The 70,767-nt window shown below is 47.3% G+C and overlaps 4 protein-coding genes across 5 annotated transcripts; 2 read left to right on the forward strand and 2 right to left on the reverse strand.

Moving 5' to 3' along the window:
• Positions 1-17,033: 17,033 nt before the first annotated feature.
• Positions 17,034-22,003, forward strand: LOC100280382 (uncharacterized). The gene is made up of 4 exons (NM_001361067.1): positions 17,034-17,262; positions 19,211-19,746; positions 20,172-21,080; positions 21,440-22,003. Exons 1-4 carry the CDS (start codon positions 17,083-17,085, stop codon positions 21,699-21,701), a joined length of 1,887 nt encoding a protein of 628 aa, NP_001347996.1. The 5' UTR covers positions 17,034-17,082; the 3' UTR covers positions 21,702-22,003.
• A 3,330-nt stretch (positions 22,004-25,333) lies between these two features.
• LOC100192865 (proteasome subunit beta type) lies at positions 25,334-28,063 on the reverse strand. 2 transcript variants are annotated; one of them, XM_008668888.3, is made up of 6 exons: positions 27,841-28,063; positions 26,595-26,671; positions 26,394-26,523; positions 26,105-26,276; positions 25,834-26,019; positions 25,334-25,729 (listed from the first exon to the last, which is right to left on the reverse strand). In XM_008668888.3, the coding sequence occupies exons 1-6, from the start codon at positions 27,972-27,974 to the stop codon at positions 25,616-25,618; spliced, it is 813 nt and encodes a 270-aa protein (XP_008667110.1). In that variant the 5' UTR covers positions 27,975-28,063; the 3' UTR covers positions 25,334-25,615. The 2 variants fall into 2 exon arrangements, with proteins under 2 accessions (XP_008667110.1, NP_001131526.1); NM_001138054.1 differs by having other exon boundaries at positions 25,450-25,729; positions 27,572-27,904.
• LOC100275521 (uncharacterized) lies at positions 27,987-30,754 on the forward strand. The gene is made up of 8 exons (NM_001149580.2): positions 27,987-28,156; positions 28,728-28,834; positions 29,046-29,083; positions 29,175-29,257; positions 29,370-29,478; positions 29,771-29,784; positions 29,899-30,000; positions 30,373-30,754. The coding sequence occupies exons 1-8, from the start codon at positions 28,082-28,084 to the stop codon at positions 30,484-30,486; spliced, it is 642 nt and encodes a 213-aa protein (NP_001143052.2). The 5' UTR covers positions 27,987-28,081; the 3' UTR covers positions 30,487-30,754.
• An 87-nt stretch (positions 30,755-30,841) lies between these two features.
• Positions 30,842-36,113, reverse strand: LOC100282182 (uncharacterized). The gene is made up of 4 exons (NM_001155094.2): positions 35,345-36,113; positions 33,618-33,750; positions 31,693-31,777; positions 30,842-31,538 (listed from the first exon to the last, which is right to left on the reverse strand). The coding sequence occupies exons 1-4, from the start codon at positions 35,902-35,904 to the stop codon at positions 31,201-31,203; spliced, it is 1,116 nt and encodes a 371-aa protein (NP_001148566.2). The 5' UTR covers positions 35,905-36,113; the 3' UTR covers positions 30,842-31,200.
• Positions 36,114-70,767: the final 34,654 nt, after the last annotated feature.

Below are 70,767 nucleotides of genomic sequence, written 5' to 3' on the forward strand. Positions count from 1 at the left end.
ACTTTGTTATACTCCTCTCTACTTAAAGAGGCGAGGAGTATTGTTGTTGCTTGAGAGTTGAAGTGCTCGATTTGGGCCACCTCATCCTCATCATAGTCTTTATCCCCTACGGATGGTACCTGTGCACCAAACTCAACAACATCCCATATACTTTTGTGGAGTGAGGTTAGATGAAATCGCATTAAATCACTCCACCTAGCATAATCTTCACCATCAAAAGTTGGTGGTTTGCCTAATGGGACGAAAAGTAGAGGTGCATGTTTAGAAATGCGAGGATAGTGTAGGGGGATCTTACTAAACTTCTTACGCTCTTGGCGTTTAGAAGTTACGGAGGGCGCATCGGAGCCGGAGGTCGATGTTGATGAAGTGTCGGTCTCATAGTAGACCACCTTCCTCATCCTCTTTTGCTTGTCCCCACTCCGATGCGGTTTGTGGGAAGAAGATTTTTCCTTCTTCTCTTTGTGGTGAGAAGAAGATTTCTTCTCCTTCCCTTTGTTGGAGGAGCTCTTCTTCTTCTCCCTCCTCTTGGTGCGGGACTCTTCCGATGAAGTGCTCCCGTGGCTTGTAGTGGGCTTTTCGCCGGTCTCCATCTCCTTCTTGGCGTGATCTCCCGACATCACTTCGAGCGGTTAGGCTCTAATGAAGCACCTGCTCTGATACCAATTGATAGTCGCCTAGAGGGGGGGTGAATAGGGCGAAACTGAAATTTACAAATATAAACACAAGCAAATCACTCTCTCTAGTCACTATGTCGTTGTGTGGAATTTGGAGAGGATTTGATCTCTTTGGTGTGTCTAGAATTGAATGCTAGAGCTCTTGTAGTAGTTGGGAAGTGGAAAACTTGGATGCAATGAATGGTGGGGTGGGTGGGGTATTTATAGCCCCAACCACCAAATGTGGCCGTTGGGAGGCTGTCTGTTCGATGGCGCACCGGACAGTCCGGTGCACACCGGACATGTCCGGTGCCCCCGCCACGTCATCACTGCCGTTGGATTCTGACCGTTGGAGCTTCTGACTTGTGGGCCCGCCAGGGTGTCCGGTGCACACCGGACACCTACTGTTCCTTGTCCGGTGTGCCAGTATGGGCGCGCCTGACTTCTGCGCGCGCGCAGCGCGCAATAAATGCGCCGCAGGTAGCCGTTGGCGCCGAATAGCCGTTGCTCCGGAGTTGCACCGGACAGTCCGGTGCACACCGGACATGTCCGGTGAATTATAGCGGACTAGCCGTTGGAGTTTCCCGAAGCTGGCGAGTTCCTGAGGCCGCTCTTCCTTGGCGCACCGGACACTGTCCGGTGTACACCGGACAGTCCGGTGAATTATAGCGTGAGTGCCTCTGGAAATTCCCGAAGGTGGCGAGTTTGCGTTGGAGTCCTCTGGTGCACCGGACATGTCCGGTGCGCCAGACCAGAGGTGCCTTCGGTTGGCCCTTTGCTCCTTGGTTGAATCCAAAACTTGATCTTTTTATTGGCTGAGAGTGAACCTTTAGCACCTGTATAACTTATGCACTAGAGCAAACTAGTTAGTCCAATTGTTTGTGTTGGGCAATTCAACCACCAAAATTATTTAGGAACTAGGTGTAAGCCTAATTCCCTTTCAGCATTCCCACTGCATCTCTATAAATTGCCTTGGTCACCCGAACCCCAGGGTCAGACCTTCTATGCCACCTCAAATGCTCCCAAGTCAGGATTCTTTTAAGTGGGGTAGTGTTCGTGGCAGACTTGGCCGTCTTGCCATCCCACGGAATTGATGTGATCTTAGGGATGGATTGGTTAACCAAGCATAATGGCATCATAAGTTGCACAGATAAGACCATTCTTCTCACTGACCACCAAGGAAAGTCAGTTTCATGTAAGGCTCAGCCACCCGCCCAAGATCCAATGGTGTTTAATCTAGCAGCAGAAAGCATATCTGTAGTAGAATAATTCATGGATGTATTCCTAGAAGAATTGCCAGGAATGCTGCTAGAAAGAGAAGTGGAGTTCTATATTGATCTAATTCCCGGCACCGCACCAATCACGAAAAGACCATACCGCATGGCTCCCACTGAATTGGCAGAGCTAAAACTCCAGATCGCAGAACTTCAACAGAAAGGGTACATTCGTCCCAGTTCATCTCCTTGGGGAGCACCAGTCCTATTCGTCACCAAGAAGGATGGAAGTATGAGGATGTGCATTGACTATCGATCCCTAAATGAAGTTACAATCAAAAACAAGTACCCACTACCTCGGATCGATGACCTATTCGACCAGCTTCAAGGGGCCAAGTATTTCTCCAAGATTGACCTAAGGTCAGGATATCACCAGCTGAGAATCAAGGAAGCAGACGTTCAGAAGACGACATTTGTCACCCGGTACGGACAATATGAGTTCACAGTAATGCCATTTGGACTAACCAACGCACCAGTCTTTTTCATGAATCTTATGAATAAGGTATTCATGGAAGAGTTGGATAAGTTTGTCGTAGTCTTCGTTGGCGACATCCTTATCTACTCCAAAAGTCGCAAGGATCATGAGCATCACCTCTGGATTGTCCTCGGAAGACTCAGATCACATTAACTCTATGCTAAGCTCCGCAAATGCGAATTCTGGTTAGAGAAAATAGCCTTCCTGAAAGGGAAATGTGTCCTTGGGCAATTTCTATTATGTTTTGGTGATTAAGTGCTCAACACATTTAAATAAGTTCTCATGTGCTAAATGAAGAAGAGAAGTGCAAATCAAATAGAAGGTATGTTTCTAGACTTAGTACATAGTTTTTAAGTACTAATATATTTTTGTCTAAGTGCTAGAAATAGAGAAAAGAGAAGGAGAAAAGGACTTGGCTCTGAGCAGCCAATACTCAGCTCAGTCTGGCACACCGGACAGTGTCCGGTGCGCCAGGCTGGCTTCCGGCGAACTGGCCGCTCTCGGGAGAATTTGGCGGCGTATGGCTATAATTCACCGGACTGTCCGGTGGTGCACCAGTCCGTCTGGTGAGCCAACGGCCGCCAGCGCAACGGTCGGTCGCGCAATCCGCGGGCGACGCGTGCCCCGCGCCAACGGTCGGTAGGGGGCACCGGACAGTGTCCTGTGCGCCAACTGGCACGAATCTACAACGATTGGCTGCACCAAATTAGGAAGGAGATCCGCACCGGACATGCTACAGTGACTGTCCGGTGGTGCACCGGACTGTCCGGTGCACCACCCGACAGAAGGCAACTTTGGCCTTCCTTGTTGGCCTCTAACGGCTCCTAACTGCCTTGGGGCTATAAAAGGGACCCCTAGACGCATGGAGGAGTCATCTAAGCATACTCTAAGCATTCCAAGACTTCTAGTCCTCACTTTCACGCAATCGTTCATCGTTCTTGAGATTGGAGCACTTTTCGAGTTGTAAACTCCCCGCGTGTTTTGTGTGCTCATTTTCTCACTTGTGTGCATGTTTGTGGTGTGGATTTAATTCTAGTGTGCGTTGCTCTTCCCAACCTTACTCTGTGCTTTCATTGTGATCTTTGTTGTAAGGGCGAGAAACTCCAACTTGTGGAGATTCCTCGCAGACGGGAAAAAGAGATAAGCAAAGAAAAGTCGTGGTATTCAAGTTGATCATTGGATCACTTGAAAGGGGTTGAGTGCAACCCTCGTCCATTGGGACACCACAACATGGAAGTAGGCAAGTGTTACTTGGCCGAACCACAGGATAAAATCGCGTGTCTCTTGTGTTGATCTATTTGTGATTGTTTTGGCCACAAGAACTTGCTTCGCAACTACTTAGTCGCGCTAACATTTGTATAACTAAGATTTGTGGCTATTAGTTGTTGAATTTTATAGGATCACCTATTCACCCCCCTCTAGGTGCTCTCAATTGGTATCAGAGCCGTTCTCTTCACTTAAGGGACTAATCGCCCGAAGAGATGGATCCTAAGGGAAAGGGGATGGCGGTCAACGATAAGGAGGAGTCCATCTTCAACGAGCCAAGGGATGACAAGCCCACTGACTCTGGCTCAAGTCACAAGAAGAAGGACGGGAAGAAGAAGAGGCGCATCAAGAAGATCGTCTACTACGACAACGACAAATCTTCTTCTTCACCAAGAGACGACGACGACGAGAAAAAGAAACCGGTTAATTCAAAATTTTCATTTGATTATTCTCGTATTCCTTTCAATTCGAATGCTCACTTGCTTTCAATTCCTCTTGGTAAACCTCCACACTTTGATGGAGAGGACTACTCTTTTTGGAGTCACAAAATGCGTAGTCATCTATTCTCTCTCCATCCTAGTATTTGGGAGATAGTCTAAAATGGAATGCAATTTGATAGTACTGATAACCCTGTGTTTATTAACGAGCAAATTCATAAGAATGCCCAAGCTACTACTGTCTTGTTAGCTTCGCTTTGCAGGGATGAATACAATAAAGTTAGCGGCTTGGACAACGCCAAGCAAATCTGGGATACCCTCAAGATCTCACATGACATAAACGACGCCACCATGATCACCAAAATAGAGTTGGTGGAAGGCGAGCAGGGAAGGTTCGCTATGATCAGGGGAGAGGAGCCAACACAGACGTACAACAGGCTCAAGACCCTGGTCAACAAGATTAGGAGCTATGGGAGCACGAGATGGACGGACCACGACGTCGTCCGACTTATGCTCAGGTCCTTTACTGTTATTGACCCTCATCTTGTGAACCTCATCCGTGAAAATCCTGGGTACACAAAGATGACGCCCGAGGAGATACTCGGAAAAATTGTGAGCGAGCGCATGATGGTCAAGGAGGCAAGGTATGTTGATGATGCATTAAACGGCCCCATGCCCATCTACAAGCCGCAACCTGTTGCGCTCAAGGCAACAAGCAGCAGGGAGGCGCTACCAAGCAAGGTGGCACAAGTTGAGGCTGCCGGGCTAAATGAAGATGAGATGGCTCTAATCATCAAGCGTTTCAAGACCGCACTAAAAGGAAACAAGGAGTATCCCAACAAGAGCAAAGCAAAGGGAAAGCGCTCCTGCTTCAAATATGGTAAGACTGGTCACTTTATTGCAAACTGTCCCAATAATGATAGTGACCAGGGACAAGAAAAGAGTGGGAAGAGGGAGAAGAAGAAGGCCTACAAAAAGGCGAAGGGCGAGGCGCATCTTGTCAAAGAATGGGATTCAGACTGCTCTTCCTCCGACCTTGACAACGAAGGACTTGCTGCCTCAGCCCTCAACAAGTCCTCTCTCTTTCCCAACGAACACCATACTTGCCTCATGGCAAAGGAGAAAAAGGTAAGCGTTCGAGAAACCCCTAAGTATACTACTTCAAGCGATGATGATTCTAGTGATGATGAAGTAGATTATACCGATTTATTTAAGGGTTTAGATAGAGAAAAAGTAGATAAAATTAATGAGTTAATTGATGCTCTAAATGAAAAGGATAGAATTTTAGAAAAGCAAGAGGATATTTTGTATGAAGAGCATGATAAGTTTGTTAGTGTGCAAAAATCTCTTGCTTTAGAGGTTAAAATGAATGAAATGTTATCCTCTGAGTTGTCTATGTGCCATGAATCAATATCTAGTTTAAAGATTTTAAATGATGATTTAAATACTAAACTAGAGAAAGCTAATACTACTAAATCTTGTGTAGAACATGTAGTCATTTGCAATAGATGCAAGGATTTTGATATTAATGCTTGTGATGAACATCTTGCGTCTATTACCAAATTAAATGATGATGTGGCAAGTCTTAATGGTCAACTTAAGACTTGCAAGGCTGATTTTGATAAGTTAAAATTTGCTAGGGATGCCTACACCGTTGGTAGAAATCCCTCAATTAAGGATGGACTTGGCTTTCGAAAGGAAGCCAAGAACTTAACAAGCCAAAGAGATCCCATTCCCAACAAGGAGAAAGGGAAGGCCCCTATGGCTAATAGGGCTCAAAAGAATCATGCTTTCATTTATAGTGATAGTAAATTTTCTAGAAATGCTCGTAGGAGTTATGATCATGATGTCCTTAATTCACATGCTATGCTTGCTTCTAGCTCTACTTTTGTGCATGGTAGAAGTAAACCTAGGAGAAATCATGTTGTGCATCATGTGCTTAGGAAAGTATGTAATGAACCTTCTACAATTTATCATGCTTGCAATACTTCTTTTGCAATTTGTTGTAAGAATGAAAAGGTAGTTGCTAGGAAATTGGGATCCAAATGCAAGGGAGATAAGACTTGCATTTGGGTTCCAAAGGCAATTGTAACTAACCTTGTAGGACCCAACAAGAGTTGGGTACCTAAAACCCAAGCCTAATTTGTCTTGCAGGTTTATGCATCCGGGGGCTCAAGCTGGATTATCGACAGTGAATGCACAAACCACATGACGGGGGAGAAGAAGATGTTCACCTCCTACGTCAAGAACAAGGATTCCCATGATACGATTATTTTTGGAGATGGGAATCAAGGCAAGGTCAAAGGTTTGGGAAAATAGCCATCACAAGCGAGCACTCTATTTCCAATGTATTTTTAGTAGAGTCGCTAGGCTATAATCTCATGTCTGTAAGTCAATTGCGCCACATGGGCTACAATTGTTTGTTTAGAAATGTTGATGTATCTGTCTTTAGAAGGAGTGATGGTTCATTAGCGTTTAAGGGTGTACTAGATGACAAACTCTACTTAGTTGATTTTTCGAATGAGGAGGCCGATCTAGATGCATGCTTAATAGCTAAGACTAGCATGGGCTAGCTGTGGCATCGCCGTCTAGCACATGTTGGGATGAATAACTTTCATAAACTTCTAAAGGGAGAACATGTGTTAGGACTAACCAATGTCTGCTTCAAAAAAGATAGACCTTGTGTAGCTTGTCAGGCAGGAAAACAGGTGGGAAGCACTCATCACAACAAGAATGTGATGACAACATCAAGACCACTGGAGCTACTACATATGGACCTCTTCGGACCCGTTGCCTACCTTAGCATCGGGGGAAGTAAGTATGGTCTTGTTATTGTTGATGATTTTTCCCGCTTCACTTGGGTGTTCTTTTTACAAGATAAATCAGAAACCCAAGGGACCCTTAAGCGCTTTCTAAGGCGGGCTCAAAACAAATTTGAGCTCAAGGTGAAAAAGATAAGAAGCGACAACGGGTCCAAGTTCAAGAATCTGCAAGTGGAGGAGTACCTTAAGGAGGAAGGCATCAAGCACGAGTTCTCCGCTCCCTACACACCACAGCAAAAATGTGTGGTAGAGAGGAAGAATAGGACACTTATCGACATGGCGAGGACGATGCTTGGAGAGTTCAAGACGCCTGAGCGGTTTTGGTCAGAAGCTGTGAACACAGCTTGCCACGCCATAAACCGGCTCTGCCTTCATCGCCTCCTCAAAAAGACCTCGTATGAACTTCTTACCGGTAACAAGCCCAATGTATCTTACTTTCGTGTATTTGGGAGCAAATGCTACATTCTGGTGAAGAAAGGTAGACATTCCAAATTTGCTCCCAAAGCTGTAGAAGGGTTTTTACTAGGGTATAACTCAAATACAAAGGCGTATAGAGTCTTCAACAAATCATCGGGTTTGGTTGAAGTCTCTAGCAACGTTGTATTTGATGAGACTAATGGATCTCCAAGAGAGCAAGTTGATCTTGATGATATAGATGAAGATGATGTTCCGACGGCCGCAATACGCACCATGGCGATTGGAGATGTGCGACCACAGGAACAACAAGAGCAAGATCAACCTTCTTCCTCAACGATGGTGCATCCCCCAACTCAAGATGATGAACAGGTCCCTCAAGAAGAGGAGTGTGATCAAGGGGGAGCACAAGAAGAACAAGCAATGAAGAAGCACCACCGACCCCTCCAACTCAAGTCCGAGCGACGATCCAAAGGAATCACCCCGTCGATCAGATTCTAGGTGACATAAGCAAGGGAGTAACTACTCGCTCAAGATTAGCTAATTTTTGTGAGCATTACTCATTTGTCTCTTCTATTGAGCCTTTCAGGGTAGAAGAGGCCTTGCAAGATCCGGACTGGGTGTTGGCCATGCAGGAAGAGCTCAACAACTTCAAGAGAAATGAAGTTTGGGGCCTGGTGCCGCGTCCTAAGCAAAACGTTGTGGGAACCAAGTGGGTGTTCCGCAACAAGCAAGACAAGCACAGGGTGGTGACAAGAAACAAGGCTCGACTTGTGGCAAAAGGTTATGCCCAAGTCGCAGGTTTGGATTTCGAGGAGACTTTTGCTCCTGTGGCTAGGCTAGAGTCTATTCGCATTCTGTTAGCCTATGCCGCTCATCATTCTTTCAGGTTGTTTCAAATGGATGTGAAGAGCGCTTTCCTCAATGGGCCAATCAAGGAGGAGGTGTACGTGGAACAACCCCCTGGCTTTGAGGATGACAGGTATCCCGACCACGTTTTTAAGCTCTCTAAGGCGCTCTATGGACTTAAGCAAGCCCCAAGAGCATGGTATGAATGCCTTAGAAATTTCTTAATTGCTAATGCTTTCAAGGTTGGGAAAGCCGATCCTACTCTCTTTACTAAGACTTGTGACGGTGACCTCTTTGTGTGCCAAATTTATGTCGATGACATAATATTTGGTTCTACTAATCAAAAGTCTTGTGAGGAGTTTAGCAGGGTGATGACACAGAAATTTGAGATGTCGATGATGGGCGAGTTGACGTACTTCCTTGGGTTCCAAGTGAAGCAACTCAAGGATGGCACTTTCCTCTCCCAAACGAAGTACACTCAATATCTTCTCAAGAGGTTTGGGATGAAGGACGCCAAGCCCGCGAAGACGCCAATGGGAACCGACGGACATGTCGACCTCAACAAAGGAGGTAAGTCCGTTGATCAAAAGGCATACCGGTCTATGATAGGGTCATTGCTTTATTTATGTGCTAGTAGACCGGATATTATGTTGAGCGTATGCATGTGTGCTAGATTTCAATCCGATCCAAGGGAATGTCACCTTGTGGCCGTTAAGCGAATTCTTAGATATTTAGTTGCTACGCATTGCTTCGGGATCTGGTATCCAAAGGGGTCTACCTTTGACTTGATTGGATACTCAGACTCCGATTATTCTGGATGCAAGGTTGATAGGAAGAGTACATCAGGGACGTGCCAATTCCTAGGAAGGTCCCTGGTGTCTTGGAGTTCTAAGAAACAAACCTCTGTTGCCCTATCCACCGCTGAGGCCGAGTATGTTGCCGCAGGACAGTGTTGCGCGCAACTACTTTGGATGAGGCAAACCCTCTGGGACTTTGGCTACAATCTGAGCAAAGTCCCACTCCTATGTGACAATGAGAGTGCAATCCGCATGGCGAATAATCCTGTTGAACACAGCCGCACTAAGCACATAGACATCCGGCATCACTTTTTGAGAGACCACCAGCAAAAGGGAGATATCAAAGTATATCATGTTAGCACCGAGAACCAGCTAGCCGATATCTTTACAAAGCCTTTAGATGAGAAAACCTTTTGCAGGCTGCGTAGTGAGCTCAATGTCTTAGATTCGCGTAACTTGGATTGATTTATAGCATACATGTGTTTTATGCCTTTGATCAAGTTACTTTATGCATTTATAAAATTTGTTGCTTATTTATGGTGGTCAAGTTGTGCAAGGGATCCCCGGACCTCACAAGTCCATGTGTGAATGATGCACATATTTAGGGGGAGAAGTGCTACAACTTGACCCTTTGAGACTAATCCTTGTGTTTGAGTTACTTGATGTAGTCTCAAAGGCGCATTGAAAGGGAAAGGTGAACTTGGACCATGCAAAGACTTCCACTGCACTCCGGTATTGTTATACTTAATTCCAAGTTCATACGTATGCTCTTATTGCCTTTTTGCTCTTGATTGACATTTTTGGTGAGGCAATGGGGTTAAAGGGCCAAGAATAATCCTGTTTTGGTGCTTAATGCCAAAGGGGGAGAAATTAAGGCCAAAGCAAATGGATTAGCTACCACTTGAGAATTTTTGAAAACAATAGAGTTAGAACTTTTGATTTGTCAAAATACTCTTATTGCAAAATTTGGTCTCTTGTGGGGAGATTTTATGATTATGGGAAAATGAGAGAGTTTTTGGATCTTGATCAATTTCACTTTTGGAATATCTCTCTTTACGCCCAAACAAGTGAGGTTGACTTAGAGATAGGAAATGAATTTGATTTGCAAAAACAAACCAAGTGGTGGCAAAGAATGATCCAAATATACCAAATTAGAGTCAAAAACAATTTGGTCCTTATTTGCATCAATGTTGCACTTCTTTTAGTTGCTTTTGATGTGTTGGCATAAATCACCAAAAATGGGGAGATTGAAAGGGAAATGTGCCCTTCGGCAATTTCTATTATGTTTTGGTGATTAAGTGCTCAACACATTTAAATAAGTTCTTATGTGCTAAATGAAGAAGAAAAGTGCAAATCAAAGAGAAGGTATGTTTCTAGACTTAGTACATAGTTTTTAAGTACTAATATATTTTGTCTAAGTGCTAGAAATAGAGAAAAGATAAGGAGAAAAGGACTTGGCTCTGAGCAGCCAATACTCAGCTTAGTCTGGCACACCGGACTGTCCGGTGGTGCACCATACAGTGTCCGGTGCACCAGGCTCGCTTCCGGTGAACTGTCCGCTCTTGGGAGAATTTGGCGGCATACGACTATAATTCACCGGACTGTCCTGTGAGCCAACGGCCGCCAGCGCAACGGTCGGCCGCGTAATCCGCGGGCGACGCGTGGCCCGCGCCAACGGTCGGCAAGGGGCACCGGACTGTCCGGTGCGCCAACTGCCACAAATCTACAACGGTCGGCTGCGCCAAATTAGGAAGGAGATCCGCACCGGACATGCTACAATGACTGTCCGGTGGTGCACCGGACTGTCCGGTGCACCACCCGACATAAGGCAACTTTGGCCTTCCTTGTTGGCCTCCAACGGCTCCTAGCTGCCTTGGGGCTATAAAAGGGACCTCTAGGCGCATGGAGGAGTCATCTAAGCACACTCTAAGCATTCTAAGACTTCTAGTCCTCACTTTCACGCAATCGTTCATCGTTCTTGAGATTGGAGCACTTTTCGAGTTGTAAACTCCCCACATGTTTTGTGTGCTCATTTTCTCACTTGTGTGCGTGTTTGCGGTGTGGATTTAATTCTAGTGTGCGTTGCTCTTCCCAACCTTACTCCGTGCTTTCATTGTGATCTTTGTTGTAAGGGCGAGAGACTCCAACTTGTGGAGATTCCTCGCAAACGGGAAAAAGAGATAAGCAAAGAAAAACCGTGGTATTCAAGTTGATCATTGGATCACTTGAAAGGGGTTGAGTGCAACCCTCGTCCATTGGGACGCCACAACATGGAAGTAGGCAAGTGTTACTTGGCCGAACCACGAGATAAAATCGTGTGTCTCTTATGTTGATCTATTTGTGGTTGTCTTAGGGGAAGAAAGCAACTACCTTTTTAGAAGACTGGAAGAGAGAATCAGCCCAGCTGAATGCTTGCTTAGGGGACAGTGGCAGCCTAGAAGTTAAGTCGATGCTAGAAGATCTCATACGCAAGGCTCAGCGCCTGGACACCGAGACGACAAGTCTTGCAGGGAGAGCTCGTAAAGAACAACTCCCGGACCTCAAGACAGATGAAGAAGGAACCCTCTGGTTCAAGGACTGTTTGTGTGTGCCGAAAGGAGATGCACGAGGTATCCTTCTCGACGAAGCCCACAACTCAGCCTACTATGTCCACCCAGGGACCACCAAGATGTACCTAGACCTCAAGACCAGATACTGGTGGAGAGGGATGAAAAAGGAGATAACTCAGTATGTGGCCTGGTGTGACACTTGCCAGCAAACTAAAGCAGAACATCAGAAGCCTGCAGGTCTACTACAACCTCTCCTAGTGCCCAAATGGAAGTGGGAAGAAATAGGCATGGATTTCGTAATCGGACTGCCTCGGACCCAAAAAGAGAATGATTCTATGATCGTCTTACCAAGGTAGCTCACTTCATTCCAGTAAAAACTACCTTCAAAGGAGCCACCCTTGCCCGAATATATCTTAAAGAAATCGTCAGACTCCATGGTATTCCACGGAAGATAGTGTCAGACAGGGGAACACAGTTCACCTCAAAATTCTAGATGAGTCTTCAGCAAGCTATGGGCACCAAGCTAGACTTCAGCATCGCCTATCACCCCTAGTCAGATGGTCAGACAGAAAGAGTCAACAAAGTCCTCGAGGATTTATTGAGAGCTTGTGTGTTGACCTTTGACAAGAGTTGGGAGTCCAGTTTGCCGTATGCAGAGTTTTCTTATAACAACAGCTACCAGGCCAGTATCAAGATGTCACCGTTTGAAGCCTTGTATGGGCGGAAGTGCCAGACCCCTCTGATGTGGTCCAACGTAGGGGAAAAGACACTAGAAGGGCCTACCTTCATTGACGAGGCAGAAGAGAAAGTTGCCCTAATCCGCAAAAGATTACTCGAAGCTCAGAGTCGGCAGAAGAGTTACACAGACAACAGAAGGAGAGAACTCAGTTTCGAGGAAGGAGACTTCGTCTACCTCAAGGTCTCCCTAATGCGCGGGGTCAAAAGGTTTCAAGTGAAAGGGAAGCTAGCTCCGCGATTCATTGGCCCCTATCCTATCATCGGCAGAATAGGGCCCGCAGCCTACCGCCTTCAATTACCAGAATCCATGTCAAATATCCACAATGTGTTTCATGTATCTCAGCTCCGCAAATGCCTGAAAGTACTAGAGAGTCACATCGAAGAATAGACAATTCAAATTCAGAAGAAGAGACAATTCAGATTCAAATATCCACAATGTGTTTCACGATCGCCCTCTCTCTAGCGGACGGGCCTCGCCTGTCAGCTCTCTCTCTCGCCCGTGATCGGCTATCGATGCGATCACCGCCGGCCACCGCTCCGCCACATCCCCTCGCCATTGCTCGCCCACCAGCCGAATTGGCACCTTGCGCCTGCCCCGAGCCATCCCGTCACCCCGTCTGCCCAAGCCATCCCGTCGCCACCACTATGCACCATCATCGCCGCCACGACAAGCATCACCAGTGCTTGCCACCTCTCCTCTCCCCCTCCCCCTCCCCGGTCGCCTATAAAAGGGACCGCCCGAGCTCCAGCTTCCTTCACACCAGCTTCGGCCACCTCTCTTCCCTTCCCCGAGCTCAATCCAGCCAGCGCGCCGCCCTCTTCCTCCGCTCCGGTGAGCCCTCCCTCCCTTCTCTAGTAGCCTAGAGTTCAATTGGTTTGGCTCGCAAGGTTCACCGCTCCATCACAAACACGGCGCACCCTTTCCCTTCACCTATTACACTCGTGGGCATCACCGGCGACCTCACCGCCGCGGGCGCCCGCCACCTCACCACGGACCGACCGTTCTAAGCCCCCACCGACCAAATTGACCCCTCCACCATGACCCCCTATCCCCACCCGTGCTTCGCCACCTCCTCGACCGCCACGAACCGGGTCACCGGCGAAGAACCACCGTCGAAATCCGGCGGCCAGTTTTCCTCTCGGCTGACCCCTCCGTCACCCCCTAACGCCATTCTTCTCCCCCTTGCTGGCACGTGGGCCCACGCCCACGGCACCATCCCCGCCGCGCCACTCCCGCTGGCGGGCTGAGCTGGGCCGCCTGCCCGCGTGGCCGTGCGCGCGCGCCCCAGGCTGGGCCAAAATCCCCCTGGGCCCAGTTAGCAAGGAAATCCTTTTCCTTTTCTTTTTCCCATTTCTTTTTCCCATTTTCCCATAAATGTTTTTATGTTGATATTTTATGCACCAAAAATAGTCCAAATAATTTTATATGGCATAAAATAAAAATGTTTAAAATTTGGCACACATCACTAAGCCACCATGGTTGATGTATTTTTCATTGCCTACTTTTGCTAAGAGGAGAGGGACCCGATCCTCCGAAAATTGTAACCCCGGAAGAAGGGCAGGAACCCGGCCTCTCCGAAATAGACCTTTCGTGCCAGGAGAGCTTCGACGAAGGCAAGTCCATTCTTCCCTTGATGCATAAATTACCTACTCTTTCTACCACTACCTAAGCCGAGAATAAGGGATTGGGTCCTTTGCATGGTGAGAAGAGAGATAGCCCGCATTAAAGAATATCTTTTGAGTACAAAACGTGGGATGAAAAAAGGGTGGTGTTTTTAATGAATAATGTTTTCAAAAAAAAGTGTGAATATCTTTTGAGTACAAAATGAGGGCCTCAGGTGTTGGCTCAGCCGGGTTAGGTGTGAGCAGAAGGATTGTCCCCTCATATAAGGACCGGTTTGTCATCCTTCACTACCTGTACTCATGACATGTACAACCACTCGAGACTGGATGGGCAGTCACTCAATCTGAACTCGTACGGTCCAAACCCCAGGGTTATGTTGGATGGGGAGCACCGAGAGGATAATGTGGGGAATGTTTTGTCCGGTTTGGACATGGCGGTGGCCTGACTCCTTCCGGTATAACCATTAAGGTAAGGACGTGCAGAGAAGGAAAGAGATTCGGATTCGGGTCTCATTGGCCATGAGACCGCATAGCCGGACTAGTGGGTAAAGTGTATCCCTGTGCGCAGAGTTCAAACCTATTAAATGAGTCGTGGGACTAGTAATTGTTTCACATTTGAGTCCCAAAGGATTGTGACGCTTCATGTGCTAACCTTATCGCGTCCGCCATCCTCGCTCGTCTGTGTTCCCAACCTCCGTCCTGCCAGCCTTATGCACCTCGTCCCATGATAGCCACGAGCTGGAGCAACATCACTTCCAACATCTTGTTCTTGAGACCATGCGGCTCACCACATACCATTTTGAGCCCCTCCGCCTCACATCATATCATCTGGTGAGTCTCCATCTAACCTAAACGTGATTGTGGCACCTTCTATTTTGACATGAAATTGGTTCTAGCACCTTGCTAACTGTGGCTATACATCTATCTGGTGGTGAAGCTATATGTGCATAGATATTTTCTATTTATTGCTATCCAGATATTTTTGTTTTTCCCTATGTTTTTTCTTGCTTTATTTTTTTGAAGGAGCATCATTTTTTTACTACAATTTTCTATGGCTTGATGCTAGTCTCAATTATTTCTTCGACAAAAAAGTTATAGTAAGTGGTGAATTTAACACATGATGCTATTTGTTACATAGACTTAGTGATACTCCTTATCATTTTGATAGAAATTCATTTATGCAATATTTTGTTTGTGATGTATAAAGCTCCTGCTGGTTAGAAAATAGAAACACATGACATTTTGGTTGAGGTTATCTCCTGCTCCTATGTGAACCACAAAATATTTCATGTTGCTAACATGTATTTGCTACGAATGTATTCATCATTTTATATTACTAAAATATTCAGATAAATAAAAGCATTAATTTGGATAGTTGTTGATATAACCAAAGCTGCCAATAATATGGGTTACTTTTACAAATACCCCTGAAATTTTACGAATCAACCCACTGTCCTACGTACTTCTCTGTCCCGCCTCCCTTCGGACCCACACCATCTTCGTCCCCAACCTCCCTCTCCACGCCGCCTCCCCGAGACCTCCCCTGGAAGTTTATATTGCTTGTCGCCGGATAATTTATAAGATTGAGATCGATAATATGTGATATCTTTTATGTAATCATTGTGCACTAATATTTTGTCGAATATTTTGCCGTCGCAACACACAGACACTTGACTAGTGATACTTAAATATCACTTTGTGATTAGTGTATATGCTTTACAAAGTGCTTAGGCTAGGTACACCAACATTAAAAGCTCTTGTACTAGGTTAGGCCTAGTGTCAATGATGTTATGTATACCTCTTGCTCACTTGGTGCTTTATGCATATCGTTGTTATACACCAGAGAGACATGTAGTTTTGTAAAATTACACCAACCATTTTGTGTGTGCCCTACACAGTGTACTGAAGCGAATAAGGCCCATAAAGCTCGATAACGAATACGATGGAGAGTGGTCCGAAAAAGGCTATCTTGAGGACCCATTTGCATATGGAAAGACTCCGGAATATCCACAAAATTACTTCACTAGAAGTTTGACTCTTATGAGGTGTCCTAACGAGCACAAGGGAAAACGATCATATTCTCAATACCTCTATAAAAAAAATACTAAAGTTGTCAATATAAGTTTGTATCTCTAGCACCTTTAGCTTCCACATTTATATTATATTATGTACTTAGGTTTTATGTTTTATATTGCTAACTCAGTTTGATAGGCTAGTGATAATATTGGAACTTAAGTTCTATAACTCATTTATGCTAAAAGATATCAACATGCCTAGTAAAACCTTAGTTGCATATCTAAATAATTTATTTATCACATATGTTCTAATCATATGGAAATTAGAGACAATAGTTTTAAAAATACATTTTGAGGTTTCTAATTTATCCCTCATAAATATCATAGTTCTTCATAACTATAAAAATCGTATTTCAAATCTTTGCTATTCGTGTCTCATATATAACTCACCCTCGTGGCTTATTCTTATTCTCGTTGTTAATTTAAATGATTTAAAGTATACTCTAGAGTTTTTCTTAAAAACTTATAGTCCAAATTATGAGAACATACATTGTGCACATGAACATTTGGTGCACATGAACTAACAAAGGGTATAAAAAAATAAAAAAATTCATATATATTCTTTCCGCCCTACTCCAATCATATACAAATTTCAAATTAAAACTCGAAATACATAAAGAGTAATATTTTTTTGACAAGTTCAAATTAGAAAATTGTCTAAAATTTTCTATTTTTTTGTTACAACTAAAGCATAACAAATTTGAATTTGAAATTTTGTATATAATAAGTGTAGGGTGGAAAGAATATGTATGATGTTTTATCAATTTTTTGTGAACTTTGTTAGTTTACGTGCAACACATGTACACCAAATGTTCATGTGTATATGATATGTCCTCCGAATTATTACTTGGAGGATATTTAAATAAAAATTGGTCACTATGTTATTGTATCATTCAATATTTTTTTATATGTCGTGAGTCAGTAGTTTTAGAAAAATTGGCATTGACAAGCTCTCTTCGTTTGGGCCATCAATACATTTCTGAAGTCGTCCTGGCTCCCTTGGGTCGGAAAAGGCCAAAAACTCATCGGCAACCTCCATCTGAAAATTCTCTCGCCTGAACGTCCAAGCACAATCCCGAACCCTAACCAGCGCCCCAGCTCGCCGTCGGCATGTCCGCCAGGTTGCTCCGGCGAGTCCTCCAGGAGCGTGAGGCCACCCCGCAGGACACCGACGTCGCCGACGACGACCAGTCGGTGGAGGAGGAGGCTTCTCCTCCGCGGTCCTCCGCGCGGAACCTCTTCGATCTCCTCGACGACGGAAACGGCGACGGCGGCGAAGAAGATGAAAAGGTGCGTACCTCCCGGTATTATGATCATCTCGTTAGGGTTCATAGTTGTTAGGTTGTAGCAGGAGCACAGTAATTTGCCCCCAGTGTGCTGATCTCGTAGTGTCCGAGAGTTATTGTATGGCAATGGTAAAATTGTTAGGTGTAGACAGAGAAGGTCATCCAATGGGAACTTTACGATTTTGATTTCAGTGTTGGGGAATGAGGAAAGGGAAAATGTGTATATAGTTGATTGGGGGATGTATATGTTAGATGCTCACCGGAGAGACGTCCCTCACAGACTCTTGAGAGCAGCACCTCAGTTCACAGAATACATATAACTCACTGGTGAACACACCCACACACGCGAGAATGGACCAGTGTTATTAAAACTACGTTTAAACGTCAAAACTCTAATTAGAGGTTGAAACCACGTTTCAGCGTTTTGGCGTTCTAAACTGTAAAACACAGTGTTTTATGCATTTTAGACCATTAGCTACTTTTGGGCCCAGTCTATTAGTTACTTTTGGGGTTCAATCCAGCTCATGGGTGAAGTTTTGGTAAGCCACTAACCTCTCTGTTTTGGTACTTAACTTCATATTATTGTATGAAATTATGATGTATTGGTATTTTCCCTATGTTGTTTAAAACTACGTTTAAACAAAGTTTAAACGTTTAAAAGTCAAAATTTCACTCATGAGCGTTCCAACGTTTTATCGTTTTAATAACCTTGTAATGGACACACTTGGTTGTTTTTTGTGCTATCCAAGCAGATTTTTTTTGGACTCTTCATCATTCATGTATATGTGAAGTGATTACAAGATCCTACAAACTTGCCATGGCGCTCCTTGATGCATGCCATCACAAGCATCTTGGGCACGACAGGTGACGCCCTCCAGACTGCACAAAACATCACACTTGGGCTCTACTCATGTACAGCCAACAGCTGCAGCTATACACACGCATACAGTCTAAAACAAATGACAGAAAAATCAAAGGGCTAACTAACTATCATGCACAAGGATTATTCAACAGTATATACTATATACTAATATAACTCCAGAAAAGAATCTGGAAAGCCTCAATATTGTACTGTGGTAATATTTAGAACCATTAGCAGTCTATTGTTTTTGCACTGTGGCGATGACTTTCTCAGCCTCATTGGAGCTGCTTCTTGTCTACCTTTTAGCATCGAGCAGGTTGCTGGATGGAATCTGAGGTTTGTTTTGTTTCTTAAGAGTTGGATTAAGTGTCATGTTCTTCTGCAAATTAGGAAATGAATAAGTATGCATAAAAAGTAGATGTCTGGTTAAGCTGGTATCTCCGGCTCTTCCTGTGAACTGTCAATGCTTTCTATAGAAGCAGAAGGTAAACATGTCTATGGAAAAGTTACACGTAGAAAGAAGTTTCCTGCTAAAGTATGGATTTATGTATTGCAGGTTATGGCGTGTATTTTCTTGTCATTGTGATCTTAAAAGTGTAAGAAACAAAAATAACAATGGTTTTGAAATCTTGGACCCAGTTTTCATGATGTGACATTGCCTCATTGCTTTATATCGTAGCTTAGCTTTCATGGTACTGTGCTCACCAGGGTTAAATAGATCCTTGTGTCAATCAAAAAAAAAACTCGACCTGCAAGGGGTAAGACAGCCCTCGGGTATTATATTAAGAAGTCCTCACGCAGGTTAAGAAAACCCCTGAACCCCTGCCCCACTCATACACAGCGACACCGTAGCCCATGTGTGAAACAACCGCGACCTGGACCTGGCCTTAGACTTGTGTTTTGGCGTGGGACAAACGAGGTGATTTTTTAAACCACAGCCTGAAAATTCGCTCTCATGGGGAGTCGAAACTCATGATCTGTGGAGTGCTACTCGGACCACCTAACTAACTCAGCTAGAGGAGTAGAGGACCTTTCGCTCCTTGTGTCAATCAGACTTTGATGTCAATGTTCTGTTTTTGTTTTGCTACAGGAAGATGAAACAGAAATAATTCAAGCTGTGAGCTATACAGAACAGAGACATTCTGTGCAAAAGAAAGCGAACGCTGTTCCCGAAACAAACAAAAAATCCAAGAAAAAGAAAAAAAAGAGCAAGGCGGAGCCGTCATCAACAAAGGCAAAGGATGCACAGTCGTTGGAGTCAATTCTGGAAGACTTATGTATTGAAAAGAATCCAATACAACAAAGAGCTCATCAGAGTGACAGGGCAGCTGGAAAGGAATTTGAGACAAATGAAGCTACTCATGTGGCATCCTCTGTTCTTGCAATAGACCCAAAACATCTAAAGGGTGAAAATGAGATGAGGCGCATTTTTGGATCAAAGGTAGTGGATTCATTTGAAAATCAACGGAGTATGCCAAGCAGTTCAAGGCAAGTACGTGGTGCTAGGCGTGTTGCCCATAATCCAAGAAAAACTCTTCTTGTGTCTCCACCTAGCTACTGGCCACCATGGGATAAGTCAATAACAATGGATCTTCTTGAGATGAAGAATGGTTTGAATTACTTCAGGTGAGGTCATTCTTATCTGTTCTGGTGTCTAATATTTGTTTGACACCGGCATATCATTGTACTCCCTCCGTTCTTAAATATACGACACTGTTGATTTTTTTGAAAACTTTGACCACTCGTCTTATTCAAAATATTTATTCAAAAATATAAAATTTCAAGTCATGCTCAAACAATCTTAAGTGATAAAACAAATCATAACAAAATAAATTATAATTCATGCTTTTTTTTGAATAAGATGAGTGGTCAAAGTTTTTTTTAAAAGTCAACGGTGTCATATATTTAAGAACAGAGGTAGTAGTATTTGTAGAACATCTTAAGGCATAGCAGAATGCAATTCCGAAGGTCTGTGTGAATCTGGAAGAAGTCTTAGCTTATTAGTTCCATATGATTTTACCTTCTTAATAACAGCTCTTAATTGTTTGCAGGTACACATATGACCCTTCAGTCAGCCATGTGCAGGAATTATTTGAAGCCGCCAAAGCAGCAAATGATCTCAATGCTATTGCAGCTATATTAGGGAAATATCCATATCATCCAGAATCACTGTTGACATTTGCTGAGCTTTTCAAATATTCTGGAGAGCATCAATCATCAGCAGATGCAGTGGAGAAATGCCTATTTGCATTGGAGTGTGCTTGGCATCCTTTATTTAGCCCACTTCAGGGCAACTATCAGTTGAAATTCAACCATGACACAAATAAGCCACTGTTTACAGCACTCTTTAGTCACATGAAAAATCTGGATAGGCGTGGCTGCCATCGGTCTGCTTTAGAGGTCTGCAAGTTTCTGTTGTCACTGGACTTCGATGATCCAAAGGGTTCTCTATTTTGCATTGATTACTTTGCTCTAAGATCACAACAGTACAAATGGCTGGAGCAATTTGCAGAAGAGTACCAGTGTGATAACTCCTTGTGGTTATTTCCGAATTTCTCATTTTCTCTTGCTACTGCACGGTTTTACCTTGAGTGTGATGCAGCGTCAGAGGGTTCTGATGATGCTGACAAATCAACATCTCTTGATCTCATGAAGCAAGCTCTGATGCTTCATCCTATGGTGCTTCGCAAGATAGTTGACAAGGCTCCTCTGAAAGACTCATCATGGACCCAAATACTCAGAAATGTATTCTTTGGATCAGCAAAACCGGGAAGCCCTTCACTTGAGCATATGATCAATATATATGTGGAACGCCATTATATCATGTGGAGATTCCCAGAACTGCAGAACTTGCTGAAAGAGGCTGCTCTTTTGGTGATTGAATCACTAAAGCAGGATAACAGAGAAGCCCTGGACTGGGCTTGTGTTAGAAAAGAAGCATTCTCGTCAGACAAGAATGAGTAAGTTCCTCTGAACTCTGTGCAAAGTCAGAGTTAACTGTTCTTATCGATTATGCCCTTTGTTTGCATAGCTTTGCATTGCTTATGATTCTTTGGTAGCGACATGAGTTGTTGGTTTTGCCTACAGTTTGAAAGGTTAAATGGAAAATACAGGGTTGATCTAACATAGCTATGCTATCGCAACTTAGCAGTAGCTTTGCATCTGCGGAGTTTAGCAAATTGTGGTACCTATAACCTTTCTAGTTTCAGTGATGCTCCCTTGACTGTGTATTATGGTATACTATAATGTTTTTAGAAATCATCCCAGACTACATTCTGAGTAGAGGTATGAGTTCCTGAGTTTGCCCCCTACCTTGCAGGTACTCTCATCTGCTTGTTTCAGACTTCACTGACACAACGCCGTCGCTCCCACCAGAAGAACTGCGACCATTTATGGTCGGTCCAGGAATGTTGCATGAGATGCCACCTGTTGAACAAGAAGCTGGACCCGAGAGACTCCGTGCTCCTCGTGAAGTCGCTGGGCGTAATCCTGCAGTAGTCTTCCTTGAATCACTGCTCCCATGGGTCGACTATGGTGACAATCATCAAGGTGCAAATGACGACGACAACGACGACGAATGATCAGTTGGATGTATAAAGTGGCAAGGACTCACAATTGCGCCTGAATTATTGAATGTGACACATGATTAAGAAAAGTTGTTGTTGCTCATAGGGTCACCTCGGTACTATCAATAACCACCACAAGTCTGCAAGCCAAGTGGTCTTGTGTTTTTCATGATGGGACAGAGGCCTGAGGTTAAGTATGTATGGGGATCGACCACTAAGTTGCCAAAACATGTATACCAAATTTTAGGGATCGAGTACCATCCTTGTCTGAGACTTGACTCTATGCTAATTCTGCAAACATAGTGAAAGGGTTTAATACTTTACGGTGCTGTTAGAAAATTTACCCCAGGCTAGGAAAGGCTTTCACAAAGAATTAAATGTCTTATTTAAATAATATCCTCGTGGATTGTTCACCCTGAAAAAAATTAGGGGTCTCAAGAGGATTTGATTTGAGTTTTCAAACTAATCTCAAATGTTGCGATTCTGTTCCTCCTAGCGGTCCTCGGGGAGAAGGGGATTAAAGGGGCTAAAATATTTTGCAATTTAGTAATAGCAAAAAGATTTTAGCCACTTTAATCCATTCTAATCCTCTTACTTTCAGACAGCCCTAACGCACTGGTTGACCTAGAGCCGCTGCTTGGGCTCCGACGTCCGCACATGCTAGAGTTTCCATGGCAGTACACTCATCAGCAAGCTTTAGGGCATGTTTGGATGTGTGTATAAGGCTATCTCTAGCACATTACTGATCCTTATATCTATATTCAAACTTCACTCTGTGAACAGTACAATCTATAATGCAAAACATTGTTTTGGATAAACTGTTGCAGACGGCCTAAGGTGCTAAAAACTGCTATATATTTTATGCCACAATTGCTTAAGGTTATACACTTAAATTTTTCGCTACATCTTAGCAGGTCTAAGAAAACTTTGTCTCACTTTTACTAATGATTGACGAGTCATATACTGTAGGAGAAAAAAGCTTGCCATAATTGTTGCTACAAACCAAATATATACCTAAGCCGATTAAACATGTCTGGTGGCAAATAAAGCAGCAAACCAAACAACTCCTTAATAAGACGCATTATTTGGTTGATGTTTTGTGATTTGGCCAGATTCCGCTGGGTCAGCCACTACCTCAATGCTCCTGCACCTTCGTTGGAGGCACGCTGTAGAAGACGATGGGTACCTGAAACCCGAATACCTAATGGGTTTTACCCGATATGAAGGCGGGTACTGTATGATTTCTCTACCTGCGGGTATGTTAATGGGTAAAAACCTCTACCCGTCGGATAGACGTATACGGGTTGGTACTACTCATACCCGTCTACCCATAGGTAAATATACCCGTATCAATACCACTATAACCATATAATAGAGCCCATCTTAGCTAAAATAAAACCCTTCTCTAGCTATCATTTGTGTAGATACCAAGTTATGTAATCATATGATTTGTTATATGTGAAGTTGAAGTTGTTTTTGTATGTTTATTTAATATTTTGAGTGATTGGTATATTAGAATTTAATACTTTTTTAGCGGGTACGGGTTACCCGTCGGATAAAAATACCCGTATGGGTACGGGTATGAGTAAGATTTTATACTCGCGAACATATATGGATAACCCGACGGGTATAATTTTTTTATGGGTACATGTATGAAATAATACTACCCGACGGGTACACTGCAGACTATTTTAGGATGTTGCAGTATACCGTACACGCGACAACTTGTGACATGTACTAGGTTTTTTACCTACAAGGCGTTCCTGCTCTTTCCAACGAGGTTCGTTACATGCATCTCTTTGCTATATTTAGTGTGCACTTGCCTCTTTTGTTCCTCCATCAACACGCGTTAAATGCTCCAGTAAGGATGCTATCCGCACTCATAGAACCCTACATTTCTACTTTAAAAGAAATATTTCATTTTAGTCAGCAAGATTATCTACTCTCATAATACTCCACGGTCATATTCACTCTAAATATTTACCCTATACCAACTACCACATATTTTATTATTTATTTTCACCTCTTTCCTCGCCGCACCTAACTGACAGTAGAAGGTGCGCTAGCTGCCTAGCTGTGAAGTTCCCGAGAGCTGTAATTTTTTTACGGTTCCTGTTGCAGTTCACCGCTGCAGCATGGATAAGAGCTGTAAAAATTTACAGTTGATGTTTACAGTCGCAGCTGCGGACAGCCTCAAGGCTCAAGCAGGGGACGACGCCAGTCGCCAGCGTCCGCTAATGTGGCGGCTCCCTCTCCACTCGCTCAGTCTGTGCATAATACTGTAACAATGATGATAGGACTCCCAACAAAGACAAGGAAGGATTCTGTCTTCCACGTGAATTTCAATTTCTCATCCAAGAAATCAGCCCATGCCCCCTCCTGATTGTATTGTTATTTTCAGTATTGTTTTTTTCGTTCGCTCAAAATAATAATTTGTAAAATGCTAAAAGTTTATTTATTTGAGCCGATACGAAAAATCAATGAATTTTCGTTAATATGGTTAGGAAAAATATAGAGGATAAGACTGAGATGAAATTTAGGGTAAGTTGTTGGAGATGTGAAAATATAGATGACGGAATCTTTTAAAGTGTGTTGTAAAGAACATATAATATTCCTTTAAAAATAAAATTTAGAGAACGTTGCTGGAGACAGCATTTACCTGAAAGCTTTCCATAAGGTTTATGCACTATGGCTGGAGGGAGTAAGTAGAAACTTGTGACTTGACAGGCACTATACTATGGGTCTGTTCGGTTCATACGGAAACGTAGCCTGAAATTATTCCTAACCGGATTGTAGTGTATAACTATCTCCTCAATATGATTTAGGATAAAATATAAATATATCACCTATACTAATATATTAACTTAATTAGTTTGTATCTAAATTACAATAATTAGAAGCAGTCAAATGGTACAACGAAAGAAGCCCTGAACCCACGGAGTCTGAGAACGGTCAAATTGCCACTACCGTGGCTACTGGCGACTTGCTAGGACAGCTAGAAGTCCTAAAGCAACGATTCATGGAACTCACTGCAAGCTACGGCGTGCCGCAGCTCGAGAGGCTGAGCAATAGAGTTGTCAAGTAAAGAAAGCAACGAGGATCGTAGGCAGTTAGTAGTTAGGTATTTGTCGACATTCGTTGAGAGCAGCAACAATTTTTAACTCCGGATTCTTCTTCTTTTTTTTTGTTGTACAGCCTCTTTGTAACGAAAGAATAGTAGTGGTTAATCTTGGGCCGTTCCATGCCTTGTAACAAATCTGCCTAATGCTCTCGTGTCAGTGACACAGTTTTACCATGAATGATACAGCAAGTGCACCCTTCGTAGATTTGTCATGTACATTCCTCAACATTTGTTGTACCTCAGGATTCTGTCTTCATGCCTTGTACCCTTTGTTGATTTCTCATTGCGCTTTCTCATCGTAGCAGTAGTTTTGGCACCTGATGGTATCGCTTTCCGTCAAAAATTGGAATCTTTAACTGACGGAGAACCTCCCTCCTAGATCCGTACATGGAAAGTTTTGCCAACACAGTTTGTGCATCTACTACAGACTACCAAGATCCCATCACTCGCAGAGGGCATTAACACTAGCATGAATCATAAAGCAAACGCAAGAAACCGTAGAAATCAGAGTTCACGCAACGACAACAAGGCAAAGGTCACCTACCTATACTAATTTAGCATTTCAAGTTTTCAACATAGTACAATCAACAACGGCATCTGAGGTCGCAATCGCACAATCCATTTTCCACATTCACAACATGTGATCAAACGTTGGAATTAAACTCGCTGAACCATAAGCATGTCATACAAGCAAATGCAGAGTTCCAGTGATGTTCAGAACAAACGTTCATAAGTGTTCGATTTCAGCAGCACAGATTGGTTTCGCCTAAGTTCATGGCATGATATGCGGCGTGCGCGGCGCATAAATCTACCATGATCCCACAGCGCCCTGGGCTGGGTTTTCAAAGTGAGAGAAGCCCCAGTAGGTCTTCAAGGAATATGGTGGGTAGATGGTTGATCCTTCAGTTGTGATCTTGGCAATCTGTAATTTAACCACAGATTAGATAAATCTGTAATCATAAAATGAACCTTTGTTGAATGTTTACTGGTTAGAGCAATCTGTAACGAAGATCAATAGGTTCATACCTGGAATTTGTTGATAGATGACCTGTCACGGTACAGCAAGACCAGCAAGCACTTCTCAACCAGCTTAACAGCTTCTTCAAAAGTCATATCCTCGCGCCATTCAGCACGGAGTATCGGGATCGCCAGATGATTTGCAAATCCAGTTGCGACATGGTTTTCCTCGAAGTGGGTACCAATCATATTAACCTGCACAGGCCAAGAATTAGGCATAGGATGTTGACAGACCAACACCGACAAGCAAGTGGTACTATCATTTGAAAGAAGACCCTACCATGCCAAGATACTTCTCATCACCCTTTGGACCCTTTTTCACTCCACCAAGTACAAGTGAGTTCCAGAGAGGATCAAACTTGTTGCGTCTGTTGTACATCACTCTTGTCAAATAACTGTGGATCTCTTTGGGGCCCAGAGAATTTCCATCATCCCACATATGATCAGAAAGACTGAAAAGAAAGGGAAAACGAAGAGTTTAATTTTTTCCTAGCATTAGAAAAAGAGGCATGAGTTCACCATATAATCATTGTGAAGTTCCATATTGGCTTGTCAGTGATGAAACTTACGTTAGTTCATCCAGATAGCGCAGGATCTCCTGGAAATCGCTGAACTCTCCGCTTGCTCCAATGATGCTATGCTTGCCAACAGCCTTAATGCGTTCCACACTCTTGTATCTCAAAGTTGATCCATAGGATGCTGCAAAGAGAAGATGAGACTAGGTTCCCCATCGAGATGGCATCTATCTGTGCAGAGGAACTGGGACCAACCTCCAGTGTCACATGCCATGATCACACCATCCTTGTATTTCAAGGCAATGACTGAAGTACCAGTCACATACGGATACCTGTTGATGTGAGACAATGACAGGAGGAAATCATGTGAACCGATAAACTTATCAAAAGTGAAAGCATCAAAATAATAGAACTATAGATGAGTTGAATAGAAGTGCCACACTACAAGAAGCTTGGAAACCATCCTGAAAAAAAAAATCAAGCAAACAATTCCATGTTGCTTTAGCAGAGAGGCCAACACAAAGGTAGACAAAGACTACACTCCGGTTGTACACTTCGGACATAGCATACGGTAAAAATCTGGTTGTACACTTTCCGTAAAAGCATACAGACCAAGTAAATTAAGTTCAATTCTAATTTAAATGATGTTATTGTCATAACAGTAGCTCTTGTTTGCCAATTCATACACTGGATCAATACCTGGAGACAGGAAAATGGGGGGAAACTAATGGTCACACCCACTTAAAAACCCCATGGGTCTTCCAATTTTATTCCGACCTATTTCGTAACTAGTGTTAAATGCCACTACTCAACCATATGCACAATAACGTGTAATCCCCACAAGCTAAACAACATCGAAGCATCCCGGCTGACAATTGAATTATTAACCTTAATCCCTAGCAGCCCACGTTAGGGACAGTACAATTGAACCATTAACCTTAATCCCTAACAGCCCACGCGGACCCAATGAACAAAAACCTATTTTTTTTCGCAAAAAGGTTTCATCGCGGGGGGCAAAAAAACCCTACCCGATGGAAGATGAGAATTTTACTATCCGTGTTAAATCACCCTAAACAACTAACAGTCCACCGCAAAATTTGCTCAAATCTTAGCCCGAAGAAAGTGGGGCAAAGTAACGCAGAACCGCGATCTGAACCGCGACCGGAAGCACCGAAATCTTCACCCAAAGGAGAAGTCGCGATCTGAACCACAACATAAGACGACAGACTTACTGCGTCCGCTGCGTCGCGCCTCCCCCTGCCGCCGCCTGGCTCCCGCCCGCGGGGTGGGATCCCGCCGGAACGTTAGGGCCACTGCCGCCGATCGTTTTGGAGAAGCCGTCCATGACGCTGAGCACGGAGGTATTCTAGATGGGAGAGATCTCGATGGGAGACGGTGGCGTTCGCCGGTCGATGCGTGGGTTAACCGCGCTCGGGATCGAGGGTGCCGAGAAACGAACAAAGGGAGCAGCAATGGCGGCGGCCTGGTGTTAAGAGGTGACCTTTTTCTTTCTTGCAACCGAAGCCGAAGAGGAGAGCGCCACCTATGGGTTGAGATCCAAGCCGGCTGGGCTGGGTCTCGTGGGCTAGTATATGAAAACCAACGGCTAGGATGGATTAAGAAGCGAGACAACATCAGGTCAACCGTCCGATCCCCTCAGAGCTAGGAGTGGGGACCAGGGGAGCTGGGAGTTTGCGGCTTCAGCTGCTGCTGCGAGCCTGCGACCTCCGAGGCGGAGCTCAATGGAGTTATCCACTCCCGTCGGGAGCTCCCTTGCTAGAACTGCGACCATGGCCCTCGTTAGCCCCAGCTTCAAGGTAAGCAACTCCCTTAATCGGACGCTTCACTTCTCTGCGTGGTTGCAACTTGCAAGGATAATCTCGGTTGCAGTAACACTTTCTGGGCAGTTATGCTAGAATAGTTCAGATTAGGCTAAGATATTTTGGCCATATCTTGGTCTGGTCCACAGCTAAAGTCTAGTTTTGGGTGGGCACTTTGCTGCCTGTTTCTTCTCGGATTTGGGAAGAAAATTAGGGTTCAGTCTTCACTTTTCAGTGATCATTTTGCTCGTGGGATCGTGTGTACAATGACTCAAGGAGGACTTTAACTGAGTTCTGAGTTTCAGAGATTTTGGTATGTACAATCAAATTCGGAGAGCGGTACTGATATCATTTTATTGAGCTCTAGTGAAAGGCTTATATGAGTCTAAAACATGTTCCGACTTCAGAAAGTCAAATGTTGTTGCAAATTCATTATGTATGGCACTTTGTTTGAGAAGATTACTGAATTTAGCCTTGCATCATCTAACTTTTCATCTCGTAGTATTACTTTTCCTTATTTAGCTCTTCTCTTGAGAAATTCGGTCTGAATATGCAGTTTGTCCTGCAGATAACCAATCAAATGTGTGCCAGGGGTATGCCACTTGAATGCCAATTTCCTCATAGGCTACCATCTGTAGCTTGTTCAATGTTGTTAAACACACAACCTTCACAACGGTAGGTTGTTTTTGGTGCCTTCTACTTTTTCTATTGGTATACACAGTTCTTTTTACCTCAAAACTATAGTTAGGGATGATTTGTAATGACGAAAATAGTGATTGTTGCCTAATCTATTTCTATTATGCTACAACGTATCATGGAGTTGATGTCCAGTGCATAATGGTAATGAGTTAATCCTTTGGAATTGCTTATATAATTTCTCTTGCAGAACCAACCATAAAGATTGTGGTTTGCTTCAGGTGCAATGTACGACTTTTCTTCTTATCAATTCCTTGAAACTGTGTATGTTCTTAAAATCCTTGTGTATTTGACATCAGTCAATAATTTGAATTGTCAGGTACAGAAAACCTTATGCAGTCGCCAGTATCTTTCAGTGACTTCTCTGTTTCAGTGTGTGCTCAAGAGGATGGTCTGATAAAGGTTAGCTAAAATTTCACGGTCATCTCTGTGTGGAAGGTGTCAATGAATCCTTAACAGTTTTGACCAATGTCTTCTTGGTTTTATCTTTCCATTGCCTTTCTTACAAATGCAGCTACAGGTAAATGTATCTGGCACAATGACAGATTCTATCTTTGAGAAAGTTTTCACAAAGAATGTTGCCGCCGCTCAACCCCTTCCCGGCTTTCGACGAATGAAAGGAGGTATACTTCTAAAACTTTTACAACCCCAGATTTCTGTCCATCATTTGACAATTTTAAATTGCCTAAAACTGTGCATGTGATTCGTACTCTCATCCTGCAAATTCTGAATTCACCTCAGATGTACTTAAAGGATACTGAGTTCAATATGCCATACCAGTTAGGCTGTAAATAAGATATTAAATTTGGTTGCTTGCATATTATACTATATGTTGTTTAAATTTGGCATATGAAAACTAATACTGTTTAAGTTTGTTGACATTGTCTTCCACGTGATGCTATCTTAAATATTCAGGGAAAACTCCAGACGTAAGTTCCCACTCAAAAGTAGCCATTTCAGTTTATATCAGTTGAACTCATTTGCATATAGGCAGAAGTTGTTCTAACTTACTGATTAGTAATTACTCTTTTGTGGTGCTGAAGATACCGAAAGAAGTTGCTCTACACTTAATCGGGCCATCAAAAGTGAAGAAAGAAACAATCAAGAAAATTATAAGTAGCACGGTTGCTGAGTATGTTCAAAAGGTATATGTTATTCCACAACTCTCTGAAGCTAAAATGTAAAATTGTTGGTTATGCTTTTTTGAGGATTTTTGTATGGGGTTCGGTATTATGTGGTGTTATGCAAGGGTAGTTTCTATTGCCTTTTTTTTGGTTTGGGGGGGGGGGGGGACTCAATTTAGCATCTTATTATTGCTGTTTTTTTGGTTTATGGTCAGATTAATTACTGTTTTATTGTTTTTTCCAATGACAAATTTTTGTAACAACTTGTTAGTAGAAGCTATCTTACATTGGAAACACCAAGCTGCAGTGATTAGACATGTTTTCAATCAGATGTCCAGTCCTGGCATTTTTAGGTTAACACATGGTCACGTGTTTCTCACTGCTATATTACAGGAGGGCCTGACTGTATCGAAGAATATGAAAGTTCAGCAGAGCTATGAAGAGCTTGAGGCAGCATTTGAACCAGGGAAAGAATTTTGCTTTGACGCAACAGTTCATTTACAATAAGCTGATGACGCATAAGTGGTGCCACTAGGATTGATAACCAGCCTTCTCCATCATTATGACCTCATTAGTAGTTAAGAAATATTTTCAGGTGAAACAGAATTAGGCAAAATATCATGGTAATCTTCGGTAGGGCCATGGGCGTAATGTATTTTTTGTATGGCAGTAATTCATAAACATGGTGATGTTCTCGTTGATACAAGGATCAAATTAAGTGAGCGGCGCATGAAAAAAAATATGTTATGAGATGTTTGGTTTGAGAAATGACTATTATCAATGATGTAGTGCATTGTGAGTTTTTTGATGGTGACATGATTCTAACGATTCCAGGTGCAATCCGACAAAAACGAACAAGGCCTAAATCGAATACCCTACTAGTACCGTGCTAACTTTTAGCGCCTGGCTGAGACGGGAGATCTTCATCTGAAACACTGAAATGCCAACCATTTTTACCCTTAAACTAGCAAAAGAGATACAAACAACATCCAACAGACAAACATCTGCCACCATCCGAGTTTCTGAACTGAAGTGCGTTGCAGGTGAGCTGAGCCTATAAAGATCGCCGAGTTAACCATAAAACTCAAGCTGAACTGGGCCTATAGATAGACAACTGAGTTAACGATAATTACACCTGCACAGCAACATCCCCCAAAACAAGGGATCACCATTCCTGCTCACCACATACACCAAAACTCCCGTGCCACGGTGCCAGTAGGCTCAGCTGCCGCTGCTCCTGCTCCCACTCCCAGACTTCCCATCGCCCCACTGGCCTTGGCCGCCCAGATGCCCTTTCATCTTGAGGTCTCTCGCCACCTGCTGGAGCTGCAGCGAGTGCAGTTGCTGCTGCTGAGGCTGGGAGTGGAGCTGGAGCTGCTGCAGCTGGTGCGTCGCCAGCACGGATTGCATCGCTTGGCTGCTGTGGAACATCTGCTGGTTGCCTCCGACCAGGCGTGGCATGGCCCCAAAGTTCAGCATCATCCCTCCACCACCATTGCCCACCTGTCCTGTTGCCACCTTCAGCCGCTGGACCTCTGTTTTCAGGGTGTCATTCAAAGCTGCACCAGGAACAGAAAACATGTTCATATATTTCGCATGCGCACAGGCTCTGGCATGAAGCATAGGAAAATGAGCACACAAGTAAAATATTAGTTGATCTAACAAGTAAAATATTGGACAATGTATCAATCATAAGGGTAGAACAAATATTACCATCTTGTAAGTGGACTTGTTGTTCCATGGTCTGCAGGCGAATCTTCAGCTCACTATTCTCGGTTGTTAGCCCAGTGGTGTCTCTCTGACATAGCAACACAAGCAGAATAACAGTAGTAGCAAAAGCAAGGTAAATGAGCGCACTACTGTTAACGTATATATAACCGCATGAGCATAGTGAAACACAAGCATCCAGGCGCCCTCCACAAGTATTTTGTATGTTAATTGGTAGCTCTAGAAAGGAATGATGCTCCATACAAAATAAGAAATTGTTGAAGTTGGGGACCTCATTTCAGTAAAGCTTTAAGATGTCAACTTTTGTAACGTGGCATACTTTTCTGCATAATACAGCATAAATTTGGCCAATCATTAAGATATTATGACAACGGATAAAAAAAGATCACTTCACTTGTGACATAAGAAACTCCAAAGTATATCATCTATAACAGTATTTTCTTCTGAACATTATATCCATCAAGGGAACACCAAACACACCCCATTACTTGGGTAACTGTGTGAATGGTATGAAGACGTAACAAGTAGCCATTACAAAGCTGGCATGTCATTGTGGCTGATTTTGATCAATAGTTTCAAACCACAGGGAAATTGATCAATAGTTCCAAACCACAGGCCTATGAGATATCGCAACTTAGAAAATGATCCTTCCAAGCTATATCTCATCACATGTGGCTGTACTGTAGTAAAACACATGTATGTGATGTTTTGTGCAGTGCAAGGACACATCTAGATCGCACTTGTGTTTGCATATTTGAACAGATATATACATCTTTCATTGATGGAACATCATTCATTTCCATAAAGAGAACAAATCTACTCAATAGTATTTTATATTACAAAAAGCAGCAACATCTGAGAAGAACCATGATACAGTATATTGGACAGATCGATATGTTATCAACAGATAGTTCTACTTTAGCACAACCTTTTAAAACGGAACAGAGCTGGTTCACACCCAAAAAAAAAACTGGCAGCTGTTATGACATAAATATGGATGGGCTGAACCCCCGATCTCCACAAAACTCCCAAACTAACACCCAAGAAAACACTAGTTATGGTTATAACTTATGGCAACGAAAAAGCTATAAGCCTATAGCTTCACCTTGGATTAAATAGCATTTAAGCATTTTGCAATCAAACGACTATGCCTAACGCCCAAATATGCTTATCGTGCATATGACAAGGCAAAACATAGTATGGGTTAAAAACCATAGGTCCCTGAAAACACATGTCGATTGGAGCAGAAGTGTAGAATTCGGGTCCTGGACTCCTGGGTTCCTGGGTGTGCGGCAGCAGGGAGCCAGGGGCTAGGCTGCAGTGTATGGAAATATATATTATGGCATCTAACTTAATTTGAACCACACGACTACTACTCCACTGCTGGTCTGAGCCCCAGAACTGAGTTTGAGCGATTCAATGGCTAGTTTGGTTTTTTAAATTATGCTTCTTTGGTATAATGATTGTCTATCAGTTACTAAACCTGGATGATCTCGAGAAGAACCACAATAGCCAGTTCAAAGCCGAGGGCCATGTATTTGGAGGCTTCATTTCTGTCTGGTCGCTGTTGCCGTGTTTGGTTGATACGTTACTGGGTGGTTTTAGGTCCTCGATGTCTGATCCCTGGGTGATCAGAATCAGGGAGTTTAGACTGTCTTCAGTAGAGTGTGTAAAATATGGGACGTGGAACTGTAGATGACACTGTTTGCAGAGAGAAGTGTGAAATAGGGGATGCGATATGGGATCTGCTGGAGATAGCCTTATCGTTCCTACATTTTTTTGGCTGGAATATTGCATACTATACTTTGTAATTTCGTTACTATCGTGATGAAATTCGGTTGCGGCCAGTGTAGAAAATAACTTCAAAACCAGAAAAATCCATAAGGGAGCTAAAGAGAAATAGTTCTTACCTGCAGCAATGCTAGCTGAGCTGACAATGTTGTGGCTTCTGTTTGCAGGGTTTGCACCTTGAGCTCGAGTTCGCCAATATATTGCATCTTCCTTTCCTTTGATCTTGCAGCAGATTGTCTATTAGCCCAAATCCTGTCAAATGATATCGATAATAAATCAGTGTAAGAATTCTTATTTACAGAATAAATTTGAATTTATCTTGAAGAATGATGCATGTGATATTTATCTTGAAGAATAAATTTGGCAACGGAAAGACTCAAACTGAGAGAACAGATCCTATTTGCACTCTTTGATTGTTTGGCTGCATGCATGTGATATTTCTTATTCCTCTCACCTGCCCATGAACTATCTTTATTGTAATCTGATCAATCTTTCTTATAACCTGACCCACTCTATGATTTACTTATACCATTTCCATTTCATTCAAAGTTCCAAACTACATAACATGGTAAATTTTCCCTTAGGCCTCGTTTGTTTCCTTTCATTTTGAGGAATTTGAATCTTACTAATAGAATATGCTATTTTTTTAGAATGTGACATTCCACCACTTTCCAAAGTTATCATATAAGCCTATCTCAAATTCATGGGGTGAGAGATGAAAATTGATTCTATAGATTTACATACTATTTTTCCGATGTACAACTTATAGCACACTCTTCTACTTGCTTCGCTATAACATACATGTAGTATATAACTATCGCTCTCGTATGATTTAGGATAATATACAAATATATTACATATATAAATATATGAAATTAATTAGTTTTGTCTAAATTATAATTATTAAAATGGAATTCAATTCCAACGAAACAAACGGGGCCTTAGCTAAAAGATCTCATAGAATGGTTTCAAGATGCAAATTGTCTGATGTGAAATGACCAACAGATAATGGAATCACTAATCATTCAAAGTAAGACTGGCCAACCGAACTGATTGTATGTAAAAAGGACTATATGTAGAAGAAATTTTCGCAAGAACAAACATGAAGCTCTGGGACCATTTCACTCTTAATACTACTTGTGCAAAGTAACCCTCAATACAGTCTTTGGCTCTTTGAACCTAAGAATCAGATTCTTAGTTGAAGTTCACTATTACCCCGTTTGGATGTAGATATTGGAGAACAAAATTGGGAATTGAAATCAGCTTTCCTAAATTCTGTTGTTTGGTTGCACGTGGAACTGAGATTTGGAATCAGAGGCCCAATTCCCTGGAATTGGACTATGACTAGAAACCCCATCTCCCAATATAAAGCCTCACCCCTCGGTATTGCATGGAATTAGACCACACAATTCCAAACTCCAATTCAGTGACATCCAAACAATAGAATTGGAATTACATCTCATTTCAATACCATGCCTGATTTGGCATTCAACCTAATTAAATTATATCCTCTCCAATATCGACATCCAAACGGAGCATGTAATTTCGCCCTCAGCCTCACCTACCATCTACTAATCCACCTTGCCTCTCACGCAACCTATACTGTGAAAATGTTCAACAAATAATGCATTAACCTCCCTTTAGCTAAGAATCTAGCAAAGGCAGATTTACAGATGCAAGCATTTGATATGAAAATGATCAACAAATAACGCAGAGAACTCCAAATCATTGTAGTCAATTCAGTTTCAAATATAAACCTGGTCAATCGAACCAATTACCAATAAAAAATTTGCATAATAGATGAAATTTGACAAGAAGAAACATACAATTCTGTGAAAAAACAGACCTTTTAGCCCTCTTTGGGTCAACAAGAGCAAGCTCAGCCAGTTTCGCCGCAGACACTGCTTTCTTGGCCTCTGCAGATGACATCCCCTCCATCCCCGGCGCACCCACCAGCTGTTCCGCCTTGATCGACATGGACCCATCCATGGACTGGCTGTGCTGATGCCTTGGCCTGGGCGCGTCGGCCAGCTCAGCCCCCTCACCGCCGCCACCCGCGGCCGAGGAGGACTCAGCCTCGGCCTCCGACGACGCCCCGCACGATGAGTTCAGCTTGTCGACGTCAAGGAACATGGAGAAGAGCTCCTCATCGTTCTCGTCCGACAGCGACGGTCCTTCGCCGCCTCCGGGAGCACTGAGGTCGAGGTCGTCGGGTAGGCCCAGGATCTCGGAGTGCGCACGCCGGTGGCCGGTGCTCCGGGTAGGGAAGTCCGGCATGCGGCTGATGTCGCACTCCAGCGGCGGGGTAGACGACGAGGGCGGCGCCCCGGCACGGCGCGTGGACTGCGGCGGCAAGCCGTCGCTGGGGCCGCCGTCTCCCGGCATCGGAGCTTTGTCTTTGTTCATCTTCTTGGCTACGACCCAAGATTCAGGTGAAGACTGCGCCGCAAAAGAATTTCGGGGTTGAATTGCTAAGCGGCGCGAGAACAGAAATCGGAGAGCTTGAGGAGAGTTCTCGTCCAAGAATAAGATCTAAGCGCTGGGTTGCAGCTGAGCAGAAGCGAGAGGAAATGACGAGAGGATTGAAGAGGGAAGGGCTGTATCGTTTGCCTGATGCTTCTCCAGTGTGACCGTGTCACTTTATGCTTATCGCATGAAGGAGATGGACGCTGGAATGCAACAAGCGAAAAAAAACAATATTATATTTTCTATATCTATACCAGTTTAAACTTTGCTAAACTTAATCAAATTGCATCCAGACTTAACATAAAAATCAACAGTTGAGATCACTGAATAATCTTCTCTTTTACTCACTCCACTTTAATAGACAATATTATTCGGATCAATCCTCGTCTAAGGCCCCTCAAGTATATACTTAAGTATAATACTTAGGGGGTGTTTCAATGCACTAGATATAATATTTAGTTGACTAAAAATTGTCAGTGAAATTAGCTAGCTAAGGGCAACTCCAATAGTTCTCTAAACAACTCTCTAAATCTTAAATTTAAGAAGTAAACAGGAAAATGCTTCTCCAATGGTTCTCTAAATAGACTTGCTAAATTTACTTAGTTACTATTCAACTCTATTTACTCTCCACATTTAGCAACTCTGTAGGAACTCCCTAAATGCAATTGACGTCAATTTCTTCACACTAGCGTGATTATTTTTCCCTTTCCCACACAGTGAGATAGCCAGGTATAGCACGCTCTTTTTTCACTTTCTAGCATAATGAGGTAGCTAGGTCAAACATGCATGACGCAAGTTTCTCCTTCACCGTCGAACCCAACTTCCTCATAGGTTACGCCACCGGACCACCACTCATCCATAGTTCATATCGACCGGCCTTTTTTCTTCCGCCCTCATATCCTCTGCTCTCAACCTTATTATTAGGCAGATCTCATAGGGGCAGGGCCGCTAAAGCTAGATTCAAAATCGAACTACTTCCTAAATATGAGCAACTATTGGAGACTAAGTTATTTTTTACTTCCAATAGCTATTTAGCAACTTGCTAAACATGATTTTAGCAAGCTATTTTTTAGAGAACTACTGGAGTTGCTCTAACTATTACTTAATTTGCTAAAAGTAGCTACTAGCTAAACTATTAGCTAGACTATTTAGGGGGTGTTTAAATGCACTAAAACTAATAATTAGTTGACTAAAAATTATTAGTGCAATTAGCTAACTAACAAATATAATAATTACCTAACTATTAATTAATTTACTAAAAATATTTAATAGTTGAACTATTAACTAGGGGTGTTTGGATGTCTCAACTAATTTTAGTGGCTAACTATTAGCTTTAGTGCATTCAAACACCCCTTAGATGTCTCAGCTAATTTTAGCAGTTAATAATTAATTTTAATACATTCAAACATCCTCTTGGTTATTTAATTAGCACAAATAGTGTTCTTTAGTTGGGCCAACCATCCAATGCTACGGTCTACTATCATGCTCACGTAAGGGGGTAGCCAAGTATTTGTTATATTTGCCAGTCAAAAGCAAGGACTGCTGACTTGCTCATGTACGCCAGTTCGCAAGTTAAGACTAAGAACAGAATACATCCAGAAAACCTAATTCCTGTCATGGCGCCACTCCACATTGCCAAAGTACTAGGCAGTCTAGACAGGACTGCAAATGCTAAGACACGACGTCGACGATCGACCTTCGCATGTACGCGTACACGGATGGGATCGATATTTGTAGTGTACTCGATGTCTCTGTATCAAAGACTGTTCAGAGAAACTTTATAAGATGATCCAATATGCCAAGAAATTTTTTGCCATTATAGTTAATAGTAAATTCACACATATGTAGTTATTATATATATGGGTCAAAAGGATCTTTATATAGTCTTCGTCTAGAGCTCCTGAAATCTCAGAAACAGCCCTACCCTCATCCCCACCCTCCACTCTGCCGTTATCGTCAATTTCTCCCCTCATGTCGCCGGCGTCACCATCGATCTCTCTCTTCTCCTCTTTAGGATTATAGCGAGTTATATACTAGTTGAAGGGAAATGTGCCTTTATGCCATTTTTATAAATGTTTTGGTGATTAGATGCTCAACACATATTGTTTTGTGCTAAGTGACAAAGAGATGCAAATGGAAAATCAAGGTATGATTCTAGCCTTAGTAAATTGTTTTTGGTACTAACATTATTCTACTAAGTGCTAGAAACCTTGTCAAATCGAGAGAAATCGGATTGGAGAAGTTTGGCTGAGTCCAGCCAGACTTGCACCAGCCTGCGGTGCACAGGACTGTCCTGTGCAGGGGAGGATCTACACCTCGGGCCACCCGGTCCATGGCCCGAGGCTTGATCCATGTAACTCTATATAAGTCTCTATTTAATACGGTATAAAATACTTAAGATAAAATGAAGAGAAGCAAATTTAGTAGATTTGGCCTGGGTCATAGAAAAATTCTGGATCCGCCCCTGGTCTTGTGTGGCTGACTCCCCCGGCGAACAAGCCGCTCTCGGGAAAAACTCAGCGCATCGCGGCTATAATTCATCGGACTGTCCGATGTGCACCGAACTATGCACACCGGACAATCCGGTGAGCCAGCCGCGCCAATGGTCACCAGGCCACACCAGACTGTCCGGTGTGGCATGAGCGCCTTGGCTGCAACGGTCGTCTTCGGCAGAAAAGGAAGGAAATTGCGCACTGTTCTCTGTCCGGTGGGGCACCGGACTGTCCGGTGCGCCCACGGACAGAAGGCAACTATGGCTTTCCAAATGGAGCTCCAACGGCTCCTAGCTGTCTTGGGCCTATAAAAGGGACCCCTAGACGCATGGAACAGTACACCAAGTACCTCTTGAACATCCTAAGACGTTGAGACTTCGCATTCACGCATCTGGTTTACTGTGATAGAGATTCGAGCACTTTTCTGAATTGTAACTCTGTTGTGCTGCTTTCGTGTGCTCGTTCTTGTCTTGTGTGCGTGTTGGTGCTGCAACTCTCGCTCTTGTGTGTGTTGCTTTTTCTTTCTTACTCTTGTACTCATTCGAGATCATTTTATGTAAGGCGTGAGAGACTCCAAAGTGTGGAGATTTCTCACAAACGGATATACTTGAGATAAAGAAAACAGTGGTATTCAAGTTGAACTTTGGATCACTTGAAAGGGGTTGAGTGCAATCCTCGTCCGTTGGGACGCTACAACGTGGAAGTAGGCAAGTATTCTACTTAGCCGAACCACAAGATAAAATCGTTGTGTCACTAGTCTTCATTCTTGTGCGATTCTCTCTACCTCTATCCACTTCACTTACATAATTGCTCTAAGTTTAATACTCACTTTGTGAAGAGCAATTAAGTGAAGAAGTTTACTACGCTAGCACTTCTCTCTCAAACTTGGTTTTCACTAATCTAATATTAGTCCAAGTTTGTTTTGTTAAGCTATTTTTACACGATTATCTATTCACCCCCTCTAGATGCTCTCACTAGTCTTATCTAAGTGCACACTGCATTGCATTTTGCTCGCTCGTGTTTACTGGTTTATTTAGGGCTCGTTTGGTATAGCTCCGCTCTATTATTCTCTAACTCCGAGAGCTGATTCACTAATATAGTGATTCCGATTGATTCTCTACCGGAAGTAAATCTATTTGGTAAAAACCGTTTGACAAATAGTTGTGAAGTGATTCATGTGGGGTTAGAGAGTGGAGAGCAGGTTAGGGATGATGAAAGCAGGTTTTTTTGCTCCCACTTTCTAGTACAAAATAGAGACTAGATTCACTCTACTTCTACCCTCCAGCAGTTGTCCAGATTCTAGCTCGACAGAAGAGCTATGGATTTCTCCGGATTCTGGCTTCATGCTACAGTCATCAACAAGCAGCAGAAAAAAAATAGTGGCTCCGGTTAGACCGTCCCGAGCGGCCGAGCCTATCCTGAACACACAGATAATTCCCTAATCTATAGCCTCTATCACTGTTGACTGTTGAGTAAAGATTCCTCTGTCCAATTGCCTCGTCTCATAAGCACGAGCAAGCCACGAGCCCACGAATCATCTTTCGACCCATATTTATAGTTTTAAATCTTTACTATATTAAAGCACTATCGCATCATCTTTTTAAGTAAGAAGGGTTTCGTTCTAGCGCCCGGAAATAATATTCCAAAGTATTTGTATGCTCTCTATTGCTTGTGTGTATAAGGTCTATGTTATATAGTATATAACTTCGATCATAGGATCAATTTCTAGTCGCGTAGCTTCGTAATAATTCAGCAAACCTTCCGCATAATTTCCTTCGGATTGAGCCAACATCCGTTACGGTCGTTCATTCTATTCAAAAAATCTCCGTTCCAAAACCGTATATGAGGTTTTCATCTCATACCGCTTAGAAAACGGTACTCAATTATCTCCCCCTCTCCTCTGTCCAATTGCCTCGTCTCATAAGCATGAGCAAGCCACGAGCCCACCAATCATCTTTCGACCCATATTTGTATTTTTAAATCTCTACTATATTAAAGCACTACCGTGCTCACATCTATTTCAAATTAACCCTGCACGTTCGTCCCCTCCCCTCCGTGCAACCAACCTCCACATATAGATAGCCAAACGGGCGGCCTGGTACGGGCCCGCTAGGCCCGACGCCTGCGGGCCACAACTCCGGCCCAGGCATGGCACGCCGACTTCCTGACCGTGTCGGGCCGGCCCGTTAACCTGTCGGACTATTTGGTTAAATCAGTGTCCCCTCCGTGCAACCAACCTCCGCATATAGATAGCCAAACGGGCGGCCTGGTACGGGCCCGCTAGGCTCGACGCCTGCGGGCCGCAACTCCGGCCTAGGCACGGCACGCCGACTTCCTGACCGTGTCGGGTCGGCCCGTTAACCTGTCGGACTATTTGGTTAAATCAGTGTAAAATATTAAAAAGCGGCGTAGGATGTGAGGTTTGATCCCACGCCCCTTATGGAAGGACGGGAGACACTGGGTGAAGCCGTCTAATCAGTAGAACATCATGGTTAGTTATTTTTAATATTGAATATAAATTGTAGATATGTATATACATTTTTTTGTAAAATAAAAAATATATAATCGTGTCAGGCCGGGCCAAGGCTACGGCCCAAGCACGACACGACGCTCGTGCCTGGCTGGCCCGGACACTATTAAATGGGTCGTGCCCTGGGCCGGCTTGCCAGACACGGCTCATTTGGCTATCTATACATCCACACGATAATCATGGTTCTCGCCTCAATTGCCACCACCTCGTTCGTCATCCTACTTATTTTCTCTCTCTCCTCATGCCTCCACCTGAGCGCCACCCCATTCTTGGCAGAGGGCATGGGAGCAGGCGCCTCCTCCCCGTATTCGTCTGACACCAGCCCCGACACCGACCCGCGCAGTGGCTATTGCACCTCCACGAGGATGTTTCACTGCATGCGTGCACCATCGTTTTCGCCGTCGTCGGACGCCCGTTCGTCTTCTAGGCCTTCACCCTGTTCTTCCTCTCCAACCCGCTGCCCCCGCCCATGGTCGCAGTCGCGAGCCGACCGACGCTCGTCGACATGGGTACGGGCGAGTCAGTCTTGCTTTTGGCCTTTCTCTGTGCGTGTCGCCGAGGAGGACACGGTGGCGCCTGCCACGCTTAGGTTATCTTGGCGATGACGAGCCCATATCTGAGATATTGGACAACCAACGTCCGTAGCACAGCAGCAATCGACATATGCCAGAGTTGGTGGTGGTGTTGTGTCGCCTCGGCGGGTACAGGGCTGGGAAGGCACTCGCATTCTCTCGCCCTTCTCAGACTGACACCTGGTGCGAGTGCCTCTCAGTTTGGAGCTGCTCCGGCTGGGCTTCTTTCTCTGCTTGTGTGCTCTCTCCCTATATGTATATAGCGGTATACTACCTATGTCGCCTCTAGATGCCTAGGTCTTCGTCGTGTACTTCTCTGGCAACGAACATGTATGCCCGCCTCTTCCCTTCTCTTCCTGCTCTATGAAACCTTGGAAGTGGGGAAGGCGAGGGATGAGGTCCCTGATTTGCTGTCTATGGTACTCGTTCGATGGCTCGGTGTTGCCTGTCTACATGGCCTTTCTCTTACCACTGTGTCGACTCAGTATGCTTCTACCACTTCTATGTACCTGACTACCTTTCACCCATCCTTCTATCATTACAAAAATTATTGTGTTGTTCCTCTGTTGTTTTGGATGTTAGTTTTTTTGTTGTACTATGGACTGAACATAATTTGGGTGTGTTAATATTTTATTTATTGTTTGCATGTGGTTTGTGTTCTTCTGATGATGGCTCATGGATCCTGCAAAATATGTGTTAGAATTTGGAGATTCATGTGAGCACTACCACAAGGGTGCTCGTCCCTTGTGTTCTTGGCTCTTGCATTTATTAGGTCGTTTCTGAGACCATATTGGCGCAATGGACTCCATGGTGTTTGAGGTTGCTGAATTGGATGGAGCAGCAATAATTTGTCACATTAACAGCAAAAGGAAAGGTTATTTATTGGTTTTAAACGTTAGTAATTGCTACGAAGTACCATAATTTGTATGGAGCGCATCCAATTTTTATTGATGCCTGGCTTTAGCAACCACTCCATATTTTGATCTATCCTTTTAAAAGTTTGAGTTCATGTGCCTTATTTTAGAAACTTGAGCTCACAGACTTCCTCTTATTTGGTCTCTGTATGGTGGAATTATGTCATTCAATAATCTTTGTTCGTTCAGTCAGTCGTTGTGAACTCTCTTCTAATCGCTCCCTTCATTGGTCGTGTTGTACCAAGACATATTGGATGGAGTAAACAACAACATCAATGAGTCAAATAAAAAATATTATGTAGAGAGTGGAGACAATCAATAAAAAATCTTGAGATCTTTTTGGTGGATAGTTTACGTGAGTATTGTTGTGAGTTGTCGCAATGCACGAACAACCGACTAGTATACTTGTCGGGGACCATAATTAGGGGTACCCTCAAGGCTCCTAAATCTCAGCTGGTAACCCCCATCAGCACAAAGCTGCAAAGGCCTGATGGGTGCGATTAAGTCAAGGATCGGTCCATTCAAGGGACGCGATCGCGCCTCGCCCGAGCCCAGCCTCAGGCAAGGGCAGCCGACCCCAAAGGGTTTACGTCTCGCCCGAGGACCCCCTACGGTGACGAACGCACCTTCGGCTCGCCCGAGGCCCAGTCTTCACCAAGAAGCAACCTTGGCCAAATCGCCACGCCAACCGACCAAATCACAGGAGCATTTAATGCAAATGTGGCCTGACACCTTTATCCTGACGCGCGTCCTCCAGTTGACAGAGCCGAAGTGACCGTAGTCACTTCGCCGCTCCACTGACCAGTCTGACAAGAGGACAACGCCGCCTGCGCCGCTCCGACTGCTGTGCCACACGACAGAGTGAGGCTGACGGCAGCCAAGCCCGGCCCCAGGCGCTATGGGAAACTCCGCTTCGCCCGACACCAGGGCTCGGACTCGGGCTCAGCCCCAGAAGACGACGAACTCCGCTTCGCCCGACCCCAAGGCTCGGACTCGGGCTCAGCCCCGGAAGACGACGAACTCCGCTTCGCCCGACCCCAGGACTCAGACTCGGGCTCAGCCCCGGAAGACGACGAACTCCGCTTCGCCCGACCCCAGGGCTCGGACTCGGGCTCAGCCCCGGAAGACGACGAACTCCGCTTCGCTTCGCCCGACCCCAGGGCTCGGACTCGGGCTCAGCCCCGGCAGACGACGAACTCCGTTTCACCCGACCCCAGGGCTTGGACTCGAGCTCAGCCCCGGAAGACGACGAACTCCGCTTCGCCCGACCCCAGGGCTCGGACTCGGGCTCAGCCCCGAAGGACGACGAACTCCGCTTCGCCCGACCCTAGGGCTCTGACTCAGCCCTGGCATCAGCCGACGGTCTCCACCTCGCCCGACCCAGGGGCTCGGACTCGACCTCGGCCTTGGAAGACAGACTCGACCTCAACCTCGGAGGAGCCTCCACCTCGCTCAACCCAAGGCACGGACCGACCACATCAACAGGAGCGTGCCATCATTACCCTGCCCCAAGCTGACTCAGGCTACGGGGAACAAGACCGGCGTCCCATCTGGCTCGCTCCACTATACGAGTAATGATGGCGCCCCGCACGCTCTATAACGACGGCGGCTCTCAGCCCCCTTACGGAAGCAAGAGGACGTCAGCAAGGACTCGACAGCCCCGACAGCTGTCCTTCCGCCAGGCTCCGGCGCTCCTCCGACGGCCACGACATCACACGAACCGGGTGCCAAAACCTCTCCGGCTGCCACGATGGCATGTATTTAGGGCGCTAGCTCTCCTCCGCTAGACACGTTAGCACACTGCTACACCCCATTGTACACCTGGATCCTTTCCTTACGCCTATAAAAGGAAGACCCAGGGCCCTCTTACGAGGGTTGGCCGCGCGGGGAAGGACGGGACGACGCTCGCGTGAGGCCGCTCGCTCCCTCCCGCGTGGACGCTTGTAACCCCCTACTGCAAGCGCACCCGACCTGGGCGCGGGACAAACACGAAGGCCGCGGGATTTCACCTCTCACGCCCGTCTCCCTCCGGCTTCTTCCCCCCTTCGCGCTCCGTCTCGCGCCGACCCATCTGGGCTGGGGCACGCGGCGATAATTTACTCGTCGGTCCAGGGACCCCCTGGGTTCGAAACACCGACAGTTGGCGCGCCAGGTAGGGGCCTGCTGCGTGTTGACGAACAGCTTCCCGTCAAGCTCCAGATGGGCAGTCTCCAGCAACCTTTCCAGCCCGGGACGGTGCTCCGTTTCGGGAGTCTTGAGTTCATGTCCCTCGATGGCAGCTACGACATGATACTCCTTCCCCCGCCGCGCGACAGCGACAATGGCGACCGACAGCCCGCCCGCCGGCGGCGGAATCGACGACGTCTTCCCCGCGTGGTGGAAGAACAACATTCGAGCTCGCCCCGTCCCCTCCCCCGCCGACGGAGGAGGAGGCGAGGCAACCAAGGCCAAGCAGGAGGCGGCACCTCGTCGGCTGTCGAGCGAGTCAACAGCGTCGGTGCCCCAACGGGGGGGCACGTCGGGCATCGACCTCACGTCTGAGACGAAGACGAGCGCCGTCTCCCCGCAACACGCCAACCCCAAGCGAACGGACGACACCAGCACGCTCGCGAAGGACTTGTTGGGCGTCACCCTCGTACCTGAGACGACGGTGCAGTCAGTCCCTGACGTGACTTCATCACCGCCCGTCGACCAAGAGGTACCAACCGATTTCCATCTCACGCCTTTTGGATTCAGCCTCGACCCATCAAGCGACTTCGCTTTGGTGGACGCTCTAGTAGAGGCGAGTCCAAACCCTCTGGGGTATCGTATGCGGTCACCCTGGGACCGGATGACGGCCGTCTCGACCTACGGGCCCTCGGGGTCCGAGGAAGATGACGAGCCCGACTTCTGTTGGGATTTCTCTGGACTTGGTAACCCTAGTGCCATGCGGGACTTTATGACCACGTGCGACTACTGCCTTTCCGACTGTTCCGACGGTAGCCGCAGCCTCGGCGACGAGGACTGCGGCCCAAGTCGTGAATGTTTCCACGTCGATCTAGGGGGTCCCAACGAAGGCAACCATCTTGGTATGCCAGAGAACGGAGATCTCCCTAGGCCTGTGCCTCGCGTTGACATCCTTCGGGAGCTAGCTGTGGTCCCCGTCCCGGTGGGGGGTCATGACCCACAGCTCGAGCAAATCCGCGAGATGCAGGCCAGGCTCGACGAGGGAGCAGGAACACTTGAGCCGATCCGCTGGGACATCGGGCAGGAATGGGCGGGCCAACCTCCGGCCGGAGAAGTGCGTCATCTCCCCTAGGGCTTCCAGCACCGCATCGCCGACGATGTCAGGGCAAGGCCGCCACTGGTTTCCAATGGGGTCGTCCAGAACCTGGCTGCAGCGGCAATGCTTCTCCGCGCGATGCCGGAGCCATCAACCACCGAGGGGCGGCGTATCCAGGGAGAGCTCAAGAACCTCCTGGAGGACGCCGCGGTCCGATGGGCCGAAAGCTCCGCCTCCCAAAGGCAGGGGTACCCCTCGGAACATCGCGCTGCGACTTCCCGATTCATGCGGGAAGCCTCGGTCCACACCGGGCGCACGCGCAACACAGCGCCTGCGGCCCCGGGTCGCCTCGGCAACGAGCACCATCACCGCAACCGTCGGGCCCACCTCGACGAGAGGGTGCGCCGAGGCTACCACCCTAGGCGTGGGGAACGCTACGACAGCGGGGAGGATCGGAGCCCCTCGCCCGAACCACCTGGTCCACAGGCTTTCAGCCGCGCCATACGACGGGCGCCGTTCCCGACCCAGTTCCGAACCCCGACTACTATCACAAAGTACTCGGGGGAGACGAGACCGGAACTGTGGCTCGCGGACTATCGGCTGGCCTGCCAACTGTGTGGAACGGACGATGACAACCTCATCATTCGCAACCTCCCCCTATTCCTCTCCGATACCGCTCGGGCCTGGCTGGAGCACCTGCCTCCGGGGCAGATCTCCAACTGGGACGACCTGGTCCAAGCCTTCGCCGGCAATTTCCAGGGCACGTACGTGCGCCCTGGAAACTCCTGGGATCTCCGAAGCTGCCGCCAGCAGCCGGGAGAGTCTCTCGGGGACTACATTCGACGATTCTCGAAGCAGCGCACCGAGCTGCCCAACATCACCGATTCGGATGTCATCGGCGCGTTCCTCGCCGGCACCACCTGCCGCGACCTGGTGAGCAAGCTAGGTCGCAAGACCCCCACCAGGGCGAGCGAGCTGATGGACATCGCCACCAAGTTCGCCTCTGGCCAGGAGGCGGTTGAGGCTATCTTCCGGAAGGACAAGCAGCCCCAGGGCCGCCCACCGAAAGATGTCCCTGAGGCGTCAACTCAGCGCGGCGCCAAGAAGAAAGGCAAGAAGAAGTCGCAAGCGAAACGCGACGCCGCCGACGCGGACCTTGTCGCCGCCGCCGAGTACAAGAACCCTCGGAAACCTCCCGGAGGTGCCAACCTCTTCGACAAGATGCTCAAGGAGCCGTCCCCTATCATCGGGGGCCCGTCAAGCACACCCTTGAGGAGTGCGCCATGCTTCGGCGCCACTTTCACAAGGCCAGACCGCCCGCGGAGGGTGGCAGGGCTCGCGACGACGATAAGAAGGAAGGTCACCAGGCAGGAGAGTTCCCCGAGGTCCGCGACTGCTTCATGATCTACGGTGGGCAAGTGGCGAACACCTTGGCTCGGCACCGCAAGCAAGAGCGTCGGGAGGTCTGTTCGGCAAAGGTGGCGGCGCCAGTCTACCTAGACTGGTCCGACAAGCCCATCACCTTCGACCAAGCCGACCACTCCGACCGCGTGCCGAGCCCGGGAAAATACCCGCTCGTTGTCGACCCCGTCATCGGCGACGTCAGGCTCACCAAGGTCCTCATGGACGGAGGCAGCAGCCTCAACATCATCTACGCCGAGACCCTCGGGCTCCTGCGTGTTGATCTGTCCTCGGTCCGGGCAGGCGCTGCGCCTTTCCACGGGATCATCCCCGGGAAGCGCGTCCAGCCCCTCGGACAACTCGATCTTCCCGTCTGCTTTGTGACGCCCTCCAACTCCCGAAGGGAGACCCTCACGTTCGAGGTGGTCGGGCTCCGAGGAACCTACCACGCAGTACTGGGGAGGCCATTCTACGCAAAGTTCATGGCCGTCCCCAACTACACCTACCTCAAGCTCAAGATGTCGGGCCCCAACGGGGTCATCACCATCGGCCCCACGTACCGACACGCGTACGAATGCGACGTGGAGTGCGTGGAGTACGCCGAAGCCCTCGCCGAATCCGATGCCCTCATCGCCGACCTGGAGAGCCTCTCTAAGGAGGCGCCAGACGTGAAGCGCCACGCCGGCAACTTCGAGCTAGCAGAGACGGTTAAATCCGTCCCTCTCGACCCCAGCAACGACGCCTCCAAGCAAATCCGGATCGGCTCCAAGCTCGATCCCAAATAGGAAGCAGTGCTCGTCGACTTTCTCCGCGCGAACGCCGACGTTTTCGCGTGGAGTCCCTCGGACATGCCCGGCATACCGAGGGATGTCGCCGAGCACTCGCTGGATATCCGAGCTGGAGCCCGACCCGTGAAGCAGCCTCTGCACCGATTCGACGAAGAAAAGCGCAGAGCCATAGGCGAGAAGATCCACAAGCTAATGGCGGCAGGGTTCATCAAAGAGGTATTCCATCCCGAATGGCTTGCCAACCCTGTGCTTGTGAGAAAGAAAGGATGGAAATGGCGGATGTGTGTAGACTACACTGGTCTAAACAAAGCATGTCCGAAAGTTCCCTACCCTCTGCCTCGCATCAACCAAATCGTGGATTCCACTGCTGGGTGTGAAACCCTGTCTTTCCTTGATGCCTACTCAGGGTATCACCAAATTAGGATGAAAGAGTCCGACCAGCTCGCGACTTCTTTCATCACACCCTTCGGCATGTACTGCTATGTCACCATGCCGTTTGGTTTGAGGAATGTGGGTGTGACGTACCAACGGTGCATGAACCATGTGTTCGGCGAACACATTGGCCGAACGGTCGAGACCTACGTCGATGACATCATAGTCAAGACGAGGAAAGCCTCCGACCTCCTTTCCGACCTTGAAGTGACATTCTGATGTCTCAAGGCGAAAGGCGTGAAGCTCAATCCCGAGAAGTGTGTCTTTGGGGTTCCCCGAGGCATGCTCTTGGGGTTCATCGTCTCCGAGCGGGGCATCGAGGCCAACCCGGAGAAGATCGCGGCCATCACCAGCATGGGGCCCATCAAGGACTTGAAAGGCGTATAGAGAGTCACGGGATGCCTGGCGGCTCTAAGCCATTTCATCTCGCGCCTCAGCGAAAGAGGCCTGCCTCTGTACCGCCTCTTAAGGAAGGCCGAGTGCTTCACTTGGACCCCAGAGGCCGAGGAAGCCCTCGGGAACCTGAAGGCGCTCCTCACGAACGCGCCCATCTTGGTGCCTCCCGCTGCCGAAGAAGCCCTCTTGATCTACGTCGCTGCGACCACTCAGGTGGTTAGCGCCGCGATCGTGGTTGAGAGGCGAGAAGAGGGGCATACATTGCCCGTCCAGAGGCCAGTCTACTTCATCAGCGAGGTACTGTCCGAGACCAAGATCCGCTACCCACAAATTCAGAAGCTGCTGTACGCGGTGATCCTGACGCGGCGGAAGTTGCTACACTACTTCGAGTCTCATCCGGTAACTGTGGTGTCATCCTACCCCCTAGGGGAGATCATCCAGTGCCGAGAGGCCTCGGGTAGAATTGCAAAGTGGGCGGTGGAAATCATGGGCGAAACGATCTCGTTCGCCCCTCGGAAGGCCATCAAGTCCTAGGTCTTGGCGGACTTTGTGGCTGAATGGGTCGACACCCAGCTCCCAACAGCTCCGATCCAACCGGAACTCTGGACCATGTTCTTCGATGGGTCACTGATGAAGACAGGAGCAGGCGCAGGCCTGCTCTTCATCTCGCCCCTCGGGAAGCACCTACGCTATGTGCTACGCCTCCATTTCCCGGCATCCAACAATGTGGCCGAGTACGAGGCTCTGGTCAACGGGTTGCGCATCACCATCGAGCTAGGGGTCCGACGCCTCGACGCTCGCGGTGACTCGCAGCTCGTCATCGACCAAGTCATGAAGAACTCCCACTGCCGCGACCCGAAGATGGAAGCCTACTGCGATGAGGTTTGGCGTCTGGAAGACAAGTTCTATGGGCTCGAGCTCAACCACATCGCCCGACGCTACAACGAGACTGCGGACGAGCTGGCTAAAATAGCCTCGGGGCGAACAACGGTTCCCCCGGACGTCTTCTCCCGAGACCTGCACCAACCCTCCGTCAAGACCGACGACACGCCCGAGCCTGAGAAGGCCTCGGCCCAGCCCGAGGCACCCTTGGCTCGGTCCGAGGCACCCTCGGCTCGGCCCGAGGCACCCTCGGCCCCCCGAGGGTGAGGCACTGCGCATCGAGGGGGAGCGGAGCGGGGTCACGCCTAATCGAAACTGGCAGACTCCGTACCTGCAATATCTCCACCGAGGAGAACTACCCCTCGATCGAGCCGAAGCTCGGCGGTTGGCGCGGCGCGCCAAGTCGTTTGTCTTGCTGGGAGACGGGAAGGAGCTCTACCACCGCAGCCCCTCAGGCATCCTCCAGCGATGCATTTCCATCGCCGAAGGCCAGGAGCTCCTACAAGAGATACACTCGGGGGCTTGCGGCCATCACGCAGTACCTCGAGCCCTTGTTGGAAATGCCTTCCGACAAGGTTTCTACTGGCCGACGGCGGTGGCCGACGCCACAAGAATTGTCCGCACCTGCGAAGGGTGTTTGTTCTACGCAAGGCAGACCCACCTGCCCGCTCAGGCCCTGCAGACAATACCCATCACGTGGCCTTTTGCTGTGTGGGGTCTGGACCTCGTCGGCCCCTTGCAGAAGGCACCCAGGGGCTACACGCACCTATTGGTCGCCATCGACAAATTCTCCAAGTGGATCGAGGTCCGACCCCTAAACAGCATCAGGTCCGAACAGGCGGTGGCGTTCTTCACCAACATCATCCATCGCTTTGGGGTCCCAAACTCCATCATCACCGACAACGGCACCCAGTTCACCGGCAGAAAGTTCCTAGACTTCTGCGAGGATCAACACATCCGGGTGGACTGTGTGGCGGAACTGCCCGAATTATTCCAACTTAAGTGCCTAAGCCCCGCCTTAGAGGCTAGACCACACTTAAATGGGAATAATCCGTCAATCCCTCGGATCTAGTCCGACACGGCCACTGACAGGATCAAGTACCACAATCTCACTCGAAGGTGAGTCACAGAGCAAATACAATAAAGCATAAAACCATACATGTCAGAGTATTAAATTATTACATCACCATCATCATCATCGGAGTTTTTGCAAAAGTAACCATCATTGTTCGAAGTGCAGCGGAATAAAACTAACGGTAATTAAACAAAGAGATGGGGAAGCCTGTCCCATCACTCCTCATGCTCCTCCTCAGCCGAGGCAGGGTCCCACTCGACAGTCCAACCCGGTGGCAAGATGGACGGCCAAGTCACTCCAGCAACCATTTCCTCCAGAGAACCTGTAAAAATTATGCCACAAGCAAGGCTGAGTATACTAATACTCAGCTAGACTTACCCGGTGTGAGGAGTCTACTCCTCTACCTCTAGACATGCAGCTGTTTGGCTGTGGGGTTTGGTTGCCAAAAGCACTAGCTGAGTTTCTAAGTCAAGATTTTAATTTGGTCAAAATTAAGTGTGACTCTCTTAAGGCTAAAAGTGTACTATCTACTCATACATAGTAGCAAGCATTATTAGCAATCAACATCTTATATCAACTCATCATATTTCCACTTGTTACTCAATGCAGTACAATGGATCAAGCAGTCTCATTAGCTGCGAGAAGCAGACGATTCGAATCGAGTTTTTATCCTTGCAAGGCAAACCTAAACACACGACATGTAGGGGCACTCCATCCCCACACACATCAACCGTCCCCATCGATTCCCTGGCAACAGATCAGGGCTCACCGCCTTGGCGTACAATGCCCCACTGACCCCGACTGGCCGTCTGCAGTGACCGCACTTGTACCCACCATAACCGGAATGGGAGACCTCGTCTCAGGTCGCGTGAGGGGATATGTCTGCGGGCAGGTTCACTCAGGTACTAGGCTTACCGATTTACCATATTTCTCGGTATGTGTTTAGTACGTTCAAACGCTTGACACAGGTATCCGCACGTTAATCCTTATTCCATTTTCCATCTGGTAAACAACCAATCCCCATGGATTGTTGTCCACCAACTAGTATCATGATAGTGTGAAAGTGGGTACAATCAATTTCCTGATCTCGCGCGAGTGCTAGGAAAATCACTCGTCTTCTACCGAGATCCTAATTAAATAAAGCAACTACTCGACCTATCATACTAGTATTCATCTCAAAAGGGTTCCTGAGATCATGCAACTAGGGTTTCAAACAATTCCTACACCTAAGTGCACAATCAATCCTACAATCATTAAGTGAAGTAAAATAGCATAAATAACAGGTTATGCATAAAACCGGGGCTTGCCTTCCAAAGCAGTGGCTGTCAGGTCCTCTGGTGCAGGCTCGGGTGCTGGATCCGGGGCTACCTCCTGAGCAGCTCCTTGCTCCGGCACGAGGATGTACTCTCCGTCGGCAAGATTACAGTCTATCGAAATGCAATGAACATGTATGTCATGATTATGCAGGATTTAATAATATTATGCTAAAGAGAACTAAGTTAAGAAGTAACTTAGGGTTTCTTAGTCATGCGGGGCTTCCAGTGGGTTAGGCTTATTATTCTTTAGGCTTGGGTTTTCAGTGAAGATAACATAGTGGATTGGTATTGCCTGGATACATTTTAGTGGACAGATTACAAAGGTTTTAGGATGACATTAATTTACATTATTCATTTTCCTTTCTTTAATTTCCATTTAGGGTTTCTAGTGTAGGTTTGAACTACGACAGTGTTTTAATAATTTCCAAAAATTCTGTAAAAATTACAGTGGGTTGTCATTTGCTATTCTAGCTTGTTTAAAGAATTTGAGGCTTAAAGTACAAAGTCTAGGCTTTAAACAAAAATAACAATAGTTAGGCAAAATGGGCCACTTTACACTACATCTCTTAGTTAGGGGTAGGTTCTGTCCTAAAGGTTATTTTTGCTGGCATCCCATAGTAATAATAGGCTTCTGTGCTAAAAATCACAGAAAACTAAGGGGTGGTTACTTAGTTATGATTTTCTTAAGTTTAATATCAAAAAGACACTTTCTACTACATTATTATTTGAAAAATGTCAAACAGCAGATTTCATATTTTTCCTAAGTTCTCATTAATAAAACATTAGTTATCCCAAGGGTGGGGGTGTTTTTACCTTGGGGTTATTTTTGTAGGGTTTTTCTAAGTTATCCTTAGTTTATTAAAATAAAAGGTATCCTACTTATTTTATACTAAACCAGGGTATGATATATTTTTCCAGTAAACTACATTAAACAAGTATCCTAACAAAAATAGAGGTGCTCTCTGGTTTATTGTTTACATTACATTTTCTATTTTTCTTATCCTTAAACATATTATAGAATAAGGGGTAAAAACTAACTTAATGGAGTGGACAGAGAGGTTTAACATTTTTATTTGGGTTAGTAGGTAGATACAAACTTCTTAAAATTTTTCTAACCCCAGTCAAATAGTGCAACTAATTTTGGCCCTATTATTAAGCTTTTGGTCAAAACTATAATTAAATCAGAGCTTTAAAGTTTTCTATAGTACATAGGGGGTTTTATATTTTTCTTAAGTAGGTTACATTATTTAGAGTCTGACAAAATTAGTTTGACCAAATTTGGATGAATTAAACAGAAGTTATGAATTTTCAAAGTTTCTGTCCAGTTTAAAAACAGATTTAATAAAGGTTTTCTGGAAAAACAGTTTACACCGAGGTCCCTGGGTTTAAACTAAATCAACCTTCGCAAATCTACCCTCGCGCCACTATTCCCCTGTGTCTCTGACATTTTACAAAACCCCCTGACCTTCTCTCCCTCTCACCCGCAGTCCTTCCCCTTATGCAAACAGTAACCGCGGGAAAGAAAAGGGTGGCGCGGCTTACCGGCGGCGAGGGAGGTCCGGCGAAGGGTGGGGTTGGCTCGGGGAGACTCTGGCGGTCACGTCGAGGTACGGCTTGATGTCGGGGATGGCCGGAATCGCCCGGTCCACGCGTGCAGGCGGGTGTCCTCGTCGGCGGCGAGTATACCGGCCAAACCACGATGAACTGGTTCAATCCGAGGGCATGGTGAGCTTCACGGGGTAACGTAGCGACCGTGTGCACAAGGAATCGAAGGATGGTGGAGTGGTTTACCCGGTCCACGTACTCCGGCGGGGTTGAGAGCTCCGGCGAGCGTGGACTGGCCTCTCCGGCGAAGCAAACTCCGATTCCTTGCTCGAGGAGCTTCACGGAGGTGTGCACAGTCTTCTCCGAGAGCTAGACGGAGTTGGGAATGGCTCCACTGGCCGGTCTACGGTGGCAGAGGGATTGGGCGGCCGCGGACACGCTACGCACGGGCAAACAGCGGCGAGCTAGACTCCGGTGAGGTTTGAGGGTGCGCGGAAGGGTACAATCGAAGTCTGGGAGGGTTTTATAGGCGCGGGCGTGAGTCATGGCGCTGGCTTGGCTCGGGCGCGGCGCTGGGCGTGCGGGGGCGCGCGCGAGCGTGCTCTGGCGCGGGCAGGAAGCGTCGAACACGTGGAGGTGTGTTTCTTTCATTGTTCAAACGTCTCCAGAGATCGCAAACGTGCGAATCTTGCCATGAATCCGGCACAGACCTCTTCCTGGCACCTAGGGCTATCTCACATGTGTGAGTTCCAATGGAGGATACGCCCTAGATCAGGAGATAGACGGGCGCCAAATCTGGCTTGTCTCACTGCCCACCTCGCGACAAAACTGATGCCAAATCCTATCAAACGTCCAAGTCTCGGTTTCCACTTTTTCCAAGGGGTGCCTTAGGTGGTATACCACATTTTTGGTATAGAACCTAAGTGGTTTTGGCGCCATCTTTAAGGTGAACACAGTTGGTCTTTGGATTAGGGTTAGAATTTGACTTAGAGGGAAATAGAGAGCTCTAGCTCTCTCTCCACTTGGAGATTTGAATTGGGGTTTCTCTAGGGGTCTTTTTGCAATATTTCCCTCCCCTAATTGATGGTTACAATGTTAGTTAAGGTTTGGGTAAAAATTACTCATGCTTTGCACACTTGTTCACTCTCTTTCCCCTCTTACCTAGGGTTTTGGGAGATAGGGTTTAAGAGAGGTCTAGGGTTCTTCTCCCCTCTTATCCAAAGTAGTAAGTGAGCAAGGATTAGAGTAATGCTTCTTATGTCATTGGCAACTTTATTAGCACTTGATCTCCAAGTTCTCATGTGTTGCCCTAAGCCTTTACCTCATATAACTCACAGTCCTTAGTGTCAAGGTGTGCTCTAGCCATGGTAACACCTGGGGTGTTACAGCCCTCCCCCCTTAAAGGAATCTCGTCCCGAGATTTTTGGTAGAGTCCCTTGGAGGGTGCTTGAAGGTGTGCTGGTGTTGTTTTTCCCTTTATATTTAAGTTTCTCTTATTAACTGCTCTTCGAATGTCATCCTCTTTGCAACTTCAGAAGGAAGCCCTTCTTAAGTTAAATCCACAACTTAGACTATCCTTGTTATCTAAGTTTTTCTTATAATTGAATTCGAAAGGCAGGTGGGGGTGGGGTTTTGGGGTTACATACCGACTCCTTTGGGCAGAAAGTCGGGGAAGCGAGAGCGTAGAAAATCCTCAGTCTCCCATGTAGCTTCTACTGCTGAATGGTGACTCCACTGAACCTTGTACATTCTGACCGACCTTGCCCGAGTTGATCTCTCTTTTTGATCTAATACCTTGACGGGGTACTCTTGGTAGGACAAGTCTGGTTCTATCTCCATGTCTGGTTCCGGTAGCACTTCAGTGGGTAGACGAACACATTTTCGCAGCTGAGATACATGGAACACATTATGAACTGCTGACATGTGAGGTGGTAATTCCAATTGGTAGGCTACGGGTCCACAGCTTGCCTTGATCTCATAGGGTCCAATGTAGCGAGGAGCTAACTTGCCCTTGATCCCAAATCTCTGGACACCCTTGGTGGGTGATACCTTAAGATAGACATGATCTCCCACCTCAAACTGTAGAGGCTTCCGCCTCTTATCATGATAGCTCCTTTGCCTGGCCTGAGCAGCTTCCAAGTTCTTGGTAATAACCTTGACCTTTGCCTCTGCCTCGAGTACCAAGTCTGGCCCAAAAATTTCCCTTTCTCCTGCTTGAGACCAATTTAGTGGGGTCCTACACCTTCTCCCATATAATGCCTCAAAAGGTGCCATCTTCAGACTGGACTGATAGCTATTATTGTAAGAAAACTCTACCAAGGACAGACACTTGTCCCAATCCTTTCCATAGTGTAGTGCACATGCTCGCAACATGTCTTCCAAAATCTGATTCACCCTTTCTGTCTGGCCATCCGTTTGAGGGTGATATGCCGAGCTTCGGATTACGTGGGTCCCAAGTGATTCTTGCAGTTGCTCCCAAAAGCGTGCCACAAACAGTGCTCCTCTGTCAGATATGATGGTCTTTGGAATACCATGCAATCTTACTATCTGATCAACATAAATTTCTGCGTACTTCTCTGTCTTGTGGGTGGTGTGCACTGGTAAGAAATGAGCAGTCTTAGTCAATCTGTCCACAATAACCCAAATAGAATCATGGTGCCTGGATGTATTGGGTAATCCCACTATGAAGTCCATGCAAATGTCCTCCCATTTCCAAGATGGTATGGGAAGGGGTTGCAGAGGGCCTGCTGCCTTCAAATGACTAGCTTTGATCCTCTGGCAGGTGTCACACTCAGATATGTACTTGGCAATTTCCCTTTTCATTCTAGTCCACCAATATAGAGATCTGAGATCATGGTACATCTTGTTGCTACCAGGGTGCATGGAGAATTTGGAGAGGTGAGCTTCATCCAGTATCTTCTTTCTAAGCTCAGGGTCCTTGGGAACAACCAATCGATCTCCAAACCATAGAATTCCCTTGCTGTCCTGTCGGAAACACTTGCATTTTTCTGCCTTTTGCTTGATCATATCTTTGATAACCTGAACACCCTTATCCTCAACCTGTGCCCTGACTATCTGTTCTTGCAATGTGGGCTCCACCGAGATATAACTTAAGTCACCCAAAGAAACAACTTCCAGGTTCAGCTTGCACAGCTCATCGCACAGGGTGGTGACTCTTGCATCCATGCTCATACAATTGCATTGGGCCTTTTTGCTCAAAGCATCTGCCACAACATTGGCCTTACCAGGGTGGTAATGCACCTCCAAATCATAGTCCTTGATTAACTCCAACCATCTCCTTTGCCTCATGTTCAGATCTGCCTGAGTGAAGATGTATTTGAGACTCTTGTGATCAGTGTAGATGTTACAGTGGGCTCCCATCAAGTAGTGTCTCCATATCTTTAGAGCATGAACTACAGCTGCCAATTCTAGATCATGTGTAGGGTAGTTCTGCTCATGGGGCCTGAGTGCTCGGGAAGCATAAGCAATGACTCTATTCTCTTGCATCAAGACACATCCCAATCCTGTACCAGAAGCATCACAATAAACTTCAAATGGCTTGGTGTTGTCAGGTTGGGCCAGCACTGGGGCTGTTGTCAAATGCTGCCTCAAGGTATGAAAGGCATCTTCACACTTTTGGCTCCACTCAAATTTGACTCCCTTCTTCAACAGTTCAGTCATTGGTTTGGCAATCCTGGAGAAATCCGGAATAAATCGTCGATAATACCCTGCCAATCCTAGAAAACTCCGAATTTGCTTCACTGTAGTCGGGGGTTTCCAATCCATTACCTCTTGTACCTTCTCAGGATCAACTGATATCCCATCCTGAGAAATTGTGTGACCCAAGAATTTAATCTCCTTTAGCCAGAACTCACACTTAGACAACTTAGCATACAACTGATGGTCACGCAGTCTCTGAAGTACAGTATGCAAATGTTTGGTGTGCTCGGCTTCATTCTTGGAATAAACTAGAATATCATCAATGAAAACGACCACGAACTTATCCAACTCTGGCATGAACACTGAGTTCATCAGGTACATAAAATATGCCGGGGCATTGGTCAGCCCAAAAGACATTACCAGAAACTCATACAGTCCATATCGGGTTGAGAAGGCCGTCTTGGGAATATCGCTGGCACGGATCTTGATTTGATGGTATCCTGAGCGAAGGTCTATTTTGGAGAATACCTTGGCTCCTACCAACTGATCGAACAGAACATCAATGCGGGGCAGTGGGTATTTGTTCTTGATAGTCACCGCATTGAGAGGACGGTAGTCAACACACATCCTCAAACTCTCATCCTTTTTCTTCACAAATAATGCTGGACATCCCCATGGTGAAGTGCTTGGACGAATAAACCCCTTGTCCAACAACCCTTGCAATTGCTTTTTCAATTCCGCCAATTCCGCGGGAGGCATCCTATAGGGTCTCTTGGAGATAGGAGCGGTCCCGGGTTGCAATTCGATGGCGAACTCAATATCTCGGTCAGGTGGCATCCCTGGCAATTCCTCCGGAAAAACATCCGGATAGTCACGGACCACTGGGATCTTTTCCACTAGGGAATTTATCATGACGAAAGCACAAGAACGGGTACAACCCTGGTCAGGCAGATATAGTGTAGTTTCACCACAAATTGGCGAGTGCACCTCAATGGCCCTAGCTGCAATATCAATCACAGCCTGATGTTTGGTCAACCAGTCAGTTCCCAAAATGATATCCACACTATCCAACCCCAAAACGAGGAGGTTGGTTTTAATTATCAGACTACCAAACTTTATAGGCACATTCTTGTTAATTTGGTAGGTGGCAACCCTGCCTCCGGGGGTGGAAATTGTGATACCTCCATTGGTGTGGTGAAAAGGTAACTGGCACTTGGCACTAAACTTGGCACTGATAAAACTATGCGATGCACCAGAATCAAAAAGAATAATAGCAGGATAATTCAAAACTGTAAAGATACCAGTCATGACGGGTGCTCCCTCTGGAATATCAGCCATGGTGGTGAAGTTCAGCCTGCCCTGCCTCACTTGCACCTTCTGTCTCTTGCCTTGGTTCTGATTGACATTCTGCCCCTGCCTCTGTTGGTTCCTGGGGCAATTCTTGGCATAATGCCCAGTGTTGCCACATGTGAAGCACCTGTTGTCATTTGCCTGGCGGTACTGCTGCTGCTGCTGATTGCTCCTCTGAGCTGGAAATTGGGTGCGGTTGGGCGCCTGCTGCTGTTGCTGCTGCGGTCGGATCACCCATCGCCCTTGCTGCTGCTGGGGTCCCCTGCCCTGGGTGTCGGACACAATCCTGAAGCGCTGTGGCTGAGCTGAGGGTCCTGCCACAGGGGTCTTCCTCTTCTTTTCTGCCTGTCTAGTTGTAATGCAGTCCTCTTGGGAGATAGCCATGTTGACCAACTCATTGTAACTGTTGGCCCTGACGGTGTTGAGACGGTCACGGAGCTTAGTGCTGAGTCCCCTCCTGAACCTGTCTCTCTTCTTCTCATCTGTATCTGCATGATATCCCGCATACTGGCACAAGTCATTAAAGGCCTGGGCATACTGCAACACTGTCCTGTTGCCCTGAGTGAGTGCCACAAACTCATTGAGCTTCCTGTCCATGATCCCGGCGGGTATATGGTGTCCTCTGAAAGCTGCTTTGAACTCCCTCCACTCCACCTCTCGGTCCTCTGGCTGCATAGCAAGAAAATGATCCCACCAAGTCCTTGCGGGTCCACGAAGCTGCTGGGTGGCGAACCTGACTTAGGTGACCTCTGAGCAAGCTCCATGGAGTAGTGGGAATTTGGATTCCACCACTTGCAGCCATACATCTGCGTCAAGTGGGTCCTCCGCCCTTGTGAACAATGGAGGCTGGGTGCTGAGGAATTCCTAGTATGTAGCCGCCGCAGGGTGACGCTGATGGTCTCCACCACCATAGTGCTGAGGTGGTGGCTGACGTTGGGCCAGCTGTCTCAGGATCTCATTCTGCTGAGCCATGAGCTCCTGCAGAGTGGGAGGCGGTGGCGGTGGAGGAACGTGCTCATTCTGGCCACGACGCTGCCTCCCGGCCATCTGAAAAACCACATACATGCTTAACACCACATCTCCAAGTTCAAGATTTATCGCGGAGAAAAGTTAAAAACAACATGATAGACTCCGGCTTCAACAAAGGGATTTTAAAAGGCACAAATTCTTCCTTCCAAATTTAAACTGATGACAGCATCCATCAAACAAGCTTTCAAGAGAGTTTAACATGATTACATCAATTGTCCCAAAATGACTCAACTCTATCTAGCCTAGTACCCCAAGGGTGCAAAAGCTAAGCTAGCTGCGAGGAGTCCGACCATTCCACTTCTAATCCTATCCCGAACACCTAGTGAGCGAACGAAGCAACACTCGACTCGGGGGAAGGTGGTCTTCCCGAGCCAGCAGTGTCCACACTGGAGGCAGGCTCATCTCCTCCCTCGATGTCGACGTCCTCGTTGGCCTCCTGGTCTTGGATCTCCTGGTGATGCATGTCCAGGTGCTCGTTAGCCTCAGCAAGCTGCTGCTGAGTGTTAATGAGCTGATCCTCTAGAACCTCGATGGTGTTCTCCCTGGTGCCCACCAGCTCCTCCAACTCCTGAATATCAATGGATAGCTGCTCCACCTGCAAGTCCTTCTCCACCATTTCTTGAGACAAGTCAACCACGAGTTCCTCTCTGTTGTTCAACGTAATCTTTGTTGCCTCCAGCAGTGCCATCAGATGGGACATCGCCTCACCGCGCATCACCTGCAGACGGTACAGAGCATTCATGCACCGTACAGTCAAGTGCGCAGTCTGTCTTGGGTAGATGGCCCAGATGTCCTTGGCATGCTCCACCCGATCTTTCCACATTGGGTCGTCTTCCCTCTCAGCGGGGAACAAGCCAATAGGGTGGGTGGCCAGCTCCAAAGGATGGAATCCGCAGAAAGTAGTCAATCCATGCAGAGCGATCGCCTCGATCGTGTCCTCTGCTCGGTATCCGAAAGACTCGGAGTCCAAAGAGCGCCAGCCTGGCTGCAGGGGATGAGGCTCCAAAGTCATCCTCACTCTACAGCGAGGCACTCGGTGCTTCTCGAACTGCTGTACCGCGTACTGAGGGGGTGTCGTGTATCCGGCCCCCTGAAGTACCTCCCACAAAATGCGGGGAAAGCCCTCTCGTGCAAGTCCGTCAGTGTGGGTCAGTGCATTTCCGTCATCGGAGGATCCGTGGGAAGTCATCTGTGTACGGTTAAGCGTAAGTAAAAGAAAAAGAATTATAAAAAGAACAAGGAAAAATAAAACTCAGCCCTTCTCTAGTTAAATGAAAAGGCACTGGGGACCTAGTTGGTTGTTGTCTTGTTTTTAAGTCCTTTACTCAGTTATCCATTTGCTTAATTATGAATGCATGCATGCTCGTCCTGAACGGCCTCACAACAAGATAAAAGGAATAGGGAAGAACTCCCATCCTGTAAATGTGGCCTGTAGGGCCTAGTTACTTAGCCACCTAGCTACCCTTCTATCATCCTAAGGCTTCATGTCCTAGGTCTATCCTGCTCGTCCTACTACCTTTCCAATATTGTTTCTATCAAGTTTTACTTGGAAAATTGGATGGTGTTTACATTTTATTGATTCCTCTGTGGTGGTACGAGCTCCGATACCAGCTGTGGTGGAACTGCCCGAATTATTCCAACTTAAGTGCCTAAGCCCCACCTTAGAGGCTAGACCACACTTAAATGGGAATAATCCATCAATCCCTCGGATCTAGTCCGACACGGCCACTGACAGGATCAAGTACCACAATCTCACTCGAAGGTGAGTCACAGAGCAAATACAATAAAGCATAAAACCATACATGTCAGAGTATTAAATTATTACATCACCATCATCATCATCGGAGTTTTTGCAAAAGTAACCATCATTGTTCGAAGTGCAGCGGAATAAAACTAACGGTAATTAAACAGAGAGATGGGGAAGCCTGTCCCATCACTCCTCATGCTCCTCCTCAGCCGAGGCAGGGTCCCACTCGACAGTCCAACCCGGTGGCAAGATGGACGGCCAAGTCACTCCAGCAACCATTTCCTCCAGAGAACCTGTAAAAATTATGCCACAAGCAAGGCTGAGTATACTAATACTCAGCTAGACTTACCCGGTGTGAGGAGTCTACTCCTCTACCTCTAGACATGCAGTTGTTTGGCTGTGGGGTTTGGTTGCCAAAAGCACTAGCTGAGTTTCTAAGTCAAGATTTTAATTTGGTCAAAATTAAGTGTGACTCTCTTAAGGCTAAAAGTGTACTATCTACTCATACATAGTAGCAAGCATTATTAGCAATCAACATCTTATATCAACTCATCATATTTCCACTTGTTACTCAATGCAGTACAATGGATCAAGCAGTCTCATTAGCTGCGAGAAGCAGACGATTCGAATCGAGTTTTTATCCTTGCAAGGTAAACCTAAACACACGACATGTAGGGGCACTCCGTCCCCACACACATCAACCGTCCCCATCGATTCCCTGGCAACAGATCAGGGCTCACCGCCTTGGCGTACAATGCCCCACTGACCCCGACTGGCCGTCTGCAGTGACCGCACTTGTACCCACCATAACCGGAATGGGAGACCTCGTCTCAGGTCGCGTGAGGGGATATGTCTGCGGGTAGGTTCACTTAGGTACTAGGCTTACCGATTTACCATATTTCTCGGTATGTGTTTAGTACGTTCAAACGCTTGACACAGGTATCCGCACGTTAATCCTTATTCCATTTTCCATCTCGTAAACAACCAATCCCCATGGATTGTTGTCCACCAACTAGTATCATGATAGTGTGAAAGTGGGTACAATCAATTTCCTGATCTCGCGCGAGTGCTAGGAAAATCACTCGTCTTCTACCGAGATCCTAATTAAATAAAGCAACTACTCGACCTATCATACTAGTATTCATCTCAAAAGGGTTCCTGAGATCATGCAACTAGGGTTTCAAACAATTCCTACACCTAAGTGCACAATCAATCCTACAATCATTAAGTGAAGTAAAATAGCATAAATAACAGGTTATGCATAAAACCGGGGCTTGCCTTCCAAAGCAGTGGCTGGCAGGTCCTCTGGTGCAGGCTCGGGTGCTGGATCCGGGGCTACCTCCTGAGCAGCTCCTTGCTCCGGCACGAGGATGTACTCTCCGTCGGCAAGATTACAGTCTATCGAAATGCAATGAACATGTATGTCATGATTATGCAGGATTTAATAATATTATGCTAAAGAGAACTAAGTTAAGAAGTAACTTAGGGTTTCTTAGTCATGCGGGGCTTCCAGTGGGTTAGGCTTATTATTCTTTAGGCTTGGGTTTTCAGTGAAGATAACATAGTGGATTGGTATTGCCTGGATACATTTTAGTGGACAGATTACAAAGGTTTTAGGATGACATTAATTTACATTATTCATTTTCCTTTCTTTAATTTCCATTTAGGGTCTCTAGTGTAGGTTTGAACTACGACAGTGTTTTAATAATTTCCAAAAATTCTGTAAAAATTACAGTGGGTTGTCATTTGCTATTCTAGCTTGTTTAAAGAATTTGAGGCTTAAAGTACAAAGGCTAGGCTTTAAACATAAATAACAATAGTTAGGCAAAATGGGCCACTTTACACTACATCTCTTAGTTAGGGGTAGGTTCTGTCCTAAAGGTTATTTTTGCTGGCATCCCATAGTAATAATAGGCTTCTGTGCTAAAAATCACAGAAAACTAAGGGGTGGTTACTTAGTTATGATTTTCTTAAGTTTAATGTCAAAAAGGCACTTTCTACTACATTATTATTTGAAAAATGTCAAACAGCAGATTTCATATTTTTCCTAAGTTCTCATTAATAAAACATTAGTTATCCCAAGGGTGGGGGTGTTTTTACCTTGGGGTTATTTTTGTAGGGTTTTTCTAAGTTATCCTTAGTTTATTAAAATAAAAGGTATCCTACTTATTTTATACTAAACCAGGGTATGATATATTTTTCCAGTGAACTACATTAAACAAGTATCCTAACAAAAATAGAGGTGCTCTCTGGTTTATTGTTTACATTACATTTTCTATTTTTCTTATCCTTAAACATATTATAGAATAAGGGGTAAAAACTAACTTAATGGAGTGGACAGAGAGGTTTAACATTTTTATTTGGGTTAGTAGGTAGATACAAACTTCTTAAAATTTTTCTAACCCCAGTCAAATAATGCAACTAATTTTGGCCCTATTATTAAGCTTTTGGTCAAAACTATAATTAAATCAGAGCTTTAAAGTTTTCTATAGTACATAGAGGGTTTTATATTTTCTTAAGTAGGTTACATTATTTAGAGTCTGACAAAATTGGTTTGACCAAATTTGGATGAATTAAACAGAAGTTATGAATTTTCAAAGTTTCTGTCCAGTTTAAAAACAGATTTAATAAAGGTTTTCTGGAAAAACAGTTTACACCGAGGTCCCTGGGTTTAAACTAAATCAACCTTCACAAATCTACCCTCGCGCCACTATTCCCCTGTGTCTCTGACATTTCACAAAACCCCCTGACCTTCTCTCCCTCTCACCCGCAGTCCTTCCCCTTATGCAAACAGTAACCGCGGGAAAGAAAAGGGTGGCGCGGCTTACCGGCGGCGAGGGAGGTCCGGCGAAGGGTGGGGTTGGCTCGGGGAGACTCTGGCGGTCACGTCGAGGTACGGCTTGACGTCGGGGATGGCCGGAATCGCCCGGTCCACGCGTGCAGGCGGGTGTCCTCGTCGGCGGCGAGTATACCGGCCAAACCACGGCGAACTGGTTCAATCCGAGGGCATGGTGAGCTTCACGGGGTAACGTAGCGACCGTGTGCACAAGGAATCGAAGGATGGTGGAGTGGTTTACCCGGTCCACGTACTCCGGCGGGGTTGAGAGCTCCGGCGAGCGTGGACTGGCATCTCCGGCGAAGCAAACTTCGATTCCTTGCTCGGTGAGCTTCACGGAGGTGTGCACAGTCTTCTCCGAGAGCTGGACGGAGTTGGGAATGGCTCCACTGGCCGGTCTACGGTGGCAGAGGGATTGGGCGGCCGCGTACACGCTGCGCACGGGCAAACGACGGCGAGCTAGACTCCGGTGAGGTTTGAGGGTGCGCGGAAGGGTACAATCGAAGTCTGGGAGGGTTTTATAGGCGCGGGCGCGGGTCATGGCGCTGGCTTGGCTCGGGCGTGGCGCTGGGCGTGCGGGGGCGCGCGCGAGCGTGCTCTGGCGCGGGCAGGAAGCGTCGAACACGTGGAGGTGTGTTTCTTCCATTGTTCAAACGTCTCCAGAGATCGCAAACGTGCGAATCTTGCCAGGAATCCGGCGCAGACCTCTTCCTGGCACCTAGGGCTATCTCACATGTGTGAGTTCCAATGGAGGATACGCCCTAGATCAGGAGATAGACGGGCGCCAAATCTGGCTTGTCTCACTGCCCACCTCGCGACTAAACTGATGCCAAATCCTATCAAACGTCCAAGTCTCGGTTTCCACTTTTTCCAGGGGGTGCCTTAGGTGGTATACCACATTTTTGGTATAGAACCTAAGTGGTTTTGGCACCATCTTTAAGGTGAACACGGTTGGTCTTTGGATTAGGGTTAGAATTTGACTTAGAGGGAAATAGAGAGCTCTAGCTCTCTCTCCACTTGGAGATTTGAATTGGGGTTTCTCCAGGGGTCTTTTTGCAATATTTCCCTCCCCTAATTGATGGTTACAAGGTTAGTTAAGGTTTGGGTAAAAATTACTCATGCTTTGCACACTTGTTCACTCTCTTTCCCCTCTTACCTAGGGTTTTGGGAGATAGGGTTTAAGAGAGGTCTAGGGTTCTTCTCCCCTCTTATCCAAAGTAGTAAGTGAGCAAGGATTAGAGTAATGCTTCTTATGTCATTGGCAACTTTATTAGCACTTGATCTCCAAGTTCTCATGTGTTGCCCTAAGCCTTTACCTCATATAACTCACAGTCCTTAGTGTCAAGGTGTGCTCTAGCCATGGTAACACCTGGGGTGTTACAGACTGGGCCGCTGTGGCCCACCCCATGACGAATGGGCAGGTAGAGCGTGCCAACGGCATGATCCTATAAGGACTCAAGCCTCGGATCTACAACGACCTCAACAAATTCGGCAAGCGGTGGATGAAGGAACTCCCCTCGGTGGTCTGGAGTCTGAGGACAACGCCGAGCCGAGCCACGGGCTTCACACCGTTCTTTCTAGTCTATGGGGCCGAGGCCATCTTGCCCACAGACTTAGAATACGGTTCCCCGAGGACGAGGGCCTACACCGACCAAAGCAATCAAGCTAATCGAGAAGACTCACTAGACCAACTGGAAGAGGCTCAGGACATGGCCTTACTACACTCGGTGCGGTACCAGCAGTCCCTGCGACGCTACCACGCCCGAGGGGTTCGGTCCCGAGACCTCCAGGTGGGCGACCTGGTGCTTCGGCTGTGGCAAGACGCCCGAGGGCGGCACAAGCTCACGCCTCCCTGGGAAGGGCCATTCGTCGTCGCCAAGGTTCTGAAGCCCGGAACATACAAGCTGACCAACAGTCAGGGCGAGGTCTACAGCAACGCTTGGAACATCCAACAACTATGTCGCTTCTACCCTTAAGATGCTTTCAAGTTGTTCGTATACCTCGTTCCCATGCAAAGTTTAGTCATCAAGGAAGGGTCAGCCTTGCCTCGGCAAAGCCCGACCCTCCCTCGTGGGCTAAAAGGGGGGAACCCCCTCTGCGTCAAAATTTTCCTCGGAAAAAATTCTTTTCTGCCAGAGTGTCTTTCGTGCTTTTCGACTACTTCGAAAGTGGATCCTGAAAACGACGGAGTACACGTAAGCAGCCAAGGCTGACCGAGCCGAGGGATTCCTACGCCTCCGGGATACGGATACCTCACTCATCACCTTCTGCGATAAGTAACTCGCGCTCGGATAGGTGATTCCGCGGACCGAACAAGTCTTCACGCTCGAAAGCTCCTCTGCCGAAACGATTCTTCGAGCCTTCTCGACTGCGTCGGTGACAGAACCCTATGGACGAGTAAGAGTGCGCGTAAGCGGCAAGGCCGACCGAGCCGAGGGATTCCTACGCCTCCGGGATATGGATACCTCACTCATCACCTTCCGTGAAAAGTAACTCTCGCTCGCACAAACAATTCTGTTACCGACAAACAAGTCCAGATACTCGAAACAAGGGGAAAAGAAACGCAGCTTTACAACACGACGATGGTGTGTTTGGGCCTCGGCGGCCGCAGAAAACACACACTACAAGATAATCTGATCCTGCAGGCTCGGATCTCGACAATTGAAGGGAGCAGCAGCACCCTCGGCGTCAACTACACCTTCGGCGAGGTCCGACCTAGCCTCGGACGGCGACGCGGTCGGAGGATCTCCACCCCGAAGGACGACATCAGCACCACGCCCGGGCCATCGCCGCCAGGGTCTTCTCCAGGAATCCAGCTCAAGCAGACGGCTCGGCCGGTCACCTCAAAGCCTCAGCCAGCTGTCCCCCAAGGACATCGGCTCGGTTTGTGGCCTCGACAATTCAACTCCGGCGTCGGTCCCGCCAGTGGACGACCTGGCCAGGCTCTGGCCGACCAAGTCTTCTTTTCGAGCCAACTCAGCCTCTGTCCGTGCTCACACCGCTACCTTCGGCTTCGGCTCATCGAAGAGCAGCCGAGGGTTCATTTGACTAAGCAAGAGAAGCCTCGAACAGCAAGGCCAACCGAGCCAAGGGACTCCTACGCCTCCGGGATACGGATACCTCACTCGTCACCTTTGCACGAGGCAACTCACGCTTGGTGAAGTGGTTCAGATAGCCGACAGGCGAGTCTTAGTGCTCGAAATGAGGAAAAAACACGGCTCTGCGCCAAAAATACATACATGTTCAGGCCCCGACAGCCGCAATGAACAAGACACCGGCACTCAAGGTGCCATTACAAACGGAACTCCGGTTCCACCTCCGCAGGTACGAACAACCCCACACGATTGGGGGGCCTGCGGAGCAACAGAAGGCCGACGGACGGCTCGCCGTCGCCCGCTCCAGCAGCGGCGATGATGACGACTTCTGCTCCGGGGGGCCGAACAGCAGCAGCGATGACCTCAGGGCGGATGCTGCTGCCATAAGGCCCTCGCCCATGCCCTCACTCGAGAGGCAAGGACGGGCAGAAGGCCGTAGAGTTGGAGGTCAGTCCGTGGGCGGCGCCGGCTATCTCGTCAGCGGAGAAACCTCTTCCGGCTGCCGTGGCGGAAGGCGGCGTCGGAAGCGGCTCTGAAGCCACTCGGGTCGGAGAGCTGGGCACGCGGCAGCTGCCAGCGCCACGAACGGCGAACGCCCTTCCCCCCAATCACTGAGGGAAGGAGCGGGCCGCCGCCCGCGCAGGGACCGACCCCAACTCGGCGCACTCCTCTCCCCAGCACTGATGATGAAAATCCTTGAAGCTGAGGGAGGGGCAGAGGCCGTAGCCCGGCTTGCTTTTCCCCGCCATCGAACTGGAGGTCACCGTCTTGGGTGACCACCGGCGAGGGGGTGCAGCCGGGCTGCCTGATGAAAATCCTTGAAGCCGAACGATGGCTGAAAGGTACCAACTTCCACAAAGTTGTGTCCCTCCAACGACAAGGCGGAAGGATTGCGGGTGTTCCCCATCCGGGGGCTCGGAAGGTGGAAAGACACGATGCATAAGGGAGCGAGAAGACATGGTCGCCTTTCAAGGGGGTCACCCTCCTTTTAAAGGCAACTCTCCCTACTTGCGTCCCCAGCCGTCACGGGCTGAGTCTTCTCCAACACGCTCCAAGGTCCTCCCCCTACGGCGCGGGGGCTGGGTCCCATGCGTCATGCAGGCTGGCCCAGAGCAGAAGAAGCCAAACCGCCGCGCGCGGTGCATGCAACTGCCCAGCGGTTACGAGCATTCCTCCACTTTCGCCTAGACCGGCGGGTGAAAGGGCGGACAGCCATGCAGTCGGCATGCAACCGCGCCAAGTGGGCGCACCCCTTCGACTCCAACGCGCCCAGCATGGAGGCCCAGGCCCACACGTCACGCAACCGGCGCACCAGTTGCGTGGTACGAGCAGCCGCGCCGCCCCTTGCGCCACTACCGCGCCTCCTCGACTGCGGAACCAGTACCGCGACTCGAGGCAACCCTGTGTATGACCCAACAGTGCCAGCCAGGCGCATCGATCATGGGCCAGTCAGCCGCGGGAGAAGGCGCGACGGTCGATGCGGCCAAAAATGGGCCGACAGTAATGGCGGTGGCAGGCGGGCAGAAGCAGCGGTCACGTCGTCAGCCAAGCTCACGTCACCTCGTGGGACAGCGAGAGAACCCTCCCTCACGGCGTGAAGACGACGCGCCCGTGTTCCGTTCCTCGAACGGCCCGCGCACGCACAACGGCTGCCCCGCGAACCACTTGCCCCGTCGCATTAACTCCGCGGCGGGACAGGCGGCGCCTCTGGCAGGAGAAGCGAGCGACGCTTCGCCTTCGTCATAATGACCGCGTCAAAAAAGGTACGCCACGTCATTCAATTTTGTATCCTTTTCCTTTTCCTCTTTCTCTCTCTTACAACAGAGACCGGGAAAGGGGGATACCCCGAAAGGGATCCTTCTCCGTGAAGGAAACAGGCCCCGAGCCTCCCTACTGATCAGAGGTTCAAAGGCTGGCCCCTCGGAGGGGTTTAACAGCCGCCTTAGAGCGCTTGGGCTCCGCGCCCACTACTGGTCAGAGGTTCGAAGGCAGGCCCCTCGGAAGGGTTCAACGGCCGCCTCAGGCCACTCGGGCTCCGTGCCCACTACTGATCAGAGGTTCGTAGGCTGACCCTCGAAGGGTTCATAACCGCCTCAGACATAGAGCGAGGGATGACCCTGGGTACGTTCGATACATAACCAAGGCTCGGGCTATGCTCCCGAGGTACCCTAGGACATTTCCGAGACCAGCGGGAACGATCTTGTAACGGAATCCCATCAGAGGGAGGCATCGAGCCCTCGGACCCCGTCAAAAGGGGACCGGGTCCGGCAGATCACCCGTAGGTACTTTTGGAGCGCGCCTCCGAGCCTCTAGCCGACCCCTAACAAATGGGGCATGGGCGTCCACTCGGATTACCCGTCAGCAGCTCGCTGGAGACACCATGTTCGGCGCCCTCCAAGGGCAACATGGCGCTTTCCCCCTCCTCCTTGCGGAAAGGCGACGCAGGGGCGTATGTAAAAAAGTCGAGTCTGTCCTTGACCGTCCTCTCGCCCTGTGCAGAGGCTCGGGGGCTGCTCTCGCAAACCCGGCTCCGGCCAAACTGTTGACAGCGTCAACATACCAGCCCGAGAACTTGGGACCCGACCGTACACCCGGGCTACGGCCAGCTCGCATGAGGGAACAACCAGACCAGCCGAAGTGTTGCGAAACGCACTAAGACCTCGAAGGAGTCAAACCACTCCTCCGAGGCCTCGGGGGCTACACCCGGCGGGTGCGCTCGTGCGCACCCACCGGAACAAAACGCAACCAGGAAAGGCTGGTCCCCTTGCAAAAAAGTGCGACAAAAGCCTCCAAGCAAGTATTAACACTCCCTTCGAGGCTCGGGGGCTACTGTCGGGGACCATAATTAGGGGTACCCTCAAGGCTCCTAAATCTCAGCTGGTAACCCCCATCAGCACGAAGCTGCAAAGGCCTGATGGGTGCGATTAAGTCAAGGATCGGTCCATTCAAGGGACACGATCGCGCCTCACCCGAGCCCAGCCTCGGGCAAGGGCAGCCGACCTCGAAGGGTTTACGTCTCGCCCGAGGACCCCCTACGGCGACGAACGCACCTTCGGCTCGCCCGAGGCCCAGTCTTCACCAAGAAGCAACCTTGGCCAAATCGCCACGCCAACCGACCAAATCACAGGAGCATTTAATGCAAAGGTGGCCTGACACCTTTATCCTGACGCGCGTCCTCCAGTTGACAGAGCCGAAGTGACCGTAGTCACTTCGCCGCTCCACTGACCAGTCTGACAAGAGGACAGCGCCGCCTGCGCCGCTCCGACTACTGTGCCACACGACAGAGTGAGGCTGACGACAGCCAAGCCCGGCCCCAGGCGCTATGGGAAACTCCGCTTCGCCCGACCCCAGGGCTCGGACTCGGGCTCAGCCCCGGAAGATGACGAACTCCGCTTCGCCCGACCCCAGGGCTCGGACTCGGGCTCAGCCCCGGAAGACGACGAACTCCGCTTCACCCGACCCCAGGGCTCGGACTCGGGCT

This window comes from Zea mays, chromosome 2, assembly GCF_902167145.1.
Source record: "Zea mays cultivar B73 chromosome 2, Zm-B73-REFERENCE-NAM-5.0, whole genome shotgun sequence".
Taxonomy (NCBI): Eukaryota; Viridiplantae; Streptophyta; class Magnoliopsida; order Poales; family Poaceae; genus Zea; species Zea mays.

Coding starts and splice junctions, on each gene's coding strand:
- LOC100275521 (NM_001149580.2), top strand. CDS start 28,082: ATGGAGTTATCCACTCCCGTCGGGAGCTCCCTTGCTAGAACTGCGACC. Junction 28,835..29,045: donor AACACACAACCTTCACAACG/GTAGGTTGTTTT, acceptor TTTCTCTTGCAG/AACCAACCATAAAGATTGTG. Junction 29,258..29,369: donor AAGAGGATGGTCTGATAAAG/GTTAGCTAAAAT, acceptor TTACAAATGCAG/CTACAGGTAAATGTATCTGG.
- LOC100192865 (XM_008668888.3), bottom strand. CDS start 27,974: ATGTTGTCTCGCTTCTTAATCCATCCTAGCCGTTGGTTTTCATATACT. Junction 26,672..27,840: donor CGGTTGCAAGAAAGAAAAAG/GTCACCTCTTAA, acceptor TCACATCAACAG/GTATCCGTATGTGACTGGTA. Junction 26,524..26,594: donor CATGGCATGTGACACTGGAG/GTTGGTCCCAGT, acceptor TTCTCTTTGCAG/CATCCTATGGATCAACTTTG.
- LOC100282182 (NM_001155094.2), bottom strand. CDS start 35,904: ATGAACAAAGACAAAGCTCCGATGCCGGGAGACGGCGGCCCCAGCGAC. Junction 33,751..35,344: donor GACCCAAAGAGGGCTAAAAG/GTCTGTTTTTTC, acceptor ATCATTTGACAG/GATTTGGGCTAATAGACAAT. Junction 31,539..31,692: donor ACAAGTCCACTTACAAGATG/GTAATATTTGTT, acceptor TTCCTGGTGCAG/CTTTGAATGACACCCTGAAA.
- LOC100280382 (NM_001361067.1), top strand. CDS start 17,083: ATGTCCGCCAGGTTGCTCCGGCGAGTCCTCCAGGAGCGTGAGGCCACC. Junction 17,263..19,210: donor GCGGCGAAGAAGATGAAAAG/GTGCGTACCTCC, acceptor GTTTTGCTACAG/GAAGATGAAACAGAAATAAT. Junction 21,081..21,439: donor TTCTCGTCAGACAAGAATGA/GTAAGTTCCTCT, acceptor CCTACCTTGCAG/GTACTCTCATCTGCTTGTTT.